The following is a 72089-nucleotide window of genomic DNA, read 5'->3' on the forward strand; positions in this document are numbered from 1 at the left end:
GAGATTCATGATACACATATGCCAACAATTCCTCAAACTCCATGTTTTGATCTTCAAAGTTTCTCAAATTCACTTGCACTCTAATATTTGACCAAATTGATCACCCCTCAACAACACATGCACCACTAAGTCGACAAAACACTTTCTTAGGCCGATGAATCGGTAGTGGGCTGACACTTAATTGTGTCACATTAACCAACAAACATTCTTTCAACACTTAAATCTTTCAACCCTCTATAAATGGACCGATCAATTCACAGTAACCGACAAACATTCACATGGTTCAAAGAATATCAATATTCGGTTTAAATGTTTTTTTTATATATATGCCGCCGCCCACCTTTACTATTAAACGACAAACTGAATGCCGACAAATTCACTTAAAATGACAAAAGATTAGGCCGTTTAAAACAACCAATCACATGACTGCACTATGATTTCTTTTTATTGGGCCTCTCTTATAGTGGAGCGGTGCACATGGGCTTTGTTTAATGGGGCGGTGCACCTTGGACTGGTAATTAACCTGCCGACAATGACAACAACTTGTCGACAACCTGTAATGATCAGACAATCACGTGAAGAAGATGACGAAAGAGCGAACCACTATGGAAACTTATAAGCGGACCACTGATGACATTTTGAGCGGACCCTATTTGAGCATTTGGAGCGAACCTAATGTGTTGATCTATGAGCGGACCAGATTAATAACCAAGAGCGAACCTGACAATACCCTAAAAGCGAACCAGATGATTGTACCTTCGAGCGAACCTAGGTGCAATTTTGGAGCGGGCCTATCCTCAAAACGTATCTAAAAGCGGATCTGTTGAGCGAACCTATCCACTGTCCGCATAAGTGGACCTAAGTTCGAAGCAGTTTTGACCCATTTTTAGTCCGTATTTCAGTCCAAAACTTTCAAGGGTTTGTCTTTGTTCAATAATACACAATCTGTGAGATTATGGTCCGATTTTATCGGATAAAATTCCCTGAACTGATGAAAGAAGATGTAGAAATCAGAATTTTGAGCGAAAATCGAGCTAAACGGTAAGAACTCTTCCTCCTGAGCTCTGATACCACTTGTAGGAACGTTTGACGACCTGACGAGTCTATCAGAAGAGCACTTAGACAGAATCAGAGGCGGAATTCATTGATTCGGTCTTCGTAAAGCTTGATTTCACTACTTAACGTCTCTTTTATTGATTATCTGACAAATATACAAGATCCAGAGACAAACAGGCAGGGCTTTGCCGTTACACCTTCAAAAACACACTGCAGATCCGCTCATATGGTCCCCTATATATAGGCAACAGGGTTCGCTTATATGGACATGTCCGTATGAGCGGACCTGACATAAAAGCGGACCTGACATAAAAGCGGACCTGACATAAAAGAGGACCTGACATAAAAGAGGACCTCCTATGTCCGTATAAGCGGACCTCCTATCATATGATCATATAAGCGGACCTATCTAAAACATGATTTCTCGATTTCCGTTCACTATACAATCAGCCCTAGCCTAAGACTCGAACTAAGATGTAGTCGATAGACAACTGCACCAACACTTTCGTATAATTGGGCCTTTGTAAAGATAGTCCAAAGCGGGTAAAGTGGGCTTTCCCACTGGCCCGTCGTCAAGTCATCTTTAGTCCCTGGTTCTGAGACCCGAGGCTCATGATCCAGGGCTGAGTCACAACCGTTCAAAAAGTAGTTTTTTCCCGTGGGTCCACTCCAGGTCAGTCATAATTAACCGTCCCCACTAATCATCACATCGCCGAACATCTATAGCGGGAGTTAACCCCCTAGTAAAACGTGCCCCTTTTTCGAATTTTGAAGAGACTAATGACATGACAGTTACCTGCATGTCAGTTATATCTCTTTAAATACCCTATTCCCCTTTCAGATTTCTTATTCCAACATTTCGATTTCTTTTCTTCTTCGTAACAACTCTTCTTGATCATCGTTCCTTCTCCGATCATGAGTCGTTGTGGTCGTTCCTCGATAAGATCAGTATTGACGGAAAAGGACTTGAAGTCCTTCGTTGAGGCGTATAAGATCCCTGAACAGTTTTCCCCTTCCTTGCCGGGCCCTAATGAACCGGCGAAATGCACACCAGACAGAATCCCCATTTACACATTGGCTTTTTCCTCCTGTGGGGTTCGGTACCCTCTTTCCCCTTTCAAAGTCGCTTTACTTCGTCACTTTGGTGTCCACTTTTCTCAGATTCACCCTTTAGGGTTTATGAGGGTGGTCCATTTTGAGCTGTCCTGTGCAGCCATTTCAGGGGAGCCTTCTATTCCTCTGTTCTGCATGTTCTATAGGCTAGTTTGGATTGGTTTACCTTCGCAAAACGACAAAACAATGTCTCGAAGCCCTGTTATAGTTTCATGCCCACCTCCACTTATCCAAAGGATTGGAAAAGCAGATTCATCTTTGTCTCTGCTGCTATGCTACCAGAGTCCTCACTGCCGAAAGATCTTGATGCTGCGATTGAAGATGTTGTTCCTACCCTGTCTGCAACCGAAACCGTTCAGTGGAAACGGATGTGCGAGAATCCGACGAGGGCGTTCACTTTTTTCGAGGGGATGCTTTCCATGGGAGGGTTGAGCCCCTCCTATCCGGTTCGTCCTAGAGCTTTTTTCGGCAAAAAGGGTATTTCTTTACTCTTGATCTGTTACTTATAGTTACCCCTTTTCTATGTCTTAAAGATTGTGAAGTCATCTTTAGTGTCTCTTTTTTGTGTAGAGATAACTTTGTGGAGGCTACTTCAGGGCGATTCCAAAGATGTTAAGTTTGTAGTTGACAACGAGATCGATCCCAGATTGAATGCGGAGGTGCAGGTTACTGGGGGATCCACCCAGGCCGGGGGCTCTACTGCCGTGGGTGGTGATGAGGAGAATCCTTCTGATGAGGAGGAAAGTTCCCCTGACTTTCCTCCTGTTCATTCTTCTGGCCAAAGTGATGATGAAGATGTGTAAAATTCAGTTAGTTCGTAAGAGAAAATCTGCCAGTCCTCAGCCAGCCCCTGCTCCCCGTAATATCCGTCAAAGACTTCGGAGTGCCAGTGGTCAAAAACCTCCTCCTTCATCGAAAGCTGCTTCTGATCTCCCCCTGCTGGGATCAAAGGTTCCCTATCTAAACACCTGAGGTCTTCGAGCCTAGTGAGTGCTCCTTTGCTGGTAAGCCTTATCTTCCCTTTATTTCATTTTTTTCTGTTTTTGCCTTGCCTCTGATGTTCTTTTTCTTACTTCACATGGGAGTTTCGGCATTACTGGTTGCGCCGGTGGCGGAGGTGGTAGCGTAACTGCCACAAAGCGTGAATCCTCAGAGGGATCCTGTGGATGTCGCGGTTGTTGTGATGTTTGTTGAGGTGGTGTGTAGTACCACTCATGTCGGTCAAACAACGCTTGGAAACTGTCTGGTCCCTGATAGGGTGTGCCATGGAAGGATGACCCATCAGAGACTTCTATCGGATGCCTGGGCGTACCACGAGCAGGTTCTGTTGGATCAGTATCTTCATCCATATGGTCTTCGGAGAAGTGATCTTGTGGCCCTAATGGAACAAAGCCTGAAGGTTCCTGTATGTAGTCAGTCGGATTAAACTGACCTATGAAGTATGGAGTAGGGTCGTCGTAATTTCGGTGCGATACCGAACGTTGTAGAGGTATGAAGGAAGGTTGTGGGTTGTTGGGATCATTTTCTGAGTTTGGCCCAAAGGAGTGCCGGTATGATGGCGTCGAGCTGTGCGAGGTGGAATGCCTCGCAGGTTCGTAAAGATCTCTTCGTCGTTGTGGTTCTTCGCTCCTTGTCATTGAAGGAGGTCTTGTTCCTGACAGTCCAGCTTCGTGATCGTGATGTGTCACGATATCTCCTCTGCCTCTTCTTCCCCTTCCTCTTCCTCGGAATATTACGGGCGGCATTTTTCCTGCTTTATAAAACTTTAAATACCAATAATAAAAGAAAAAGACAAAATTGGAATAACAATTCGAATTTGTCCTAAGTTCTTGTCTAGACTCAAGTATGTCCAATTGTGTCATTGAGATTAAACACATTAGGATAGTGTTTAATTCACTCAATGTTGGCTCTGATACCAACATGTCACACCCCGATTTCCACGTGTATCACCGGTGGGCCCGGTGGGGGATTTCCGTGACGTAGTTGGCAACAATATAGTCAAACCACACAATTATATAAATGCACAGCGGAAGCTTTAAAAGGTAAATATATACTTCAACCTCTGGTTGTAATATCAAATGTATTACAGAAGTCGAATGTATCCACAGCGGATCAAAAATAATAAAATATTGTTCATTCAGATACGGCATCGAGTTTGCGAGACTATTCGTGATGCTTAGGAAGCTAATACCAGCCAATTTCGTATAGTACCTGCACTTAATCTTTTTGGGAAAAATACGTCAGTTTACACTGGTAAATACATTCAACTTAAACATTTGAAAATGTTTATTAAAATTGATTTGAATGCACAAGGCACAAACTCTTTTATAACTTGGGAAAATTATTAAAATCTTGTGAACGTTTTACATGTTCTTTTATGCGTTCAGTAGCCCGGGTCGTGCCGGGTTAAAGATTTATAGACACGCCACATTGCGTAAAACCGTAGTATAAAAACCAACGGCTACGTCTTTTAATTTAATGTCGACAATGTATACCGGGTGTACGCCTACACCGGGATGTCGATGGTCGTGGCCATTTCGTAAAATGATGCCAAGGATATCCGGGACAACGGTCATTAAACCCCCCAAAGGCTTTTAAGAAACAAAACTGTTTAAATGAGCCGATCATATTATTTAATTAACCACCTAAGCGATGGAAAAATATAATGCTCAATCAAGCGGTATTAACATACCGTAACCCAAGCCCGTATAGGGGAAATAAGTTAAAGTATTTACCTTTGCAAGTATATTCCTTAAGTTGATTAAATCACCGATAGCTTTTACTGGGCTCCTAATCTGGAACGAAGGTTTTAATTAACCTCTTAGAATCCTAACGGGTCTTTATATTGGCCGTAGCCTAGACCGGTTGGTTCCGGAATATAAATATGGTTTAATCGCGCGAAAAGGCGAAAACCGAGAATGGAATGTGATTCTGCCCCAAACAAGTTCAGAGACTTGTTTTATATGGGTTCAAGGTTCACACTCTGGATTTTGGGGTCTAAATAATATAATTTGACCCGTATCGGCTAATTTACGAAAACTAGTTTCATAAGCCGAACCGTGCGCGCAATAGGCGAAACGGTTAACCATGAGAGTCTTACGTTTATTTCCTAAGTCAATATGCCTTAAAGAGGTTGTGGCATCAGCAGGATACCTTCCGTGATGCCCGTAATGAGTTTAAGTTAATATTACGCCCCGTAGGGGTTTTTCGGTCATTTTAAAGACTTTTAAAGGGCTTTTCGAGTTCTACAGGAAATCTGAGTTTCCCGAACAGTTTATAAAGTCTAAAATACTTTATTTATTATTTAAAATCAGTAGCAACTGGAATCGGGTCAAAAGACCTTGTAGAACTCAAGTTTTAGCCGAAAAGGGCATATTCGGTATTTACCGAACCGTAGCCATAACCGCAGGTTATGAGCGAGGTAAAAATTATTAAAAATCTTTAAAATTCCAAAAATATTATTTTATAACAGTGGGTAAAAGTTTTGGTGACGAAATCTTGGTTTAGATAGGCGTTATGCTAATTGCGCCGTTTATTACAAAAGTTTACTTATAAATGCGCTATTTAGCATAACTCCCATTCTAGACCTCGGATTGGCGTGAAACTTTAAGGACATGCTTATAATTCAGTAAGCAAGGTTATAGTCCGTTCACGTGTCCGAAATACTCGTTTTATTTTTAAAAGGCCGTTACGGTCAACTTTTAGGCGATTAACGGAAATGCGTAAAAGACTCGGACAAATCATGAACCGGTCACAGAGGGTTAAACCATCATGTAACCTGGTCCTAAGAGAGTCCCAAGGCATATCTATACCTCACTAAAACGGGTCTGAACTGAAGTCAAAGCAAAAGTCAAACTTTTGCGACATTCGGCTCCGAACCGGTTCAATATAGCAAATGGTCGATTCAAATGAGCGCAAACGAGTTTATATACCTAATATCATGCTTTATGAGTGTCTAAACAGGTTCCATAGCATATACATTACAGATTATGCATAAATCGCAAAAATAGTTTTCTGTTGACTTTTTAACCGTTCGTTTGACTCGACATTTGAGCTAGTTAGAGTGGTGATCAGAGGGAACCCTTTTAGAGGTTTATTACCCACATTAATACCAACTCATAACTACCTTTGATTCGCCATAAGACAGAACCATCACGGATTTATTTTAAAGTCAAACCGTATTTACGACGGTTTGGTTTTTAGCTATATACTAAGCAAGAATTGAACTACAAAGGATCTAAGCAACTTACAGAAGTTGAGACTTGATTGTAGAACAGAGAAGAACACTTGAGAGCCTTTAGAATGATCAGAGATGTGTGTTTGTGTTGTGATGAACTTATGAACACAAGCTTGCTATTTTTAGCCAAAGACATGGTCCAAGATCATCACACAACACCCTACAACTGATCATGGATGGATGGCATGTGTCCTAGAGAGTTATGGGTCGAGTAGGGGGCAACCATACTCCTGAAAAACCCATCATTTAATGTTTTGGCGCTTAAAACAGCCAACAGCCAAAAATCTGTCGCTGGGCGCTGCTTACGGACCGTATGGCTTCGGCCTTGCGGTCCGTAAGCCATAGGCGGATCTCAGCAATCATTCCCCCTCCTTACGGTCCGTAAGGCATACCCTTTACGGTCCGTAAGGGGTTAAAAATAAATCTTTTTCAAATCTTTTTGTAATGATTAAAAATCTTGGTAATTAATTACCTGACCTTTCGGGTTTGAAGAGGTAACTTTGCGATAAGGCCCTCGATTAATTACGATTAGGGACCTCGCGTTATTTACCCGTATTGTTAAGCCCCTGGTTAATTTATTTATTATTCAGAAGGACTTAGTTTATATTATTGACGCTTTTAACCCTTCTCACACGAATTCGATCGTAACTTCCTCGTTTGATAACGGAACTTCGCGAAATTTATATATTACATTCTAGTGAGTGTATAACACCGTTACAAAGCCTTGGGAACGTTAACGGGTCACTCAGAGGTATAATTAAACATGTTGACACAGTTAACCCCTGTGGTTTGTAATCTCTCACTTTCTTCCGCGTTTCACTTCCGTACGATCTATGATTTACTCGTTTGAAGGTATAAGCATTATTCAGGGTTACTATACAGTATATTTACCCTTGATTGACATTTATAACCCTCGAATTTATATACTTTCAAGGTTTGTCAATATTAGTCCTTTATTTAATATCAATGCCACGTGTAATCAAATGACACGTGTTAACACATTATTGGACACAAAAATTCGAGGTGTTACATCCTCACCCCCTTAAAATAAATCTCGACCCGAGATTTACTCAAATAAATAGGGGTATTTTTCTTTCATTGTGTCTTCGACTTCCCACGTATATTCGGGACCTCTACGAGCATCCCATTTTACTTTCACAATCGGTACGTGTTTTCTGCGAAGCTTTTTCACTTGTCGATCTTCAATCGACAGGGGTTTTTCTACAAACTTTAAGCTCTCATCTATATGCACATCTGTGTGTGGAATCACCAATGACTCATCGGCGAAGCACTTTTTGAGATTGCAGATGTGGAACACATTGTGAATTCCATTGAGCTCTTCAGGCAAGTTCAACTTATAGGCAACTGACCCGACACGTTCAATGACCTCAAAAGGTCCTATGTACCTCGGACTCAGCTTGCCTTTCTTGCTGAAACGCATCACCCCTTTCCAGGGCGGCACTTTAAGCAACACCTTTTCACCTACATCAAAGTGAAGGTCCTTACGCTTCGGATCAGCGTAGCTTTTCTGCCTATCACGGGCAGCCTTGAGACGTTCCCGTATCTGGACAATCTTGTCCGTTGTCTGGAAAACTATCTCTGGTCCCGATAATTGGACCTCTCCTACTTCCGCCCAACAAACAGGCGATATACATTTCCTACCGTATAATGCCTCGAAAGGCGCAGCCTTTATGCTGGTGTGGTAGCTATTATTGTAGGAGAATTCGATCAGGGGTAGATTCTTATCCCAGTTACCACCTAAATCGATTGCACACGCGCGTAGCATGTCCTCTAATGTTTGAATGGTACGCTCACTCTGACCGTCCGTCTGTGGATGGTAAGGCGTACTGAAGTTCAAACGCGTGCCCAAAGATTGCTGGAAACTCTTCCAGAAATGAGACGTGTATCTAGTATCCCTGTCGGAGATGATAGACACAGGTATGCCATGTAAGGCTACAATCTTATCAACATACAGTTGGGCTAACATATCGGAGCTATACGTCTCCTTGATGGGTAAGAAATGAGCTGATTTAGTCAGCCTATCGACTATAACCCATATTGTATCGTTTCCTTTCCTGGTTTTGGGTAACTTGGTTATGAAGTCCATAGTTACACATTCCCACATCCACTCGGGAAGCTCAGGCTGTTGTAGCAAGCCAGACGGCTTTTGGTGCTCGGCTTTGACTTGAGCACAAGTCAAGCACTTTGCTACATGGGCGGCCACAGACTTTTTCAAGCTTATCCACCAATAGTTCGCCTTTAAATCTTGATACATTTTGTCAGCTCCAGGATGGACCGAATATTTGGAACTATGGGCTTCCTGGAGGATAACATCTCGTAGTCCTCCATAGATCGGAACCCATATTCGTCCGTTTAATCTAAGGATTCCATCCTTGCTAAGAGTCAACTGCTCCTCAGTTACTCCTAACTTTTCATTAGGATAATTAGCTTCCAACACAGCCTCTCGCTGTGCAGCTAATATCCTCTCAATCAAATTGTTCTTGACTTCAATGCTCTTGGCATTGATTCGAATAGGTTTTACCCTTTCCTTCCTGCTCAAGGCATCAGCGACTACATTCGCCTTGCCGGGATGGTACCTGATCTCGCAATCATAGTCATTCAAGGTTTCCATCCAATGGCGCTGCCTCATGTTCAACTCTTTCTGATTGAACAGGTGCTGGAGGCTTTTGTGATCAGAATAAATCACAAATTTAATACCATAAAGGTAATGCCTCCACAATTTCAGTGCAAATACAACGGCACCCAACTCCAAATCATGGGTGGTGTAATTCTTTTCGTGCACCTTTAATTGCCTTGAAGCATAGGCAATCACCTTGCCCTTCTGCATAAGCACACACCCCATGCCTGTGTGTGATGCATCGCAGTAAACTACGAATTCGTCTGTACCTTCCGGTAATGTCAACACAGGTGCGTTGCTTAGCTTCTGCTTCAGAACTTTGAAGGACTCTTGCTGCTTTGGTCCCCAAATAAACTTTTCCTTCTTCTTGGTTAGGGAAGTCAAGGGCGCAGCAATCCTCGAAAAATTCTCAATAAACCTCCTGTAGTATCCTGCTAACCCCAGGAAACTACGAATTTCGGTAGGCGTCTTTGGCTCTTGCCAGTTCATGACTGCCTCTACCTTAGCGGGATCCACTTGGATACCACGCTCACTTACAACGTGACCTAAAAACTGAACCTCTCGTAGCCAGAATTCACATTTCGAGAATTTGGCGTAGAGTTTCTCACGTTGTAGTAACTCGAGAATGCAACGGGGGTGCTTCTCGTGGTCAGCTTGGCTTTTGGAATATATAAGAATGTCGTCGATGAAGACGATGACAAATTTGTCCAAATACGGCTTGCAGACGCGATTCATGAGATCCATGAACGCAGCCGGTGCATTTGTGAGCCCAAAAGGCATCACTAGGAACTCGTAATGACCATAGCGAGTCCTAAATGCTGTCTTATGTACATCTTCATCTCTGACCCTTAGCTGATGATAGCCCGACCTCAAGTCGATCTTTGAGAAGTAGCTCGCTCCTTGCAGCTGATCGAACAGATCGTCGATCCTTGGCAAAGGATATCTATTCTTTATGGTAACTTTGTTCAGCTCACGGTAATCGATGCACAACCGCATCGATCCGTCCTTCTTCTTTACAAATAGGACAGGTGCTCCCCAGGGAGATGGACTAGGTCGGATAAAACCTTTTGCCAACAGTTCATCCAACTGGGTCCTTAGTTCCTTCATTTCAGTAGGAGCTAGCCTGTAAGGTGCCCTAGCTATAGGAGCTGCTCCTGGTATGATATCTATTCTGAATTCCACTTGTCTATCTGGTGGTAAGCCAGGTAGTTCTTCGGGAAAAACCTCGGGATATTCAGAAATGATAGGAAGATCCTCGATCTTCGGCTTAGGTTCTTCAATTATCACCTGAGCCATGTAAATTACACAGCCTCTGTCCAAACATCTAGAAGCTTTGAGCATAGATACATCTTCGGGCAATCCGTACTATGTATCTCCTCGAATGGTAAGCGATTCACCATTCGGAGTTTTTAACACTATATGCCTTTTGCCGCAAATGATTTGGGCCTGATTACGGGATAACCAGTCCATGCCTAGAACAATGTCGAAACCCGCTAGTTTGAAGGGAAGTAGAGATAGAGGAAAAGAATGGTTCTTAATGGACATTTCACATCCCTCTATAACAGTGGAGACGGTTTCTATCATGCCGTCTGCTAACTCTACCTCGTATTTCATATCTAGGGTTTTGATCGGCATGTTCAATAGTTTACAAAACTTTTGGTCTACAAAGGACTTATCAGCGCCATAATCGAAAAGTACTCTTGCAAATATATTATTTACGAGAAAAGTACCTGTAAGCACATTGTCGTTCTGTACTGCCTCCTTTGCATCCATGCGGAAGACTCTAGCATTAGTCTTCTTTGTCTCCTCCGGTTTCCTGGCATTCTTAGGGCAGTTGCTCTTGATATGCCCCTTTTCATTGCAACCGAAGCAGGTTGCGTCCTTGATTTTCTTACAATCCACCGTCTTATGATCCTTGGACTTGCATAGTCAACAGGAGGAAGTCTTTGGCTGCGACTGTGAATTCGACGCAAACCTACATTTCCCAGAGTGGGGTTTCTTGCAGATTTTGCAATTGGGTCTTTCACCAGTTTGCCCATCCTTCTTCGTCTCAGCCCCTCTCTTGCTGTCACCGTTTCCACGGTGCTTCTTTCCAGATCTTCGTGAGGTATCATCCTCACGTTTCCTCTTCTCAGCCTCCTTGCTCCTTAGCGTCCTCAGACGGACAGCATCTAAAGTGAGAGACAAGGAGAGGTCAGTAACTGACCTGAAGGTCGTCGGCCGAGAGGCCTTCACACTCGCCTTTATCGCAGGCTCCAAGCCCCCAATGAAACGGGCGATTCTTCTAGACTCTGGTGTCACAAGGTACGGAACCAGGCGAGACATTGTATTGAAGCTCGTCAAATATGCCTGGCAGTCCAGGTTCGTCATCACTAGTGACACAAAGTCAGCCTCAATCTTCTCAATCTCATGCTGAGGGCAGTAGTTTTCCTTGATGAGAGCAATAAATTCCTCCCATGTCATCTTGTATAAAGCAGACTTACCTGATGCCTGCACCAACGCTCTCCACCATGCTAGGGCCTCGCCCTTAAATGACTGGGACACAAACTTCACCACATCCTTCTCTGCGCACCCACTGATGTCCACAATAGTGTCCATCTCATCTAGCCAGGTGATACAATCAACAGCACCTTTCTCCCCCGTAAATTCCCGGGGCTTACAAGATACAAAATACTTGTAGGTGCAACCCTTGGCACCAGATGCATCAGTGTATTCTCGTTCACGACGAATACTATTTTCAGCTGACGAGTGATTGTCGTCATCCTTCTTGGGTTGAGAGGGTGGTTTGGAGTGTGTCTTTGGTTTGGAGGGTGGTTTTGTTATAGATCTGCTACGAGACTCAGTGTATTGACGATCAAGAGCTGCCTGGACAGCATTGTCAATTAGAGCCTTTAGCTGTGCGCCTGTCAGATGCACTGGCGCATTGTCGTAGTCATCTTCATTTGTATGGCTGTTCTCTCCATTGGGATCCGCCATTGTAACTTGAATTTGTTACAGAAGATAACAAAATTTTATTCAGGAGATTATTATATAATTGTCTTTTATGACAATTTGTCAACTATGGTAACAGAGACCATATTTGGTTATCTTATTACTCACTTAGTTTTAGGATTCGAATACATCCTATTTTAGCTATAACAATAATATTGGCGGCATAAAGCCTAATCACGAGGATGTTTTATACTATTAGCCGAGATTTCAGAGAATCAAAGGCATAGAGATTTGAACCGTAGTTCCTTTATCTCTTTCTGACAGGGAGTCATAGACCACCACTGCCTTTTGTCTTTAAAAGATAATTATTACGGCCCATAGGCACTACACCACTAATGGATGTTTTAATAAGGTTGGCCCGTAGGCACTACATCACTAATGGATGTTTTAATAAGGTTGGCCCGTAGGCACTACATCACTAATGGATGGTTCAATATGATTGGCCCGTAGGCACTACATCACTAATGGATGTTTAAATAAGGTTGGCCCGTAGGCACTACATCACTAATGGATGGTTTAATATGATTGGCCCGTAGGCACTACATCACTAATGGATGTTTAAATAAGGTTGGCCCGTAGGCACTACATCACTAATGGATGTTTTAATATAATTGATCACCTTCATTGGTGATTTAACCCACGATTTATAAATCATTTAGTTGGGTTTTGAAATCCTTAAAGGATTATTGTATAAGAATGACGCGCGTGATTTTAACGAATCACATCTGCCATGAATGTCAACGTGCTTGCAGAGGTTAACAGGAAATCTGAATCTTTTAACTAAGTCCTACCATCTTGGCCGGATCTTAAAAGACACCAGGCTAGGTTTCACTCGTAAGATTCTTTATTTAGGCAGATCAATTTAAAAGGAATGGTTTTGATTTATTTCATACATATTAAAACAAAACTCATAACATACATTCCATAATCTCAAATACAATCACATATTGCCCTAAACGGGTCTTTCAAATAGTACATACCTCCATAGAGGTTTAAAATAAGTGACAAGTCCACGCAGGGACTAACACAAGATAGGTGTCCATGCAAGGACTAAAAGATAAGTCCACGTAGGGACTGAAATACGATAAATGTCCACGTAGGGACTTCTTTCAAAGTAGAAATTTCATTAGTACAACTATTAAGGGCTAGTGGTCACGTTTCTTCTTTTTGCCCTTTAGTAGGTTCGCCAAGCCTTTGAGAAATCCTCGGTGGCTCTTTTTCTCTTCCTCGAACTCTCTCTCCATACGATCTAGTCGATGGAGTATCTCTTCCTGTTCAGGAGGAGAGAAACGTGGTTGTGGCGCTTGTTGCGGAACTGGGGGTCTGGGAGGTATTGGATACCCATGAGCTGAGTAGTCCGGTGCTCCCATGTTCCCATGAGCTCCGGCAGGGTAGCGTGCATTGTATCTAGCCGACACCACATATGGGTCGCGCTCATAATTGTAGTTGTAATGTGCTTGTGACGGTTCGAACGGGTTGTAAGCCGTTGGACCCGTGTAAGCAGGTATGGGTTGGTCATACCCAAATGGTGGCGAATTTGGTGCAGCTGGTGCGGAGTTCGCCTCCTGTATAGGACTTGAAGGTCCTTCTTCTTGTAGTGGCGGATAGTGGCTACTACTAGAGTGTCGAGGGGTGCTGAAGTGGATACCCCCTCCTCCTCGTGTGGACATACGAGCATTTGTCCTCCTACGCCTTGGCGGATTCGGCATTACTGGTTGCGCCGGTGGCGGAGGTGGTGGCGTAACTGCCACAAAGCGTGAATCCTCAGAGGGATCCTGTGGATGTCGCGGTTGTTGTGATGTTTGTTGAGGTGGTGTGTAGTACCACTCATGTCGGTCAAACAACGCTTGGAAACTGTCTGGTCCCTGATAGGGTGTGCCATGGAAGGATGACCCATCAGAGACTTCTATCGGATGCGTGGGCGTACCACGAGCAGGTTCTGTTGGATCAGTATCTTCATCCATATGGTCTTCGGAGAAGTGATCTTGTGGCCCTAATGGAACAAAGCCTGAAGGTTCCTGTATGTAGTCAGTCGGATTAAACTGACCTATGAAGTATGGAGTAGGGTCGTCGTAATTTCGGTGCGATACCGAACGTTGTAGAGGTATGAAGGAAGGTTGTGGGTTGTTGGGATCATTTTCTGAGTTTGGCCCAAAGGAGTGCCGGTATGATGGCGTCGAGCTGTGCGAGGTGGAATGCCTCGCAGGTTCGTAAAGATCTCTTCGTCGTTGTGGTTCTTCGCTCCTTGTCATTGAAGGAGGTCTTGTTCCTGACAGTCCAGCTTCGTGATCGTGATGTGTCACGATATCTCCTCTGCCTCTTCTTCCCCTTCCTCTTCCTCGGAATATTACGGGCGGCATTTTTCCTGCTTTATAAAACTTTAAATACCAATAATAAAAGAAAAAGACAAAATTGGAATAACAATTCGAATTTGTCCTAAGTTCTTGTCTAGACTCAAGTATGTCCAATTGTGTCATTGAGATTAAACACATTAGGATAGTGTTTAATTCACTCAATGTTGGCTCTGATACCAACCTGTCACACCCCGATTTCCACGTGTATCACCGGTGGGCCCGGTGGGGGATTTCCGTGACGTAGTTGGCAACAATATAGTCAAACCACACAATTATATAAATGCACAGCGGAAGCTTTAAAAGGTAAATATATACTTCAACCTCTGGTTGTAATATCAAATGTATTACAGAAGTCGAATGTATCCACAGCGGATCAAAAATAATAAAATATTGTTCATTCAGATACGGCATCGAGTTTGCGAGACTATTCGTGATGCTTAGGAAGCTAATACCAGCCAATTTCGTATAGTACCTGCACTTAATCTTTTTGGGAAAAATACGTCAGTTTACACTGGTAAATACATTCAACTGACACATTTGAAAATGTTTATTAAAATTGATTTGAATGCACAAGGCACAAACTCTTTTATAACTTGGGAAAATTATTAAAATCTTGTGAACGTTTTACATGTTCTTTTATGCGTTCAGTAGCCCGGGTCGTGCCGGGTTAAAGATTTATAGACACGCCACATTGCGTAAAACCGTAGTATAAAAACCAACGGCTACGTCTTTTAATTTAATGTCGACAATGTATACCGGGTGTACGCCTACACCGGGATGTCGATGGTCGTGGCGATTTCGTAAAATGATGCCAAGGATATCCGGGACAACGGTCATTAAACCCCCCAAAGGCTTTTAAGAAACAAAACTGTTTAAATGAGCCGATCATATTATTTAATTAACCACCTAAGCGATGGAAAAATATAATGCTCAATCAAGCGGTATTAACATACCGTAACCCAAGCCCGTATAGGGGAAATAAGTTAAAGTATTTACCTTTGCAAGTATATTCCTTAAGTTGATTAAATCACCGATAGCTTTTACTGGGCTCCTAATCTGGAACGAAGGTTTTAATTAACCTCTTAGAATCCTAACGGGTCTTTATATTGGCCGTAGCCTAGACCGGTTGGTTTCGGAATATAAATATGGTTTAATCGCGCGAAAAGGCGAAAACCGAGAATGGAATGTGATTCTGCCCCAAACAAGTTCAGAGACTTGTTTTATATGAGTTCAAGGTTCACACTCTGGATTTTGGGGTCTAAATAATATAATTTGACCCGTATCGGCTAATTTACGAAAACTAGTTTCATAAGCCGAACCGTGCGCGCAATAGGCGAAACGGTTAACCATGAGAGTCTTACGTTTATTTCCTAAGTCAATATGCCTTAAAGAGGTTGTGGCATCAGCAGGATACCTTCCGTGATGCCCGTAATGAGTTTAAGTTAATATTACGCCCCGTAGGGGTTTTTCGGTCATTTTAAAGACTTTTAAAGGGCTTTTCGAGTTCTACAGGAAATCTGAGTTTCCGGAACAGTTTATAAAGTCTAAAATACTTTATTTATTATTTAAAATCAGTAGCAACTGGAATCGGGTCAAAAGACCTTGTAGAACTCAAGTTTTGGCCGAAAAGGGCATATTCGGTATTTACCGAACCGTAGCCATAACCGCAGGTTATGAGCGAGGTAAAAATTATTAAAAATCTTTAAAATTCCAAAAATATTATTTTATAACAGTGGGTAAAATTTTTGGTGACGAAATCTTGGTTTAGATAGGCGTTATGCTAATTGCGCCGTTTATTACAAAAGTTTACTTATAAATGCGCTATTTAGCATAACTCCCATTCTAGACCTCGGATTGGCGTGAAACTTTAAGGACATGCTTATAATTCAGTAAGCAAGGTTATAGTCCGTTCACGTGTCCGAAATACTCGTTTTATTTTTAAAAGGCCGTTACGGTCAACTTTTAGGCGATTAACGGAAATGCGTAAAAGACTCGGACAAATCATGAACCGGTCACAGAGGGTTAAACCATCATGTAACCTGGTCCTAAGAGAGTCCTAAGGCATATCTATACCTCACTAAAACGGGTCAGAACTGAATTCAAAGCAAAAGTCAAACTTTTGCGACATTCGGCTCCGAACCGGTTCAATATAGCAAATGGTCGATTCAAATGAGCGCAAACGAGTTTATATACCTAATATCATGTTTTATGAGTGTCTAAACAGGTTCCATAGCATATACATTACAGATTATGCATAAATCGCAAAAATAGTTTTCTGTTGACTTTTTAACCGTTCGTTTGACTTGACATTTGAGCTAGTTAGAGTGGTGATCAGAGGGAACCCTTTTAGAGGTTTATTACCCACATTAATACCAACTCATAACTACCTTTGATTCGCCATAAGACAGAACCATCACGGATTTATTTTAAAGTCAAACCGTATTTACGACGGTTTGGTTTTTAGCTATATACTAAGCAAGAATTGAACTACAAAGGATCTAAGCAACTTACAGAAGTTGAGACTTGATTGTAGAACAGAGAAGAACACTTGAGAGCCTTTAGAATGATCAGAGATGTGTGTTTGTGTTGTGATGAACTTATGAACACAAGCTTGCTATTTATAGCCAAAGACATGGTCCAAGATCATCACACAACACCCTACAACTGATCATGGATGGATGGCATGTGTCCTAGAGAGTTATGGGTCGAGTAGGGGGCAACCATACTCCTGAAAAACCCATCATTTAATGTTTTGGCGCTTAAAACAGCCAACAGCCAAAAATCTGTCGCTGGGCGCTGCTTACGGACCGTATGGCTTCGGCCTTGCGGTCCGTAAGCCATAGGCGGATCTCAGCAATCATTCCCCCTCCTTACGGTCCGTAAGGCATACCCTTTACGGTCCGTAAGGGGTTAAAAATAAATCTTTTTCAAATCTTTTTGTAATGATTAAAAATCTTGGTAATTAATTACCTGACCTTTCGGGTTTGACGAGGTAACTTTGCGATAAGGCCCTCGATTAATTACGATTAGGGACCTCGCGTTATTTACCCGTATTGTTAAGCCCCTGGTTAATTTATTTATTATTCAGAAGGACTTAGTTTATATTATTGACGCTTTTAACCCTTCTCACACGAATTCGATCGTAACTTCCTCGTTTGATAACGGAACTTCGCGAAATTTATATATTACATTCTAGTGAGTGTATAACACCGTTACAAAGCCTTGGGAACGTTAACGGGTCACTCAGAGGTATAATTAAACATGTTGACACAGTTAACCCCTGTGGTTTGTAATCTCTCACTTTCTTCCGCGTTTCACTTCCGTACGATCTATGATTTACTCGTTTGAAGGTACAAGCATTATTCAGGGTTACTATACAGTATATTTACCCTTGATTGACATTTATAACCCTCGAATTTATATACTTTCAAGGTTTGTCAATATTAGTCCTTTATTTAATATCAATGCCACGTGTAATCAAATGACACGTGTTAACACATTATTGGACACAAAAATTCGAGGTGTTACATCCTCACCCCCTTAAAATAAATCTCGACCCGAGATTTACTCAAATAAATAGGGGTATTTTTCTTTCATTGTGTCTTCGACTTCCCACGTATATTCGGGACCTCTACGAGCATCCCATTTTACTTTCACAATCGGTACGTGTTTTCTGCGAAGCTTTTTCACTTGTCGATCTTCAATCGACAGGGGTTTTTCTACAAACTTTAAGCTCTCATCTATATGCACATCTGTGTGTGGAATCACCAATGACTCATCGGCGAAGCACTTTTTGAGATTGCAGATATGGAACACATTGTGAATTCCATTGAGCTCTTCAGGCAAGTTCAACTTATAGGCAACTGACCCGACACGTTCAATGACCTCAAAAGGTCCTATGTACCTCGGACTCAGCTTGCCTTTCTTGCCGAAACGCATCACCCCTTTCCAGGGCGACACTTTAAGCAACACCTTTTCATCTACATCAAAGTGAAGGTCCTTACACTTCGGATCAGCGTAGCTTTTCTGCCTATCACGGGCAGCCTTGAGACGTTCCCGTATCTGGACAATCTTGTCCGTTGTCTGGAAAACTATCTCTGGTCCCGATAATTGGACCTCTCCTACTTCCGCCCAACAAACAGGCGATCTACATTTCCTACCGTATAATGCCTCGAAAGGCGCAACCTTTATGCTGGTGTGGTAGACCCACTCTCCTTGAAGGTCCTGTTCATCGATCCCCTCTTGCCCCCCTGTTTGCCGATGCCATCCCTCTTACTTATGGCCCCAAGTGGAAGGTGACTAGTTCCTCGGTGATAGGGACTCCTGAGTCTGCTAGAGACTTCTTGAGCCATGTTGTCCCTCCTTCTCACAAATTTGTGAATTCTGCTTTGAGGGATGATCTTTTCGAGGATCAGTATAGCATGTCCCAGTGCGAGAGATTATTTAGAGGGCCTGGTATGTTGCAGAGGATTGATGATTTGAGGAGGGCAAATGAAGGGCTTAAGGCTGAGCTTAAGGCTTCCCAGTCAGTTGCTGCTGGGCTTAGGTGCCAAGTGGTTGATGCCGAGAGGAAGTTGCAGGAGGAGAAGGTACACAGTCCTTCCCCCCTTTTTTTATATGTTGATCTTTCGTCCAGGGGGCTGGAGCTATGCTGGAGAGAAAGGAGCGGGCTTGGGAGCAGGAGATGGCGGCGCTGGTTGAAGAGAAAGAAGAGTTGGCTGCTGAGCTGAAGAATTTAAAGGAAGTTAGCTCCGTTTCCCAGGAGCAGCTCAACAGCATGTATGCAGAGTATGGGATAACCTCTGACGACAACCAGCGTTTGGCAAAGGAGAAGCATTGGCTAATTACTGAAGGCTTTGGGGCCTTCCTTGCTGCTGTTGCTCAGTCGGAGGATTTCAAGAGTGGCCTGGAAGAGGTGTACAGGGCATATAGGGATGTTGGGTATCAGTCAGAGTTGAAGGATGGCTATGCCTATTCCGCTCAGGGTTTGGGCAGAAAGGAGACTTCTCTTTACAATTCCAAGGCAAAGAAAAGGTTGTCCAAGCTGAATGAGGAGTTTGGGCGTAAAACCTCGGCCATCCTTGGGAAAATCCTGGAGCATCCCCTGATATCCATCGATGAATTAAAAGCCCTGTTCTCCTCTGCCGACCCTTCATCTCCACCATCTCTATCCTGGGGTGATCCCCAGTGAATTTCAAACATTTAACACGTTTCGATATGGTTGTAATATGGATAACTTTTACCTGCCCTAGGATACTTTTGAACTTTGTTTGACTGCTTGGGAGGGGGTCCTTCGTGTCGGGGACCTCCTTAACTTCTAATAGTATGGCTTATGACTGTGTATTGCTTCTTTGTTTTTTGCCTGTTTCTTGTTATGGTTGTTTGTTTTGCAGGGGTTTTTACCGAGGGTCAGTTTGGTGCTTCTCTGGAGACTTTTAGACTGTTTGGCGGGGAGTCGTATCTTTGCTTCGTTTCATTGTATTTGTAATTTCGTATGTTATTTACTCTTGCCAAGGCTACTGAGGCCTTTCTTTGTGTATGTACTTTATATGAATAAAGCAGACTTCCTTTCGTGGTTTTGTTTATAAGAGTATGTTGTACTTTTTGTTTGTTTGTTAAACTACGATTGTCTGTTCGAGGCCAATCGATGGACAAGTTTATAATGTGGTATTATGTTTTTGACTTGTTCTGTCCGTTTTCTTTGGGTTAGCTAGACCCTTATTAGCCCCACGGTCGGGCTTTTGGCATGTTTGGGATAACTTGTACACGTGTGTTTGCCTGTTAATTAGGTTTAATGGTGTTCCTGGGCACGTCTGCCTAGGTGTAATGTCCATTGTTTTTTCAAAAGAGGACATAGATTGTTACAAAAGGTCTGTCTTCGGGGGGGGGGGTCCCAGACTAATAGTTAATTGTTACAAAAGTGGCTCTTGGCCGTTTTCCTTGGGGGTGGACCCCTTACACATAATATTTCCTAAGCTGCATGAGATTCCAGGTCCTGGGGACCTCCTTGCCTTCAAGTGTTTCCAACTTGCAAGTTCCTTTGCCGTTTGCCCATATGACTCGGTAGGGTCCCTCCCAGTTGGGGCCTAGCTTCCCAGTGCTTTCTTGCAGGCTGGCTTCATTTGCTCTAAGGACTAGATCCCCTGGGACGAGGTTGAGCCTCTTCATCCTGGTGTTGTAGTAACTCTCCAGTAGCCTTTTGTATTTGGCCTCCCTGACTGCTGCTATCTCCCTTCTTTCTTCCAACAAATTCAAGTTCATCATGAGGTCTTGTTCGTTTTCCTCCTCCCGGAGCTTCATTCGGGCAGTCGGGGATCCTATTTCAGCGGGGATGACGGCCTCTGTCCCATAGGTTAGGCTGAAAGGAGTCTCTCCATTGCAACCTTTAGGAGTGGTCCTGTACGCCCATAACACGAATGGGAGTTCTTCCAGCCAGCCCTTCTGTTTTCTCCCGAGTCTTCCCTTTATTCACTTGATGACACTTTGATTAGCGCTTTCTACCAATCCGTTGCTCTGGGCATGGGTAACAGATGTAAACACATGTTGAATCTGCATCTGCTCGCACCATGGTTTGAAAGGACTTCCGACAAACTGGACCCCGTTATCACTCACCAGCTCCTTTGGGACCCCATACCTGCAGATGATGTTATCTAGCACGAACCTCCTCATCTGTCCCCCAGTAATTTTTTTCCAGGGGCTTCGCTTCGATCCATTTGGTGAAATAATCAATAGCCACCACCACATATTTGATCCCTCCCGAGCCCTCCAGGAAAGGCCCAATTATGTCGATAGCCCATTTTTGGAATGGCCAGGATGTTGATACCGGTATCATGGGGTGCTTGTGTCGGTGGGTCATTGGTGCATGCACCTGGCAGTTATCACATTTCTTGATTTCCTCACATGCTGTTTCGTACATTCGTGGCCAGTAAAACCCTGCATTCATTGCTTTCGTCACTATCGTCCTTGGTCCCGAATGCATTCCGCAAATCCCCTCGTGCATTTCCCTAACCACATATTCAGCTTCTTCCATATCGACACACTTCAGGGATGGACCCAGATATGACCTTCGGTATAACTCCCCATCGATCAGTTCGTATTGCAGGGCTTTGACCCTTATCTTTCTGGCTGCCCATTCCCCCTCGGGTAAAATTCCTTCCCTGAGGAACTTGATAATCGGTGTCATCCACGTTTCCTGAGTACCCTCAACTGTAGCTACCTCCTTCGTGTTAAGGGAAGGAGATGTCAGGACCTCCACCTTAATTTCTTTCGCGAGGTGGTCAAATGCCACCGAGGCCAGCTTACTAAGGGCATCAGATTTTCTGTTTCTTACTCGGGGGATGTATTCCAGTTTGAAAGTTTTAAATGCCTTGGCCATTTTTTTCACTTTTGCCACGTACTGAGCCATGGTGCTGTCTTTGGCTTCATACTCTCTTTGGTACTGCTTTACTACCAGTTGTGAATCAGTGCTAGCCTTCACGTGCGTTGCTTTCATTTTTTGTGCCAGCCTCATCCCTGCTAAGAGGGCCTCATACTCTGCAGTATTGTTGGTGTTCTCGAAGTCCAACCTTATGGCGTATGTCAGCTCAATCCCCTCGGGGCTCATCAGTGTGATTCCTGCTCCACTCCCTTCTTCACCAGATGCCCCGTCGGTGAGTAACTTCCACACCGCCTCGTCCTCCTTCTCTATTTCTTCTTTTTCTAAGGCTTCCCACTTTAAAAGTTCCTTCTCTTCGTCCTCAGGGACCTCCGCTAAGAAATCGGCCAGTATCTGCCCCTTCATGGCCGTCCTGGGCTTAAACTCCAGAGAGTGTTCCCCCAGCTCCACAGCCCACTTAGCCAACCGTCCCGACAGCTCTGGCCTCCTGAGTACCTTTTGAAGGGGTTGATCGGTCATCAGGGTAATCTTGTGCCCTTGGAAGTACCTCCTGAGTCTTCGGGATGCGAAGATAAGAGCTAATGCTAGCTTCTCCAGAGGCATGTAGCGTTTTTCAGGACCTTTAAGTGTTCTGCTGATGAAATATATGGGGATCTGTTTCCCTTCCCGTTCTACCATCATGACCGCACTTATGGTCGTTTTCGAGGCGGACAGATATAGGAGCAACGGCTCCCCGGGTACTGGGGTGGCCAACGTTGGGAGCTTGCAGATGTAAGCTTTCATTTCTTGGAAGGCAGCCTCAGCTTCTATGGTCCATTTAAACTTGTTTGTCTGGAGGCAGTCTTTCAACACTTTCATGAAGGGAAGGGTCTTGTCGGCTACCTTTGACAAGAAACGGTTTAACGCTATTAGACTCCCATTTAGCTGCTGAATGTCCTTCAGGGACCTGGGAGATCGCATTTCGGCCACAGCCTGGGTTTTTTCCGGGTTTGCTTTGATTCCTCCTTTGGTGACCACTACTCCCAGGAAACTCCCCTCCTTTACTCCAAAACAGCACTTCCCAGGGTTTAGCTTCATGTTCACATCTTGCATAGTGTTGAGAGTCTCGGCTATATCATCTATCATGGCCATCTCCGTCAAGCTTTTGATGACAATGTCGTCGACGTACACTTCTAGGTTCCTTCCCCGTTGTTCCCTGAACAAAGCGTTCATGAACCTCTGATATGTGGCCCCAGCATTTTTAAGACCGAATGGCATCTTGGTATAGTAGAATGTCCCTTCGTCTGTGATGAAGGCGGTTTTTTCTTCGTCTTCTATTGACAGCTGGATTTGGTGGTACCCCTTGTAGGCATCCAGGAAGCACTTCAGGGGGTACTGAGACAAAGAGTCTACCTGAACGTCTATCTCCGGGAGGGGATAACAGTCCTTAGGACATGCTTTGTTCAGATCTTGAAAATCGATGCACATCCTCCACCCCCCGTCTTTCTTTTGAACCATAACCGGATTGGCGATCCAGGATGGATACTTCACTTCTCTGACTATCCCTGCCCTGAGCAGTTTTCTGGTTTCTTCATAAGCAGCCTCTCTCTTGTTGGGTCCCATGCTTCGCTTCTTCTGTTCCACCGGTTTTGCCCATGTGTAAGTGTTTAGCCGGTGCTCGGTTAAGCTTCTGGGGACTCCTGTCATGTCCCCATGTTGAAATGCAAACACATCTATGTTGTGGAGAAGCAACTCCTTCAGGGCACTCTTGCATTTGTCACTTAAGTGGCTTCCCACTTTAACCGTTTGTTCTGGGAACCTGTCGCTAAGGACCCACTCTTATACTCCCTTTTTCTGGGGTTTCTCAGGTGCTTCCTCTTTGGATACGGAAGAGATTACCTCATAAGCAGATTTAACCCAGGCTAGACCCTTCGGTGTCTGAAATACTAAAGCTCCGTGGGGGGTGGATGCATGTGCATGTAAGTCTCCAATTCCAGGTCTTCCTAAAATCGCGTTGTACTTTGAGGGTGCCCGGACCACTGTGAAGGTCAGATTTATCGTTCGGACCTGATCCCCTACCCCGACTGTGAATGGGAGCCTGATCTTCCCCAAGGGGTGTGATATACTGTTGTTGAATCCCACTAAGGGGATGGAATTTTCTTCCAACCGGTCTCTTACATCTCTGTCGAATCTAAGGAAACAATGCTCGTATAGTACCTCGACACCGGACCCTCCGTCCACATGTATTCGGGACACCTTATGGCCAGCTATTATGGCCGAAATGTTTAGGGGAAGTCATTACACTTCACTTTCTTCCAGGTATGGCATAAGGATGGGAGCTTTCATGCAGTTCGGGGAGCCCAGGATCCTGGCTTTTACACTCCGGGTGGTATCGAATTAATTCCTCCTTCTAGTCATATCAACATATGCCCTCCCAGGCTCCCTTACATCTCTTCCCTTGCGCCCCCCCTCCTTCTTTGATTTCTTTAACCAGATGGGCTAGCCTTCCCGTTTTCACCGCGGTCTCTATTTCCCTTTTCAGGTACATGCAGTCATCGGTTTTATGGCCAATGCCTTTGTGAAAATCACAGTACTCATTTGGTTGTGCCTTCAGCCCGGGTTTTATGGGTGGTGGCCTTGGGAAGGAGTTCTTTACCCTTTCCGTGGCCAGTATCTCACTCGGTGTCTTGGTGAGGGGGGTGAAATTATCGGAATACAGAGAGGGACCCCTCCCTCGGGGTCTGTACGGGGAGTATGAGGGTCTCACTCTGTCATGCATCATTCTATCAAAAGCAGGTTTGCGGGAGTAAGGTGTACCTTTGTCAGGGGGCTTTGTGGTTGGGGTGACCCTCCGAGGTGTGACATCCGTCTCCTTAGCTTTACTGACCGTGTCTTTCCCTCTGACAAAGGCCCTGACCCTGTCCATGAGGTTGTCAAATGAGTGGGGAAACTCCTCTCCCAGTTTTTCACACAGCTGTGCATGCTTCAGCCCGTTTATGAAGCTACTGATCTTCATGACCTCCGGGACGTCTTTGATGTTCATGCTTTCCTTGACGAACCTCTCCATATACTGGTCTATTCGCTCATTGTCCCTCTGCCTTATATGGAGGATCTAGTTTGGATTTTTGACCACTTTCCTCTGTTGACCAAAGTTCCTTAGGAACTTCTCGCTTAACTCTTCGTAGCTATCTATTCCCCCTGGAGGGAGGCTGTCAAACCAAAGCCGGGCTCCCTCCGTCAGAGTTTGTACAAACATGTGACACCATACAGGCATGGGCCGTCGCCCTAGCTGTCCCGTTCCCCGGAAGGCATGCAGATGATCCTCGGGGTCTCTTGTTCCGTCATAACGGTCAAAGCCTGGGGGTAACTTTGTCTTGGGGGGCATGGGTGCTTCTGCAATTCTTCGTGTGAACTTTGAGACCTCGGCTAAGTCTCGTGGTAGATAGGGCTGATCTAGGCCATTATCACCAAGGTTGTCCTTTTCCTTCCCTTTCTCCTTCGGCTTCTGTCCTGTGATAAGGTCCTCCCTTTCTTCCGAGGACATTTGCCTGAGGGCAGTCATAAATGTTTCCAGCGGGTCACCGTTGTTGTTCTTGTTTTGAAGGTCTGTTCCTTCTTGGCTGGAAGGTGTGTCAAAAGAAAGTCTAGCCCTGAGGCTGTCGAGTTTTTCCTGTCTCTTTAAATCTTCAAGGCACTTTGTTAACTTCTCCCTATGCATGGCCACAAAATCTGGAGTGATATGCTCTGTTCTTTCTGGATTTTCCACCTGGTTCTCGTTACCTTCCTCATGGGTAATGTCCTCTACAGTAACCCTATCCAGATCATTTTGTGCCGTTTGGGTGACACGTGAGTTGGGTGGGGTTGCCATGTCGTCGTTGGTGAGATAAGCTGCTCTTTAAACGTCGGATTTTGATGTGGGAACACCGGGCAGGCTGATGTCCCACGGATGGCGCCAATGTCGAATACCCAACTCCCGGATGACGTTAGATGGATCTTCGTTGACGTCAAGAGCCTTTATCTTCGTTGCTACAAAAGAACAAACCGTTAGCCTCGTCACGGGGGACCCCGGGAGGGGGATCCGTGACCAAGCTCCGGCGTGAGAATAAGTAAACTTGCCGGAAAATGAGAGGAGCTTCTCCCGATGAGTATAGTCACCGGAAGGTTTCCTCTTTGGTGTGAATCTAATTAATACGTGTGTGTTTATTCCCGATGAATATAGTCACCGGAAGGTTTCCTCAGATGAGATCCCATTCTTATCGAGTATTAAATGAAGCCTGTTATCTTTGCTAGCTGTTTTCCCGCCCATTACAAAAGGAGAGGAGTCTTAATGGACAAGGTAACTCCATTTTGTGGGCTTTCGTATAATTGGGCCTTTGTAAAGATAGTCCAAAGCGGGTAAAGTGGGCTTTCCCACTGGCCCGTCGTCAAGTCGTATGATAGATGAGTTGTGTTTATTGCACGTTTATTGATAGGAAAAAAGCGTTGGGGATAAGACCTGAAATAAACACTTTAAGAAGTATTGAGTGGTGGAGCTTGAACGAAAAAACAGTGGGATCAGACTCATAAAAATCCAATATTTTATACTACAAAAAAAACTTGGGAAATTAAAAAAATCAACACCACAAGCGAAAAATTATGGGGGTCGGGGCACCCATGGGCCACCAAGAAGATCCGCTTAGGGGAGTGTTTGAACCAACATAATTTGTTATGATATAAACGCATACTAAAGTAAACTTTTCTAGTTTTCTTCACTAACGCCTCTCTCTTTGGAGTAAACATCTATTGCAAAAAAAAAATAATAAATAATAATAATAAAAAAATAAAGGTTACTAATATTGCATTATTTTATTAACATTGACCTCTAAACTATCAAGTTAAGAGCAAGATTTAGATATTCTCAACTTACCAAACGGGGAGAAGGTGTAAGCACACACTACATGTTTAAAGTACTTTTAAAAAGTACAAAAGTTGGCCAGATTGGAATGTTGTCTCGACGACACCAGAGTACATTTCGAGAAAAACAGGTGACCACCTAAACAAGCACTAAAATGAGAACGTTACACAACACAACTTGGACGAGTAGTTGTTTCATGTACTATGAATCAATTACAAATAACGATTGATCTTATGATTCTAAAATCTATGATATTTTGGATCAATGCCATTGTTCATATACAAAAAACCACATACCTTTACACATTATTAGACATGGTGTACACAACATATACTGGTTTTGGACCGTACCATAAGACCAATTTTCAACAAAGTCCAAACACTTTTAATGTAACATCAAAAAAATGATATTAATATGCATCATGAATAAGTCAACGCATATTCTTGTTTGCAACTTGCAAGTATAATAGCTAATAAAATATGTTTAAAATTTGAAATCTAACTGAAACTGTTAACAGAGAATAAGGTTTCATATTTGTAACACATTTGATCCACCTTTGGCCAGTTTCAGTAGCATTGCTGAATGCTCAATGCTTGCAGTATGAGTTTTGAATGCCATCAAGCCATTACAGCCCACATTGCACACTTTACAAGTAACCACAACACCACATGCAACTTCCTCTTCATTCATCTTCAGCCTCTTTGTATCAGCATCCTCCTCACTTGACAATGAGTCATTAGTCTTCCTTTTACTCCCCTCGAAAAAGACTATTTCGCCCTCTTCAATCATCGGCTCCAGCAACGGTGTTTTGGGCACAGGGGGAGGACTAGAAACAGATTGTTGTTCAGTTTTCTTTAACTTCTTTTGATGTCTCTTTCCTGAAATGTGTCTGCTAAGCACATCACGGGTGATGCCATAAACTCCACAAAGTTGACAGCTTATAGAGTTACCGTCATTTGGATTGACAACTTCGCCCCTGGTCAACTTCAGTGTTTCTCCAACGGGTGTGGTCACCGACTGGATAACCGCTGAGGGTAAATTCGGTATTGCAAGGGGTGTGGTCACCGACTGGATAACCGTTGAGGGTAAAGTCTGTATCTTCTCTAACTTTTGAAGGTTCTTTACATGCTTCTTTCCTGATGCATGTCTGTTATACTCATTGGTGGGACAACTTACCTTACAAATTTCACACCATGTATTCTTACCGTTAACAATCACCGACTTCTTCGATTCTTCCATGATTTTTGTTATTGGTGTTGTGTCCATTGGAGTGACAAAGGTGGTCAGTGGTGGGGTTGGTGTTTTTTCTGAAATTTTAAGGTTTTTTTGGTGTTGTATACCCACAATGTGTTTGTCAAAAGTGTTGTCACCACTACAACTGACTTTACAAATATCACACCAGTTGGGTTGGTGGACACTAAGTTTAGTGGGCCTGTTTTGTGTACCACAGTTAGAAGGCTGAACAGGGGTCATTTTTACTGATGTGGGCTTCTTAAACAAAGATTGGTCCACCTGACAACATATAAGAATTACCACTCAAAAAAAGTTTGAAAGTAGTTTTAAATTTTAATGTTAATGATCATAAATTTAATTAATTTACCTCAACTGTAGCTATTTTCTGATACTCGCGTCCCGGTTCAGGAATGTCGCAAACAAACAATGACTTAGGATAGTCGCAGGCGAACAGTGACTTAGTCGCGACTTCTTTTTGCGATAAATCTTGTTTCTTTTTCTCTGATACTTGGTCCAACATGTCGGTTGCAACGGATGATGATGGTGTTTCTTGCTCGATGACCATTGAAACTATTTGGGTAACATTCTCTAAATCCGGGTTCTTCTTCTTCTTCGTCGTCTCGGGTTCTTGATTAATGATGACATTTTGTGTATTCTTTAAAAGTATATTTTCTTCCATATGTTTATTTAATACCTTGTCACTGTTCCAAGTTACATCATCCATCGTCTCTAGAGCTGTGGACCCCATTGTTGCAGGTTCACTTAAACTTACACCTGCCTGAATATGTCAGAAAATCAATGGAACACTCATCAATTGTCAATATGCAATGCAACATATATGCATATATACAATCTAAAATAGTAAAATACAACAATGGGAATGAACAATAAGTTAGAGTAAAATAAAATACAACCTTTTTTTATTCCAATAGTCACATGGGGTCAAGTCAAAATCCAACGGCGATGGCAATATTACCCATCGCTTTCTAATCTTACACTGTTCCACGCCATCAAATGGCCCTTCGATTACGAGGAAACAAGGGTTTGAAATTTAGGGGTCCATAATTTGACATACAAACCAACAAAACGGCTGTTTGAAATCGGGGCCCATGATTTGACATGAAGTACCCTACACGGCGTTTGATTCAAGCTCAAACGCGACAATGTAGGATTAGAAATTAGGGGTGTGGGCAAAGTCGAGCCCTAAAAAAATCTTAGAATCATTGTCGTGGTAAAAGGTTTCACAATTAGATGAACAAGACAAATTACTAATAATAATTTATTGAAATTTTAAAAATCATATAAAAGAATAATATATTCAAGGGTCCACAAAATCATCTGGTCCCGCCCTAACAAAGACTTTGACCCGACCAAAGTCGCAACCTATAAATCAAACCTGACTGAATCTTACATGTTCATCTGCAGTCAAATCAACTTTATTTGCGACGCTTCCTCTCCAAGCTACCACACAAGGGTCGATATCTGTTAAAGATGTCGTCTCCAACACTTGATCATTGTACGGATTAGGGTTTAACAAACACGGGTCGGATCGAGGAGGAATAATTACGGGTACGGGTGCATCAAAATTTAGTTGTAGAGTAGGAAAGATTGGAAGCGAGAACTTGGGTCTGAATGAAGAAGACGATTGGTTTTTTTTGGACATTTGGATTTTGATCTGCAATAGTTTTGAGTTTGAGGGGTTTTTTTTTTTGCTTTTGCTTTTGCTTTCGAACAGAAGATAGAAGAGAAGGTTTTGAAAGTTTGATTTAAAGACTCTGAAGTGCTTTGGTTAGAGACATGAGTTTATACGCATGGGTAACTTGGACACCAATTTATGGCATTATTAAAGTAGTATATATTTGTAGAAAAGGAATTAATTAATGGCATTATTTTCGATTTTTCAGTATTTCATAAAGCGAGCGAAATTTACTCACCAAGAGGGTAATTTAGTAAATTCCTTATGGCACTTCACATTGTTTTGAATTTACCTATTTAAAATTTATCAATCTATATATATTAATAAAGCAGATGATTTGGGCTATTTGTCCTTGAATGGTGAAGCCATTTTGATGACGTGGCAACCATTTGTTTAGTGAACCTTTATTTTGAGTGGGAAAATATCTACTTCATCAAACACCAACCATTACACGCGGGATCCGATGATCTTTGGGTCGGATTCATTCTTTACCAAACAAACCGACTTACAATATGGATCCTATATAAACTTCTTCTCAATCATTGAACCCTAATTTTTCTTTCTTCTCTTTGTGTGCGACCGCTGGTTCTGTGTTCTAAATCCAAATCCGCTTTACATCTTTGGTGTCGAATCTGTTAAAACTTCATCGGTAAATCTACTTGATTAATGTTAATACTCTTTATTTATGTTATAACATCACATATCCAGTTTTTTTATCTTTAAATCTAAACCGGCAGATGTTAATGATTTATTTTTTGTATTTTTTTTTGTAGATTGTTCTACACAATCATCAGGTATGTAATGAAATTTGATACTTGCTTATTGTTTTATGTGTATTCGGATTTATTTGATTTATTTTATTTTTTTTGTTATTTTTATGTTCCTTCTTGATGCTTAGAAACCCTAAATCGGATTATCAAAATACTGAAGACGATAATAGTTAAAAATGAGCAATATTTGAACAATCGAAGTTAAATGTATTCTTTATATGTTTATTGGTTATATCAATTTTGTATTTTGCAAAACCCATTTGCCAGACAATAATGTTTATTGTTGTTACTTTTTTATACATAATTGCAGATAATTCTATAGCTGGTGATCCTTTTAGATGATGAATCTTTCAACAATAGTAGGTAAATTTACTGCTTATTGTCTGTTAGATCTTATGTTTGTTTTTGGTCATAACCCTTTCTGCAGATCTTACTTTTTAATGTTGATGATAATTTTTTTAAAAAATACAGATTTTGTTGATAATTTTTCTTTATTTTTTGGAATTTTTTGCTGTTTTATATTTTTTTGCGTTAATAGTAATCCAATGTTTTTGATAAACTTTAATATATTAATTTCAGGTATCGACCCATTGCATAACACTCCTTCATTTCTAAAGTTAATAGATGAAGATTTCCCGATTTTTTGGGTACGTTTATTGTTATTCTACTGTTTTATAATTATATATATATTATGTAAACTGATAATTTATTCGATTTTTTTAACTCATAGGAAATACCTAATGACTTTGCATCAATGGTTTGGGGAGACCACCCACCTTACAAAGATTCAGTTAAGATTGTTGATGGTGACAATATATGGTTTGTAAGAGTAAAAAAAACTGATGTTGGCCCTGTTCTTGCTGATGGATTCACCAAATTGGTTAGGGATACTTCTGTTAGAAAAGATGACTATCTTATGTTTCAGACTTATGGACCAACCTCATTTTTTTTAATGGTCTTTAAATCATGTGTTCATAAAAACATGTTCATATCCAATATCAACCCTCACGAAGATGTTATTGTAAGTAGTATCTTATAATATTTGTATGTTGAATAATTTGTTATGTCTGTATACTGGTATTTAATGTAATTTTTAATACTAATTATCACATCATATGCAGGTAATGGCAGATGAGTATTGGAAGCAATTTTATGGAAAGACGTTCAAAGGTGGTCAATCAACTCTGTATTTAGGAGATAGGTTTTGGAACGTTAACATGGACGGCTTAAGTGACAGATGTGTTTTTAGTCATGGATGTTCGGAGATGATAAACGAACTTGCCTTAGACAGGAGATGTACCTTTGTTTTCTCACTGCATGGAAATAAAGTCTTCGAGCTTTCAGTATTTAATCATCAAACCAGTACTCAAATTCAGAACAACAGGGTTGAGTTAGTAGTTTTGGACGACCCAATCTATGTTGACGATTGTGATGAATTTGCTTTCGAGGTTAGAATTATAAAAGTACAGTATTCTTTACTTATCCAGTATATCTTAGAATTACATAAATCATTTAACACATTGTTATTTGTTAATTTTATATTTAGACTGCACAAAAAGAGGAGTGTATTGATGCTGGAACTGTCATTGAAGAAGATGTTGTTGTGGAAAGTGAACAAGTAAAAACTCATTTGGCAAGTTTTGAAGATATGTTCAATGTAATTCTGTATATTATAAGGAAATTAATTAACAGATTTTATAAATATTTTTATGTTGTATTTTGACACATATTTTATTCATTCTTAATTATATAGGATGAGGACGATGCCAAGTTTGATACCTTTTTCTCATCTCTACTTGAAATGGAAGACCTTAAGAAGAAGGTACTTTTGGTTACATGTTTCATTTATTTTTTAAATAATAAATGTTACTATTTTGTTAAACAAAAAATTATTTTGATATGTAGTTCAAAGAGAATTGGGATTCAAAAACTGAAGGCAAAGGCAAATCAAGTGTTGTTTGTGATGTAGATTCAAATATGAAGGTTTGTGTTAATTTAAGAAATTGTTTTTTTTTAAATTTTTATAATTATTTTCCCTTTATTTATTCGTTTACGAATGTTAATGTTGTATCTTTTGTAGGATGACCTGAAGGCGAAAAGTGTTGTTAATGTTAATGAAGATATATCTTTAAAGGTTGTATTTGTCTTACTTAAACTATTGTTTGTTAATTTGACTGAATGTGTTTATATTACTTTTGAAATTTATGTTTTTCTTTTTTCAGGACAAAAACATGAGTGACATGGATCTCGACAGCTTTTTGATACCGAAAGATGTTATGGTGAATGAACCGGTTCTGTGCTCCACAGTTGTTTCTGATGTGAGTTGTTATGAAAGTCTTATTTATTTCAATTAGTTTGTCACTTATGTATTTATTTACCTTAAAGGAAGGTACTTTTGGTTACATTTTTTCATTTATTTTTTAAATAATAATTGTTACTATTTTGTTAAACAAAAAACTATTTTGATATGTAGTTCAAAGAGAATTCGGTTTCAAAAACTGAAGGCAAGGGCAAATCAAGTGTTGATTGTGATGTAGATTCAACTATGAAGGTTTGTGTTAATTTAACAAATTGAAAATTTTTTAAAATTTTTATAATTATTTTCCCTTTAGTTATTGTTTTACGAATGTTAATGTTGTATCTTTTGTAGGATGACCCGAAGGCGAAAACTGTTGTTAATGTTAATGAAGACATATCTTTAAAGGTTGTATTTGTCCTACTTAAACTATTATTTTTTAATTTTACTGAATGTGTTTATATTACTTTTGAAATTTATGTTTTGCTTTTTTCAGGACAAAAGCATGAGTGACATGGATCTCGACAGCTTTTTGATACCAAAAGATGTTATGGTGAATGAACCGATTCTGTGCTCCACAGTTGTTTCTGATGTGAGTTCTGCTGAAAGTCTTATTTATTTCAAATAGTTCGTAACTTATGTATTTATTTACCTTTATAGCCCATTATGAACAATACAGTTGATGTTCGTCAATCTGTTTTGCCGCGAAAGTTGAAGGTATAGTATCATATATGCATTTTTTACTTTTAAAATGTTATCTTACAATACAAACTAATTTTATTTTATTTGGACTGATTAGGCCCATAAGAAATGTAACTCAGTTATCATTCAGTCACATGAGTCTGTAATTGCTCATCGTACCCGTTCAAAGATTGGAAACAAAAAAGAAGCTGTTGTTGATAAGCTCACGGCCGTTGAACCCGTACCTATTTGCCGTAAACGTTCTAATTTGAAAACGAGAAAAACAGATTCATTCATTGAATTCACGAAGGTAGCAGAAGATCGATTGGTATGTGCTTGAATGTTATTAAATTTTGTGTTATTTCGTATGTTGCTAATAATTATATGTTACATATTAATTTGAAATTTTTCTTTTTTATTATGTATTCAGCGTTTACCGTGTCCTGTTTCGGATGATTTGTGTCTTTCTGTTGACAACCTGCCTGAAGTTTCGGTAAAAAACCTTAGATGTGAGGTAACAAACATCAAGACGTTAGCGGAAAGGAATGGTGATGTTTACAGGTATGGTTTATCCAAGTGGACGAGATTCTTGAAATCAAATCAAATACCCATTGGCGCTACTCTTTTCTTTAAATATGTGAAGTCTTCTCAGCTTTTGATGTTGACCAAAGTTGTTCACAAACCTTCAAAGAAAAGAGGCCGTGCGTGACTGTTTGCAAGTGTGGTCGTTAGTTTGGACTTTAGATGTTTTGGCAACATGTTGGTTATTACTTAATAGTAGCTTTGTAATGTTGTGGAACTCAGATGTTAGATATGTTCTAATTTGGACAGTTAGTACATAAAACAAGTCTATATTGTAAGAAATTAGCAGCCCGTTTTGAATTGTTATGATGGTTGTTGTTTATAAAGTTTATATGGTTTGCTTAAGCAATATGACATACTTATTTGACTGTTTTTTAGTTTCGTTCTAAATAATGTTTAGTAATCTACATTACTTAATTTAGTAATCTACTCATAAGATGTAGATTAAAAAAATTATTGCAAATATGTGTATACTTTAACCGGTAATATTTATACCTTTATATGATTGTTTTATTCAAATATTTCGGAAATTTGTTATTCATTTAAGGAAATTAAACAAATTTATTATATTTTTGATTATGTCTATATTTAAAGTAATCATTTCCATTTTATGTAATTTACATTCATTACTATTATAGAATTCCAAAAATAGATTATCTCTATAAAACCAAAAAAAAAAATAGTCATTTCTTCATTTCATCTTCAACGTTCTTTCAAGAGTCATTCAGATTAATCTCAACATCTATTTCTTTTTTCATCACACTTTTATACATCCAGTAAGTTTGTGAATGTTCAACTATTATGCATATGTATCCTAATTTGTTGATATATCATTTACACCTATTTTGATGTTTGCTACATATTATATATTTTTGTTATTAGTAAATATTTTTAAATAAAAAACTTTGACATGTTAAATTCCAGCAGTAAGTTATAATGTTTCATTTTACATTTATTTTGCTGTATAGAAAATGGATAATAGGTTTAAACATCAATATTCATCTTCTTCCGAACCTTCCATGAATGTCGTTATGAACGATTGTAAGTGTTGTTGTTTTTTTTTTAACTAAAACATAGTACATTTAAAATTAATTCAATATATTAATTAATTTATGATGTTTCCAATATCTTTCAGATTATACACGTTGGTTAGCTTACGTTATGAAAGGTAATTTAGTATTTTATTTAATTCGAACTTTACTATTACATTCTTAAACTTAATCTCTATTTTGTTTTTATTACTTCTTTCTTCTCCTCTTTAATTATGTTTTAATTGTAGCTCACGAGGCCAGACATAGAAGAAAATTAAGAAAACAATATCTTGATAATAAGAGATCAAGATGTACTACACAAGTTCATCCTTATTTTCTCAAAGGTTACTTATTTTTTATTATTACTCTTTATTTTTTCTAAATTTCTTAATGGTTTTCTAACTATTATTATAGGCATTACTAATCTGATTATGTAATTTCATATTTTATTGCTTTAACCATTATGCTCACTGCAGTTGCCGAGGCAAAAAGAAGGCGTAGGTTAAGAAAACAATATCTTGATAGTAAGAGATCAAAGTTTAATCCAAGTTTTATTCCATCGAAATTGGATTCATCATCTTCATCAGGAACACGGATTAATTTAAAGAACAAAGAAAACATAACACCTAATTCTTCAAACAGAATATTGCCTACAGATGGTTCGCCAGTTATTCCTTTAAGTTACTATTCTTTTAGTTAATACCATGTTATTAGTACATCAATATTGTTTTGCATCTTACGAAACTGTTTTTATTATTAGTTTACTAACACTAATGTGTTTATTTTTTTTTAGGAAATCGTTTAAATACTTCCCTAAACGGCCAAACTTCCAGTTTAACACCTAATACTATTAAGAAGAACGGAAAAGATGTGTTACACCCTTCTACAACACCCAATCGTACACCGTTGTCAAATATATCTAACATACTACCAGGTTTGTAAAAAAAAATATGGCTTTAAATTATATATGTTTTTCTATTATCTTTATAACTATGATATATCATAATATTAATTTTTTTATGTTTATTTGTAATATGAAATTTGTTATATTTTTTTTTAGGAACCGGTAGCATTTGTTCAAGAATGGTTAATTCTACATCTGGGTCGGATTTAACTTTGAATGGAAAGACCAATGTAGTATTGCAAAATTCTTCTAAGTTTGTTCGAAGTTCGAACACCGCAAACAAAGAAAACGTAACACCATCTTCGTGTATTACAAATATACATTCAGAAAATCGTAATCCGTCACAGTTTACTAATGCTATGTCTTCTTTGAACCGTATTTCTCCCGGTATGTTTATAAATTATACATTTTTCAGAAAACAATTTATTGTCTACATAAAATATACCTTTTGTTTAATAATGTTTTATTTGTTACAACAGACACTGTTGCAACGTCATCTACTTTACCACTGACAGAATGTTATTCTATTACTCCGCGGATTGTGAGTAAACGAACTGCTACAGCTATGAAGGCAGATTTGTCTTCTGTTAAAAGGATGTCTTCTGGAAGGCGTAAGTTGACGCATACACCAATCGAAATAGAACCCATACGAATGGCTGATCTTGATTCTGATGATGAAAATGTTGTTCAACAAGATATTAAAGACCTCCGGAAAGGCACCTCTAAAGGTAAGCAATATTAAATCTTAATATTGTATTTTTACATTCTTAAACGTTAAATTTGGAATTTAACTGTGCAGATTACCTTGACCATGGAGACCAATCTGTTTGTTGTGGGTTATGCTATGCAAAGTTGTGGCAAACTGAAGCTGGAAAGGGTCGTATTACACTTCAACAGCGGACATATTCCTTATGTTGTGCTTATGGCAAAGTTGACTTACCTGATTATAAAGAATCTGACCCATATTACCAGATGCTTTTTCGATCTTTAGATTCAGATAGCAAGTTTTTCTTAAAGAATATTCGACGTTACAATTCAATGTTTTCCTTTACTTCTATGGGAGGAAAAGTGGATACTAAGATAAACAAAGGTAATGCTCCTTTTGTTTATAGAATTAGCGGTCAGAATGCGCATAGTATGGGTAGCCTTCTTCCTAAACCCGGTGACCAACCAAAGTTTTCTCAACTTTATATTTACGATACCGAAAATGAGCTGTCCAATAGGAAGACCTTATTTGGGTATGTTACTTTTGATCACCATCTTTCTTTTTAATCCCATTTTTTTCTATATTTAAATATTTTCAATGTATTTTATACATATTATTAATTATCTTTGATTTTTATCCCAGTGACTCAACGACTCAGACATCTTCCAGATCAAAAGAGCTTGACGATAAATTCATAAAGTATCTAACTGACATGTTAGATTCAAAAAATATGTTGGTAAAAACATATCGCATGGTTAGAAACCATCTTCATGAGAAACCCAATGTTTCTCTTAGGCTTCGGTTGATTTATCAAAGAGATAAAGATGGCAGGACTTACAATTTACCTACATCATCCGAAATTGCTGCTTTAATTGTTGGCGATGAAAATCAAAGTGTGGAACAACGTGATATTATTGTCGAAGAGCAGTCAGGAGTTCTTAAACGTATTAGCGAGTTACATCCTTCATACCTTGCTTTACAATATCCAATTCTTTTTCCTTATGGTGATGATGGATATAGGATTAACATTCCTCATAGAGATTTTGGTCCGAACACAAAGAAGACACGTCCAAATTGCACAATGAGAGAGTTCTTTGCTTATAGGATGCAGGATAGGGACAACAAATTCTCTCTAATCCTTAATGCGAGGAGGTTGTATCAGCAGTTTATAGTCGATGCATACACAATGATTGAAAGCGAGCGGCTAAACTACATAAGATTTCAGCAAACCAAATTACGATGCGAATCCTTTAACAGCCTAAGAATTGTTCAGCAAGGTGGCCAGACTGATCTGTCTCATACTGGAAAACCTGTGATATTACCGTCTTCCTTTACTGGTGGAGCTCGATATATGATGCAAAATTACCTTGATGCTATGGCTTTATGTAGAAAGTATGGGTATCCTGATTTTTTCATAACTATCACCTGTAATCCGAAATGGCCAGAGATGGTAAGGTTTATTGGTGACACATCAGTTAAGCCTGAAGACAGACCCGACATTCTTTGTAGATTGTTTAAGATGAAGCTTGATTCATTGATAAAAGACCTTAAGGAAAAAAAATTTCTTGGCGATATTAATGCTGGTACGTGGAATTTAATATTTTTTTTCATCTATGTTATTTGTATTTGTTAACATTTTATTTATTTTTGACAGTTGTTTACACCGTAGAATTTCAAAAGCGTGGTCTGCCACATGCTCATCTATGTGTTTTTATGAAAGCTGATCATAAGGTTCCAACTGTTGAACATATTGATCCTTTTATCTCAGCTGAGATTCCTGATAAAACTGAAGACCCTGAATTATATTCTCTGGTCTGTGATTTCATGATTCATGGTCCATGTGGACATGCTAACTTGAAATGTCCATGCATGGTAGGAAACCGTTGTTCTAAGAATTTTCCAAAGAAGTTTTTGGAGGCTACATCTGTTGATTCAGATGGATTTCCGCTTTATAGGCGAAGGGACGATGGTCACACGGCTGTTAAGAAGGGTGTGACATTGGACAACAGGAGCGTCGTTCCATACAACAAAAGGCTTCTTAGAAGATATCAGGCGCACATCAATGTGGAGTGGTGCAATCAGGCAGGATCAATTAAGTATTTATTTAAATACATTAATAAAGGACCAGATAGGGCCACTGTTGTTGTTATAGATTCAGACAGAGGGATTGATGAGGAGATACCGAAAGATGAAATAAAAGAATATTACGAGGCAAGATATGTTTCTGCATGTGAAGCAAGTTGGAGAATATTTGCATGTGAAGTTCACTATCGGTATCCATCTGTTATGAGGTTACCATTTCATCTTCCAGGCCAGCAGAATGTAGTTTTCAGTGGTGAAGATGATATTGAAAATGTTCTAAACAAACCTCAGGTAAATTCATCTATTTTTTTGGAGTGGATGAACATGAACAAAAAACCTGAAACAACGAAACTTACGTATGTTGAGTTTCCATCAAAGTATGTTTGGAAGTTAAAGGATCGTTGCTGGCAGCCGCGAAAAAATTATGTTGTTGTTGGAAGACTTTATTCAGTTTCTCCTTCCCTTGGTGAAGCTTATTACCTTAGAATTCTTCTAACCAAAGTCAAGGGTCCACGATCTTTTGAAGAAATTAGAACCTATGATGGTGTTGTTTATCCTACTTTTAGGGATGCATGTTATGCTCGTGGACTATTAGACGATGACAACGAATACATTGAGTGTATTAAAGAGGCCAGTTTTACAGGAAATGGTCATTATCTTCGTTCATTGTTCGGTACACTCCTTTTGTCTAATACTCTATCAAGACCAGAAATTGTTTGGGAAAAGACGTGGGAGTTTTTGTCGGAGGACATTTTACACAATATGCGGAAGGATTCTGGTTTAAGTGGTACAACATTTTTATAAGTTTCTACTAATTTTTTTAACACCTAAATTTTTTTTTTAAAAATATTTTTCCATAGTTGTATAAAGTATGTTATTAAATATATTAATTTAAGTTTTTGTTGTAGGTTTTGCTGTCTCTGACGAGCGTTTAAAGAATATTACGTTGTCTAAGATTCAAAACTATCTTATCCGTAATGGATCCAGCTTGCATAGATTCTCACCGATGCCTGTTCCAGATGAAGATTCTACATTATATGAGGGTAATCGTCTAATAAATGAGGAGCTTTCTTGGGATAAGGACGAAGTTAGCGCTGAATTTAATAAGCTTCATAATTCTTTAAATGATGACCAAAGAGCAGTGTATAACGAGATTATGAGTGCTGTTGGACGTGGGAAAGGTGGTGTTTTTTTTGTGTACGGATACGGTGGTACTGGTAAGACATTTCTTTGGAAAACTTTAGCTGCTTCCATAAGATGCAATGGGCATATTGTTGTTAATGTTGCTTCAAGCGGGATTGCATCGCTGTTGTTGTCACGAGGCCGTACCGCCCATTCAAAATTTCATATTCCGATTAATCTTACTGAAGATTCCGTTTGTCATATCAAACCTAATTCTGAAATCGCTAATCTTATAGACGAAGCGAAGTTGATTATTTGGGACGAAGCACCGATGGTACACAAACATGCTTTTGAAGCTCTTGATCGTACATTGAAAGATGTTTTGAGTGTCTCCGATTCACGTAATTCTGAACTTCCCTTTGGTGGAAAGACTATTGTTTTCGGTGGTGACTTTAGGCAAATCTTACCGGTTGTACAAAACGGCACAAGGCAGGACATTGTACACGCCTCTTTATGTTCATCTTACATTTGGTCCACTTGCAAGGTTTTAAAATTGACCCGTAACATGCGTTTATCTGTTGGAAGCAGTAGTTCAAACATTGATGAGATAAACGATTTTGCCAAATGGCTTCTTGAAATTGGTGAAGGCAATATTGGTGATGGTAACGACGGCGAGTCCACTATAGAAATACCAAAGGATCTTTTAATCACCGATTCAACTGATCCAATTCAAAGCTTGATTGACTTTGTGTATCCATCAGTTCTTAACCGTTTTAAAGATCGTGACTACTTTTCTGAAAGAGCCATACTTGCTCCTAAAAATGAGGTTGTACATGGTATCAATGATCGTTTGCTTGCATTATTTCCCGGTGAAGAAGTAGAGTATCTTAGCTCAGATACTCTATGCCCAACTGAGGAAATTAATGATCCATTACACCAAGATCTGTATAATCCTGATGTGTTAAATAGTTTGATAGTTTCTGGCTTACCCAATCATAGATTGGTGTTAAAGTTGGGTGTCCCAGTCATGCTTTTGAGGAACATAGATCAGCAGAATGGGTTATGCAATGGTACACGTCTTCAGATCACGCGTCTTGGAAAACGTGTTATCGAGGCTGAGATACTATCCGGAGGTAATGTTGGTTCAAGAACTTACATCCCAGAATTAGCATGATACCTTCAGACAAGAAAATACCTTTCAAATTTCAACGAAGGCAGTTTCCCATAACCGTCTGTTTTGCCATGACTATTAACAAAAGTCAAGGGCAGTCTCTTTCCAGAGTTGGCCTGTACCTAAGAGACCCCGTTTTCTCACATGGTCAGCTTTATGTTGCGTTGTCGAGAGTAAAGACAAGAGATGGCGTCAAGCTTTTGATATCTGACAAAGATGGAAGTCCAACGAATAAAACAAAAAATGTTGTTTACAAAGAAATATTTGGAAAGTTATAGTTGAGTTTTGAAAGTATACTTTCAAGTTGTAAATTTTGTAATTTATTTAGACTTACTATGTATGTGTAACTATTGGATTTTATTAAGGGGTCAATGTATGTTTAACTATTGGATTTTATTAAGGGGTCAATGTGTAAATGTTTAATATTTCGTTTTATTTGATTAAACCAAAATAATATCCCATGTGATTTAAACCCTAAAAAATATTTTGAGCGGCAATTACAGGCAAGGAGATGCATTCGGCGGCCTTTGTTTTCTTCCCTGTTTTCTTTTTCATTGTCATAAGGAAACTTGAAGTTTCCATCTTTCTCTCAAAGGTTATCAAATCTGTCTACCATATATCCGATTTTTCATATCTGTTTACAATCATCACCCAAAATATGAACCCTAGATGTTTAAACCCTAGATGTATAAATCCATACCTGTTCTTCAACTTTTTTCACATCGATTCGGTCGTTAATCGATTTATCAATCAATATATTTTTGTTCACGACGAGTTGGCAGTCAATCGAATTGTGAAGGTTTATTTTAAGGTACGATTCTTGAATATGTATACATGTTTACTTGTTCTTTATTCTGTAGCAAAATTTAGGGGTTTTTGTGAGTATGTTTTTGATTGAATAGTCGATTTTGTATCGATTTGCAGTTAATATAGTTAGTAAACATATTAATGTTTTCTTAAGTTTGCTACATAAGCAGTTAGTAGGACTCAAGTTTAGATGATAGCTTGAAATTGTAACAGGTTTAAGTTATTACTGTTTCATACATATGTACTTTCTATAAGTCAACTTTAGATGAAAAGATTGAAATTGTAATACCTTGAAATTATGAATGTAAACATGTTTGAAATTGCTTTTTATAATGTAACTTTGTTTTACTTGCTTGCTTTGTTATTGTATTGTGTATACAGTCATGGCTCCAGCGTTTGTGAAGATTATTTATGATGCGTCACCGTCATCTCTGGTAAAAGTTTTATTTAAATTTATTCGTATTACTGTTTTTTTTCCGACAACTTATTTTTCTTAAATATTACAGCCGTTGCCTGCATTTTACAATGATGCCGTTCGAAACTTTGGCTTTCCTGTTGGGCATGTCAGGTTGAGTACAGGTTCTCAAATCTGGTATGTTTACATCAAAGCGACGACCAACGGATGCTTTATCAGTGATGGATGGTCAAATGTTTTTTCGGATCTTGGAATTGAAAAGACAGATTTTATTTTTTTTGAGGTCCTTTCTGCAAACGCATTTCATATATACCATTTCAAGATTGACCGTGATTTGAATGTGAAGGATAGTTTTTACCATGTAATGATGTTTCCTGAAGCGAAAAATCTGGTATGTTTTTCAAAATCTTACACCAATGTGTTATGTTTATTATATATTTTATCAGGTTTATGTTACCAAAATATTTGACATATTTTATAATTGTTTGCAGTGGTTGCCAAAAAAATTCATGGAACATAATTTCAATGATGATATTCTCGAAAATAATGTCACGATTCGTTATGCTCCTAATCAAGAAAGGACTGTAACGATTAAAAAGTCCAGGGGGAAAAGATTATTAAAGCAACACATCAGACGCAATTCAGCCATGCGACTTTGTATCCCATGACCCTTGGGGTGGCCATCACACCCGCAGCTTTACGTATCATGTGAACCAACCATGTTATTCGATGACGTTCCGAATCTTTCCCAAGAGAAAAGAACATCACCGACATTCTTGCATTTTATTAGAAGAGCCCCTGAGGGAGAAGCCATACCGCACGAAGTCTCGATGAATGTAACTTCTGGATTCGAGGGGTGTCTTTGGTAGGTCATATAATCAACGAAGCAGGGATGCACGTGGACCTCGCTAAGACTCGTTTTGGTTGGGAACTGATCGACACTGGAGAATTCCCCGAGACTACAACGATTACCTGGTTTCGCTTGATGTTACCGCAGGTTAATCGCAAGGATTCCGGAGACCATCAAAACTTAGACCTCTCTAGTACAGCCGAGTGATGTGATTGCAAAAGACAGAACAGGAGGACGCCTTTTCAACTTTCGAATCTTAACTCTGCAAGGCACTGAGCACCGTTTTACCTGAGGGTGTGAGTAATACAGTGGTATATCATCCTGTTTGAATCGGAGTCTCAGTTACACGCTGACGCAACACAAGAGAGTGACGACTTGCGTAAGGGAGTTACGAAGAAGAACAGCACGACACACAACCGGTGGTAGAAATCGTGGCCTTTGGATTCATTTGGAGGCATTACTTGGGCGGTACCGAACGCGTTACTTAGACCGACCACAAGAGCCTCCCGTGTACCCTGGCCACGAAAGAAGCTTTATCAGTTGATGAGAACGCTGGATGGAACTTTTGGATGATTACGACCGTGAGACCTGAACGTGCATGACCTTGCAGTTCGCTATACACTCTGACACACTTGACCAGACTCACCTTGTTCGAAGTGAAGACCTGTTGGAAGAGAATTCGCAACATGGGTTCATGCAAGGCATGAAGAAGCAACTATTGGTAAGGCAGACGCTATTCGCTATCTCATGGAATGAATGTGGATTCCACTATACGGCAACCATATGGAACTCATACTGAGCGAAGTACACCAACTCCGATGTTCCAGTAGTTTGGACTTGATAGCAGATGTTAGGATTCTAAGCCTCGTATGAATGACCGGGCAGGAAAGCCCCATAGCGCTACCTATGAACGATGTTGGACAGGTGCGAAGGTCAAGGTGGAACACCGGAAACCTACTTGTTTGAGCAGTAACCAGAAACACCCATGCGGAAACGAGAACAAACATCATGAATTTGTCATTGGTTTACTTACAACTCGAAACGGAAACATTATCACCTAGGTGATCATTGATAGACTCAAGTTACCAGTACACATTCTTGCAATCAACAGAACTGATGAGTCTTCACAGCTGTGAATGTTCCTCTGAGCGAGACGACTTTTAGGTACGAGGTGCCAACCTCTGTTACCTCTGAATTTGATCTATGCATGAATTATGTCAGGCAATACACAACACCCTTGGCTCGCGTCTAGACATGAGCATTGCTTATCACCATAAGACAAACAGTCAGAGTAAACGAACCATCCTGACGCTCGAAGACATGCTGTGAACATGTGTATGATTAGCTTTAGTAGAATTGGAAGGACGCTTATCTTTGGGTGAGTTCTACTGCAACCATCACCGTTTTAGCATGCATATAGCTCCGAAGAGGCATTGCATGGGCGATAACACCAACCTCCTTGTGGGACTGAGGTGGATGACTATCTAATCACAGGTCCAGAACTTGTACTTGAAACCCTTGGGAAGATTGAATTGACCGGAAATCGTCTGGCGGCAACGCATGATCATCAGGAAAAGCTGATAAACTTGGGAAACGCTGGAAGATCGTTGTAGGCAATCGTATTGTGTAGAAAGTCTCACCCTGGGAGGGTGAGGGATGCTTGGGAAGCATGGCGAGTTAAACTGACGTCACGATGGACCATTCAACAGCCTGGGAAGAATTGGAAGCGTAACCTACAAAATTGAGTTACCCGACGAATTGGGTGACGTACGTGATATCATTTATGTCTCAGATCTAAGGTAGTGATTATCCGATGAAACACGTGTGATACCTTTACGGGAGGAATTTATGGAACACATGGACCAGGAAGTCAAGGTTCGTTAACTTAGTCGAATTCCAATCGTGAGTGTTCGTTAGTACCCAAAACGTGGACCGGAGCTCACGTGGGAACACAATGATCGGAGTAAGCTCTAGTAGCCTCAGTTGTTCAAGCGGTATTATTAACCTATGATATCATTGGAGAATTTCGGGACGAAATTCCCTTTCAAGTTGGGGATGATGTGACACCCGAGGAAAATCCACAGTCATCTTAATCTAACACTTTGTCGCTTTGTGTTACCTTTGGTTTACTTGTCAAATTTCGGGACGAAATTTCTTTCAAGTTGGGGATGATGTGACAACCCGAACTGTCGAGGTTAATCTTGTAATTTTGATCTCTCATTCCTTGTTGCGGTCACTGTTAAATTTAAACGTTTTGGAATATGGTTGAGTGTGTTGTTGGGCCATTCTCGGTGTTAAAAATTGTTATGATTGGGACCGCAACCATTACTAAGTAATCTCGGCCCACACACTTATGAACTTGGTCGGCCCACATACTTATGGACTTGGTACATTTGTGGACTTAGAATTTGGTTACCCTTGTTCAATTTACTCTCGGCCCAAATCAAGCCAAAGTTGGACCCGACTACGATTGTAGAATTTATACGTGCATAACTTGTGTAATCCCTTTTATTATCACATACCCACAAATATATTGCAAACCCTAAACCCCTCCCCCCTTGCGAATGTCGGCAGGCCCCAAATCATCATCACCCGAAACCTTTATTCTTCCTCGTGTTCAGGTATGTTTGTTGTGATGGTTGTAGATTAATTGGGTGTGCTTTGATCATGTGAACGTGTTGCATGAATAATGAATAACATGAACCATTTAGCTTGAATCAAATCAGGTCGCACGAATATCTATTGTCAAATTTATTATAACTTCAAGTGATACCTTAAAAATCCACTAACTTGATCGGTCCAATTAGAAACTAAAAGCAACTTTGATATCTCTCAATTCAAGGTTATATGATCTGATTGCATATGTATTGAGAATTGTGTTAATAAATGGAATGGCAGCCACATGTGATTAATATGGAAGTCTTTTGATTTGATGTATGCCTCTAAAGTTAGCCAATGATCTTTTGATTTGATGTATGCTTCTAAAGTTAGCCAATGATGTCAAATCCAAGTTGTAATTGTGAAACCACTAATTGTGTTGGTCCTATCAAGATAGTTCACTGAATTCATCTTTATTTAAATAACCAAAGTTGACATGTTAGTATTCTTGGTGGTCCAATGAATGTGAAGTTAAGTGATTGATAAGTTAAATAGCCTTGAAAATAGTTGGTGGTCACATGTTGTAGTTGGCGGCCACATGCATGTAATGTAGGTCCAATCAAGCAAAGTAATAGCAGTGATGTATTTGTAATATTCACTAGTTATTTTAAATATCATGTTGATTATGTTATAAAATTGACTAATACACTAACCGAAGGAAAGAAAGGGGGGACTGGTAAATGATTGGCGGGTCACGGATAAATTACCTATTGTTTTGGCCCTGCACTTATGTGGATTCGCACACCTCAAAGCTTTACGTGCTACCTCGGGCTTTACTTAGGTGAGTGGTCCGCACAAATAAAAAGAAAAACATTCAATAACTATGAGCCACTTTTGGGCCGCTGTGGAATGGGCATACGTATTCGGGACCCTACTATGCACTTGAGTTGGGCCTGATTGTTATTAATCCAGTTTACTTTTATGAATAAATGTGGCAGTATGTGGAATAAGAATGTGTGTTTTGGAATGATATTTGTTATGTGGAATGGGAACTTTAAGTGAATGCACATCTTACGTGAAAATCTGTGATACGGAACAACTGTGTTAACTAGGATCACGTGTGATATAGATAACCGTCATAGCCAGCATGAAAGATGAAATATTTTGTACACATAAAGTGTGTAATGTGTGATAACATACCTGGTACAACAAGAATATAGAACTGATTATGGTTGGAAAACTCATGATAGGACGCGTGTGAGCAATTGTTAAAACGGGTGGCTAAATCTAACCGAGCAAACCAAAGGTGAGTTCACTACATTCGAGCATGCGTCCCAGTGGTTGGGGACAGTCAGTGGGTATCCCATGGGGGGAATGAGTCATTGGGTAAAAACGAGTATATTGGTTAATGATCTCACCTATCATCATTTGTAAGTCCCTCATCGGGTATTAGTTAGTAGCGCTACTTAGGTTTGGCACCCTCACCCCGTGCCTGTAGAGGACGGAGGTGAACTAATGACCCAGTCTGGCCCAGTACTAGATAGGAGTACGTGGGAAGGGCAGTCCGTGAGCCGTCCGTGTTTGGAAATGAGATATTAACAATATTACTTGCAGTGGTTGTTGAACGGTTTTACATACAACGGGTAATAAACATTTTCTAAAAACTGTGAACTCGCCAGCTTTGTCTGATACACGTGTTACATGCTCGCAGGTCGTTAGGTATCTTGGAATTGGGAAGCTTGCTATCTGGGAGTGCTGGAGTGGTCATGGATCGAGGCTCTTGGACTGAACTACATTTAATACATTGGTTTTAAGCGTTATTACGAAATAATTGTTAAACAACTTATTACATGCTTCCGCTACACAACTTTTGAGAATTAATATTATGATGACAACTTATTGTGGTAAAATAGTGTCATGACTTATTTTAATATTTATCATTGGTTCAATGTGATTGGTGGCTCGAACTCTGATGCGTGACATGCCTCGCGGAGTTTCCGTAGGTGAAATTTTGGGGGTGTTACAGTTGGTATCAGAGCCACTGGTTATAGTGAACTAGGTTTTGAAACGTTTTATAAAACCAGACTATAACCGAACAACTTCGAAAATCGACCATGACACTCAGCTCCAGATTGCAAGGTTCGTTTCCCTCTCACTCTATACATTACTTGTTTAACAGTCACACACTCACAACGTATATGAACTGAAACAATTAGCACCATAGTGACTTGATAGCGTGACCCCACACATCGACTCATGCGAGCCATAGACCTGTGATATCATCTGTTGTGTTGTTTGAACGGGGGAAACTTTGAGCGCGAGCTAAGAAGCACTGAGATAAGCATGCAAATTGCCTTATTATTATGGGTGCACACTTAATAATAACGCGGGGTGCATGCAAGTCCCAGTGAGACTTATCGAGCGTGAGGAGGGTTCTGCCCTACTATGTGTGAACTTGGTAGTACGTAAATATCAGTATGATACTTGACTCTCACCTCGTTTCGACTTCTAAATCGGTTTATTCCCAACTATAGAAACATGAGTGAACGAGGACACGGACGTGGCAACATCACCATGACTCAGGCTGAGTTGACTGACCTAATCAACACCCGCGTGGCTGAGGCTTTAGCAGCCTATCAAGCTGGTACGGAATGTACCAAGTATTCTTACCCTCATATTGTGTACACGGCTTTTCACTTCTACAATGCGAGTCCCAGCGAGGCTTAACAAGTGAAAAAGGGGTTCCGCTCTGTTATTTGATTAATGTGGCACACAACAGCCTATAGGAGGCATAGCAGTGAGTGACTCTTACATGAACACAAACTTTTTGAAACACGAACTTTTCACTTCTCATCGAACTTTTACGAATCTCGATGTTAACAAACATTGCCTGAACACTCATCAGAACGCCTAGCAGACTGTGTAGAATGCTAGGTGCTTGTACGAACATCCCTGAGTTGGATGTGGTAGCATCGAATGAATGGTTATTACCTTCCTCACTTATCTTCATTTGTTTGAACCTAACACACTAACGCCCTCAATCTCGAAGTGCGATCACTTTTGCAACACTCTTGAAACACACTGGGAATAATTCGAATCACTTGCTGGAGGGATGGACAAAAGGATGAGTGTAGTATCCTACCGACTTCAGTATTTGGACGACCCCGATTACCAGCAACGAACACCAGCGAACTGACTTCAATCTAAGTCTTAACTCTGGTCAGCGACTCGTGGGAGTCAACTGTTACAAACCAATCTGGACTTTTGTAATGACAACAGATTTTAGTGTGGGATGTGTAGCTTCTAGCCCAACGAGTGGCACTTTCGAACTTGGCACGAAGTGTAGAGAGGGACATTGTGGTGAAGGAACGTGGCGTTCGGCTTCAAGCACTAACATTAGAGCAACAGTATTCGTGACACCCAGGTACTTGTAATAGTAGCCTACTGTAAGGGAAATGAAGGTGCCTTCGGCATGCATTGGACGTTGGTAATTCAAAACGACCACAACCAAGGGAGCGATGATGGTACGGGAGGAATCCACGTGATTGTAACAATTACACCGGTAGTGGTGCTCACAGAAGGGAAGTTAGGATTGATGTGAGCAACGATAGGACAATAACAACATGGTGGTTTGGATGAGTAGTAAATCGCTTCGCCCTAATTCTGTTTAACCCTGATAATTCGCAAAACCAAACATGTTATGGAGCCGGCTGATGGCAAGTCAACTGCGACCGCACATGTTAGTTAGGACACAAACTCGACCTTACGGGAGACAGGCATTCGACACCGGTCTCACTTCTACTATCCTTGGTGGTTACGATGCAGTAGTCAGTGATGGCTCATTAACTAGATAAATCGCTCAAACGCGCCCTGTGGGAAGAAATTTAGCGTCACCTTATGCATTGAAGTGCCCGAGTAGTGAGAAGGTTAGCATCATGTAGGTAATGACAGCCCCGAAAGCGTCTATGAAAGGATGATCTCGCTGTAGTAGCAACTAATTCTAATGATCAGACTAAGGGCGATAGGATCGAGGATCTATCAATTGTTGTGACTAATCTCAATGTACAACTCGAGGAACTTTCAGGCATATCACCACAACTATTAGTCAGGAACTCATTGATCTCACGATGAGAGGGAGCTCTGAAAACACGTACTCTTACCGTCTTGCATCAGGAGGGTTGCAAGAGCAGTATAAGCCACTATGAGAATTGTTCGACAAGAAGGTTGTCAGACCTAGTTTTCGCTTTGGAAAGCCCAGACATATCCGGAGGGATAAGCCTTTTGGTGTGTGTACTGATTATCGGGAACTCATCAAGGCGACAGTCAGGGAACCGTTTGCTATGACCATGTATTGACGACCCGTCGACTAGTTGCAAGGGACGAGCTTAATCAGATGAAAGTCCAGGGGGAAAAGATTATTAAAGCAACACATCAGACGCAATTCAGCCATGCGACTTTGTATCCCATGACCCTTGGGGTGGCCATCACACCCGCAGCTTTACGTATCATGTGAACCAACCATGTTATTCGATGACGTTCCGAATCTTTCCCAAGAGAAAAGAACATCACCGACATTCTTGCATTTTATTAGAAGAGCCCCTGAGGGAGAAGCCATACCGCACGAAGTCTCGATGAATGTAACTTCTGGATTCGAGGGGTGTCTTTGGTAGGTCATATAATCAACGAAGCAGGGATGCACGTGGACCTCGCTAAGACTCGTTTTGGTTGGGAACTGATCGACACTGGAGAATTCCCCGAGACTACAACGATTACCTGGTTTCGCTTGATGTTACCGCAGGTTAATCGCAAGGATTCCGGAGACCATCAAAACTTAGACCTCTCTAGTACAGCCGAGTGATGTGATTGCAAAAGACAGAACAGGAGGACGCCTTTTCAACTTTCGAATCTTAACTCTGCAAGGCACTGAGCACCGTTTTACCTGAGGGTGTGAGTAATACAGTGGTATATCATCCTGTTTGAATCGGAGTCTCAGTTACACGCTGACGCAACACAAGAGAGTGACGACTTGCGTAAGGGAGTTACGAAGAAGAACAGCACGACACACAACCGGTGGTAGAAATCGTGGCCTTTGGATTCATTTGGAGGCATTACTTGGGCGGTACCGAACGCGTTACTTAGACCGACCACAAGAGCCTCCCGTGTACCCTGGCCACGAAAGAAGCTTTATCAGTTGATGAGAACGCTGGATGGAACTTTTGGATGATTACGACCGTGAGACCTGAACGTGCATGACCTTGCAGTTCGCTATACACTCTGACACACTTGACCAGACTCACCTTGTTCGAAGTGAAGACCTGTTGGAAGAGAATTCGCAACATGGGTTCATGCAAGGCATGAAGAAGCAACTATTGGTAAGGCAGACGCTATTCGCTATCTCATGGAATGAATGTGGATTCCACTATACGGCAACCATATGGAACTCATACTGAGCGAAGTACACCAACTCCGATGTTCCAGTAGTTTGGACTTGATAGCAGATGTTAGGATTCTAAGCCTCGTATGAATGACCGGGCAGGAAAGCCCCATAGCGCTACCTATGAACGATGTTGGACAGGTGCGAAGGTCAAGGTGGAACACCGGAAACCTACTTGTTTGAGCAGTAACCAGAAACACCCATGCGGAAACGAGAACAAACATCATGAATTTGTCATTGGTTTACTTACAACTCGAAACGGAAACATTATCACCTAGGTGATCATTGATAGACTCAAGTTACCAGTACACATTCTTGCAATCAACAGAACTGATGAGTCTTCACAGCTGTGAATGTTCCTCTGAGCGAGACGACTTTTAGGTACGAGGTGCCAACCTCTGTTACCTCTGAATTTGATCTATGCATGAATTATGTCAGGCAATACACAACACCCTTGGCTCGCGTCTAGACATGAGCATTGCTTATCACCATAAGACAAACAGTCAGAGTAAACGAACCATCCTGACGCTCGAAGACATGCTGTGAACATGTGTATGATTAGCTTTAGTAGAATTGGAAGGACGCTTATCTTTGGGTGAGTTCTACTGCAACCATCACCGTTTTAGCATGCATATAGCTCCGAAGAGGCATTGCATGGGCGATAACACCAACCTCCTTGTGGGACTGAGGTGGATGACTATCTAATCACAGGTCCAGAACTTGTACTTGAAACCCTTGGGAAGATTGAATTGACCGGAAATCGTCTGGCGGCAACGCATGATCATCAGGAAAAGCTGATAAACTTGGGAAACGCTGGAAGATCGTTGTAGGCAATCGTATTGTGTAGAAAGTCTCACCCTGGGAGGGTGAGGGATGCTTGGGAAGCATGGCGAGTTAAACTGACGTCACGATGGACCATTCAACAGCCTGGGAAGAATTGGAAGCGTAACCTACAAAATTGAGTTACCCGACGAATTGGGTGACGTACGTGATATCATTTATGTCTCAGATCTAAGGTAGTGATTATCCGATGAAACACGTGTGATACCTTTACGGGAGGAATTTATGGAACACATGGACCAGGAAGTCAAGGTTCGTTAACTTAGTCGAATTCCAATCGTGAGTGTTCGTTAGTACCCAAAACGTGGACCGGAGCTCACGTGGGAACACAATGATCGGAGTAAGCTCTAGTAGCCTCAGTTGTTCAAGCGGTATTATTAACCTATGATATCATTGGAGAATTTCGGGACGAAATTCCCTTTCAAGTTGGGGATGATGTGACACCCGAGGAAAATCCACAGTCATCTTAATCTAACACTTTGTCGCTTTGTGTTACCTTTGGTTTACTTGTCAAATTTCGGGACGAAATTTCTTTCAAGTTGGGGATGATGTGACAACCCGAACTGTCGAGGTTAATCTTGTAATTTTGATCTCTCATTCCTTGTTGCGGTCACTGTTAAATTTAAACGTTTTGGAATATGGTTGAGTGTGTTGTTGGGCCATTCTCGGTGTTAAAAATTGTTATGATTGGGACCGCAACCATTACTAAGTAATCTCGGCCCACACACTTATGAACTTGGTCGGCCCACATACTTATGGACTTGGTACATTTGTGGACTTAGAATTTGGTTACCCTTGTTCAATTTACTCTCGGCCCAAATCAAGCCAAAGTTGGACCCGACTACGATTGTAGAATTTATACGTGCATAACTTGTGTAATCCCTTTTATTATCACATACCCACAAATATATTGCAAACCCTAAACCCCTCCCCCCTTGCGAATGTCGGCAGGCCCCAAATCATCATCACCCGAAACCTTTATTCTTCCTCGTGTTCAGGTATGTTTGTTGTGATGGTTGTAGATTAATTGGGTGTGCTTTGATCATGTGAACGTGTTGCATGAATAATGAATAACATGAACCATTTAGCTTGAATCAAATCAGGTCGCACGAATATCTATTGTCAAATTTATTATAACTTCAAGTGATACCTTAAAAATCCACTAACTTGATCGGTCCAATTAGAAACTAAAAGCAACTTTGATATCTCTCAATTCAAGGTTATATGATCTGATTGCATATGTATTGAGAATTGTGTTAATAAATGGAATGGCAGCCACATGTGATTAATATGGAAGTCTTTTGATTTGATGTATGCCTCTAAAGTTAGCCAATGATCTTTTGATTTGATGTATGCTTCTAAAGTTAGCCAATGATGTCAAATCCAAGTTGTAATTGTGAAACCACTAATTGTGTTGGTCCTATCAAGATAGTTCACTGAATTCATCTTTATTTAAATAACCAAAGTTGACATGTTAGTATTCTTGGTGGTCCAATGAATGTGAAGTTAAGTGATTGATAAGTTAAATAGCCTTGAAAATAGTTGGTGGTCACATGTTGTAGTTGGCGGCCACATGCATGTAATGTAGGTCCAATCAAGCAAAGTAATAGCAGTGATGTATTTGTAATATTCACTAGTTATTTTAAATATCATGTTGATTATGTTATAAAATTGACTAATACACTAACCGAAGGAAAGAAAGGGGGGACTGGTAAATGATTGGCGGGTCACGGATAAATTACCTATTGTTTTGGCCCTGCACTTATGTGGATTCGCACACCTCAAAGCTTTACGTGCTACCTCGGGCTTTACTTAGGTGAGTGGTCCGCACAAATAAAAAGAAAAACATTCAATAACTATGAGCCACTTTTGGGCCGCTGTGGAATGGGCATACGTATTCGGGACCCTACTATGCACTTGAGTTGGGCCTGATTGTTATTAATCCAGTTTACTTTTATGAATAAATGTGGCAGTATGTGGAATAAGAATGTGTGTTTTGGAATGATATTTGTTATGTGGAATGGGAACTTTAAGTGAATGCACATCTTACGTGAAAATCTGTGATACGGAACAACTGTGTTAACTAGGATCACGTGTGATATAGATAACCGTCATAGCCAGCATGAAAGATGAAATATTTTGTACACATAAAGTGTGTAATGTGTGATAACATACCTGGTACAACAAGAATATAGAACTGATTATGGTTGGAAAACTCATGATAGGACGCGTGTGAGCAATTGTTAAAACGGGTGGCTAAATCTAACCGAGCAAACCAAAGGTGAGTTCACTACATTCGAGCATGCGTCCCAGTGGTTGGGGACAGTCAGTGGGTATCCCATGGGGGGAATGAGTCATTGGGTAAAAACGAGTATATTGGTTAATGATCTCACCTATCATCATTTGTAAGTCCCTCATCGGGTATTAGTTAGTAGCGCTACTTAGGTTTGGCACCCTCACCCCGTGCCTGTAGAGGACGGAGGTGAACTAATGACCCAGTCTGGCCCAGTACTAGATAGGAGTACGTGGGAAGGGCAGTCCGTGAGCCGTCCGTGTTTGGAAATGAGATATTAACAATATTACTTGCAGTGGTTGTTGAACGGTTTTACATACAACGGGTAATAAACATTTTCTAAAAACTGTGAACTCGCCAGCTTTGTCTGATACACGTGTTACATGCTCGCAGGTCGTTAGGTATCTTGGAATTGGGAAGCTTGCTATCTGGGAGTGCTGGAGTGGTCATGGATCGAGGCTCTTGGACTGAACTACATTTAATACATTGGTTTTAAGCGTTATTACGAAATAATTGTTAAACAACTTATTACATGCTTCCGCTACACAACTTTTGAGAATTAATATTATGATGACAACTTATTGTGGTAAAATAGTGTCATGACTTATTTTAATATTTATCATTGGTTCAATGTGATTGGTGGCTCGAACTCAGATGCGTGACATGCCTCGCGGAGTTTCCGTAGGTGAAATTTTGGGGGTGTTACAGAAGGATCATCCTTTTTATTTACTTCGATATTACTGTGTCTTTTAACGTTATTTCTTCTACGTACTACTTCTTGATTGGTGTTAAATTACTTTTTTGAACACTATATCGGTTGATTGATTATGAATAAACAATGTTTTGTTTTTTTTAATTATCACATGTGTTTGGTTTGAAATCCAATGATTTGTGTTGGTTGTTTACCATATTATAATCACGTACCATCTGATATTATCACAAGCGGTGATATCTATGTTATTATTTGTTAATCTTCTTTTAGTCGATTGACAACATATTTATATGTATGTATATACATTATAGATCTATATGTAAAACTAATTTATTTAATTAACCTTTATACATCTAACATTCATTCAATGGTTATTAACTTTTAGAGTTTTCTATTCCGAAAACCATGCAAAATGAGGCAAAAGATAGACGTAGAAAACGAAAATTATACTTCGCTTCTCGGAGATCTCATAATCTGCATGTACCTTCAACTTTTGCAACCAACATGTTGTCAAGTAGTATTGCAACAGGTAACAATACTGATAATCGTAAACTGATGTCATATTTTGTACATGAGTATTCAAATTTAATAAATATTCAAACAAGTAAAATATACCAAAACATTTAAACAGTTAACATAAACCAAAAAAGGTTGTCAAGTACTATTCCAACATCCAACATAAACCAAAATATTTAAACATGTTCCAAAAAAACCATTGCTACTTACTTATCTACTTGTAGCGAAAACCGTTTGTTAGCCAAAATTACCATATAAAATGGTTGAATGGTTTTCATCTATGGTACTAACCCCATTATTCTTTGATTACATCCCTAACAAAGAGTGTAGGTATATCCTCATACCACTCTAAAACGCAAAGTTTACCCATCTTGATGTTGTTTTCACGAACCCATGCTGGCCATCCCAATACAGTAAACCTGTTTTTCTTTTTTCCTCTTTTTGGTTCAGCAGAGACGTTCAAAGTGGTTTCGACACCACGCATATTTTGAATGGTCACTGTACGGCAGCGATCGATTCCCATGGCTTTTGCGACCTTTACCGATATCCGCTAAAAAGGCCCAAAAAGTATATTTAGACTCTAATGATAAAGAGAATAATGACACCATAGAACACCAATATTTAAGTTAGTATACAAATAATCTAAGTAATTACTTACAAAACGTGAACAAGAGGACGGCATCCAAATGATATTTGGTTCTGGTGCGTCCCAGTCAATTGATTCCGAAGTGAAAGGTTCTTCTGAGTCCGAATCTGTTACCATGATCACTTCCTTTTCTTTCTTTTGTTTCTTTCGCTGATTTGAAGCACTTGCCATTGACTACATATGATTATTTTGATAAATATTAGATGTTTATTATCACAGTACAAAAAACCCCGAATTTGAGATCGCCAATATGTAACTCTGATGCAATATTCACAAATCTGAAATTGAATCTGGAGTTCTAAAACCTATACACTAACACAAATATTACATTATTCATAAACATCACCCTGTAAATACATGATTAACCGGTTTGTATATGGATAACTTTCCTATTAAGTGTGTGTCATAAGTAACCAGCAAAACTTAGGGGTATAAATAATAATCTGTGACATATAGATAACTAACCCTGTGAATACATGATGAAACGGTTTGTATATGGATAACTTTCCTATAAACAGTGTGTCATAACTAACCAGCAAGATCAGGTACTAACCTCTAAAATAACATAACATTTTAAATAAACTACGCCTAAAACACACCGAATGAAATATCAATAAACCTAATGACGCTAATACAAGTTTAACAACGCACATCAGAGCTTTTAACCTATAAAACCATACAAGTTTATATTAAGTCTTCTTCATCCCCTTATAATCATAACACATTATAAACAAAATCCACACAATCTGAAACTTAAATTCAAGCTATAAAAGCAATAAAATATCAAAAATCAGTACAAAATCTGTTAAACAAAGTAAACGAATCAAGTATACCAAACGAAATTGAAGAGCGACCTTAGGACCGACCTAATCTCTTATGCGATTCAAGTTTACAACTTTATAATACATTAAGTTTTAAAAATCTAGATGATGTGAGAATTTCAGTTGGAATAATACCCTGTTATTGATTTCTGGTTGAATTCTCCGACTGTGAAATCGATTTGGTGATGATGTTTGTATGCAAATGAACTTAGGGCTTTGACATAAAAGGGTGTATTTGAGAAAGGGATATGAATGAGTGTTTATTAAGTGATATCATAATAAAGTAACAGATATTTTTATTAATTCTTTTTTTTTTCAGTTTTTATTTTCTTAGATTTTGCACTAACATTTGATTTTGTTTTTTGTTTTTTTTTTTTTTTTTTTTGCAAACAATCAAAGTAAATCCGTATTTTGTAACCGAATACGAGAACTTTTTTTTGATCTCATGTGTAGATGAGAGGAGTACCGCCTACCGGACTCTATATCGGATAAGTGGATGTATTTTAAAATCCGATTGTCATTAAAATTTTGTTCTCATATCATTTTTTTTATGTAACCTAAATCATCTACATAAGAAGGACAAACATGTGATTTTTCAAGAGTGCGCAATTCGCTGGTATTAGCACTATTATGCACTGATTTCAACTACTATTGGTTTTGCTTTTAAATTAAACCCATGCATTACATTTGATGTGCGTTTGGTATATATGTTTTTTGTTAACAAAGATAGATTAACAACCCGTGAGTATTCACGGGTGATAACCTAGTAAAACTATAAAAGATAAAGATCTCTCAGCTAGACTTGCTACAAGTTGGTCGAAAAGACATGGATGACATGGACTTGTTTATATACAAAGAAGGTTTTTGAAGTTGTGGAAATACACAAATAACATATATATTTTTTAGTATGATGAGTTAAGTGACATTTATGTTCATGTGATTTGTACACTTTTATCATTTCAGATTAAATTTTAAAATTGTATCATTTTCCTCTATTACATTTTTAAAATGTGTCATTTCAGTACAAAAATTCTAGAATAAAATGTCATTTTCATCTCTGAGCTAATAAAGTTTTTTTTACTAGACTAAGTTTTTTGGACTGAAATGACACGTTTTAAGAATGTCAAGAAGGAAATTGATACGTTTTTTAATTTTGGCCTGATATGACAAAAGTGAACAAACCAAAGGGACGTAAATGACATTTAACACTAGTATCATTTAAAGTTGTGGAAAAACACCATGATATAAATGTGACATTTAACATGTGAAACGGATTGTAAGATCGATATTGTGGATAAACGTGACTTGCTTCATGATAAAATAACCACATACTAATGTTACATGTCACTTAAGAATCAAATCACGATATTGTTTTTTTTTTTTCAAACAAAGGTGACATATAACATGAGAAATGGTTGATGACATTAGTTTTAAGATAAAATATTAAATGTTATATATGTAACATATGACAACCATCAAAATAAACGTGACAAGATAGATGAGAAACATATTATATAAAATCCATTTAAGTTTAAACGCATGAGAAAGCGAATTAGGAAAAGCATGACATGCTATATCATATTACAATACAATTATACAAACAAACATTGAAATTTCACAAGAGATTTTAATGATTGGTAAATATTATAATGCTACACCTTGAAACCGGATGAAGTGTCACTTTTACACAAGCAACTAAGCAGTGGTGGACCTAGAAATTATTTGCTGAGGGTACGAATGAGCGGTTCAAACATATTTTCAGAGGGTGCGGTCGAGTTTTTTGCCTAAAAAATACACAATTTTTTTTTTCAAATGGTGTGCCCGCCCACACTAGGCTTCAGCTAGGTCTGCCCCTGCAACTAAGTCTACTTGGTGTGGAACGTGGATTGGTGGAGAGGAAGGCCCTCCATGGCTCATGCCCCCCTACACTGCCTCGCATATGGCGTTTTATGGTGTGGAGGGCAGGGGGCTTGATAGGGATGTTCAAAAAACTCGCGGCTCGCAGCTTGCTTGAAACTCTCTTGAAAAAAAGCTTAGCTTGAAATTAGCTCAGTTGTAAACGAGCTGGCTCGGCTCGGCTTGGTTTGTAAATGAGTTGAGTTGGAGCTAGGCCTGGCTCGACTAGTGAGCCAGCTCGATAAGAAGGTTTACCATATGCATAAGTATAGTCACAACTTCTTTGGCTTGAGTATGATTTCAAGAAAACGAACTAGGAGACTAGAATAAAATTTTCAAAATAGAAGGTAATAAAGGCTTAAGCTAGTAAATGATTCATTGTCAAAGACAAAAGCTAACATTCACATCCTTCACTTTTGTCCCACAACACTCAAAAGACAAAAACTAACGGATTATCTCCACTATAAAAGAATGCAAAGACAATGTACAAAGTGAATGAATTATTTATACTTGCATGTTTAACCGTTTGGTTAAATTACATTGCAATTATGTCCCTTAGTCTATGAATAGTTTCATTGCAATCATGTCATTAGTGTTGACACGCGTTTAAGTTGTGACGCGTGTTGCCGACGTGTTGTTGGTATTGTTGAAACGCTCGACCCCAATACGCGGTTTGACTGCGTTGTAGAGTATGTTGGGCATCGATAATCGATGTAACAAGTGTGATTTCTTCCTCTTCGGTCCAATGCACCATGTATACCTTCGGTTATTATTATTATTATTTTTTGTGGGCGAAGAATATTAGGAACTAAGAATTGAACTTGAGTCGCAAAGAGAAGAATATTAGGAACTAAGAATTGAACTTGAGTCGCAAAGAGATAAACAGAAAACTCAATAATTCATAGATCTCTCATCTTTATTCCACATAAAACTTGAAGAAGCATGAAACTCACCAGGATGTTTAAGTAATATAGAAAATCAATGTCCTCACAATACCCGACCGTTTAAGTTGGGTTAACTATACCATACCTCTTCAAAACTATAATCCTTAATAGAGTTCTCGAATAATAACTACCAAAGAGATAAAATCAAAGCAAAGATTAACATGGACATAATTTAACCAACCAAAAAGGTTTATTTTAACATTAACAGTCAATTCAAATCAAAATCTTAAACCGTTTTTGCTACAATAACATCATTCACTGCCTGTGGAGCAACTACTGCTGAGTTTGAAGGGGAATTAGTAGTTGTGGACAAAAGTTCACTCAAAGTTACACCTACTTGAATATGTCAAACAAATATCATCAAAGGTCAAATATACAATACATGGGTCAAGTTATTATACAAAGGCTTCTAATTGTAAGAATTATAACAAGGATTTATAGAGTGACAAGTGTACAATAACCTAAAATTAAACCCACTACATCACCACCCAAAACCTAAACACCCACCACCACCCAAAAACCTAACCCCCCCCCACCCCACCCTCGCGGCAAAGAGAAAAAAAAAAAAACTATACCTCACAAAAAAAACCCCAAAAACCTAACCCCCCCCACCCCGTAAAAACCTAACCCCCCCCCCAAAAAAAAAAAAAAAAAAAAAAACACCTAAAAAAACTAAACACCCACCCCCACCCCCTCGGCAAAAATTTTTTTTTTTTTTGGGTGGGTGATGGGGGAGGGGGGTGGGGGTTTAGGTTTTTGGTGGTGGTGGATGTTTAAGGGTTTTTTTTTTTGTTTTTTTTTTTTTGTGTGGTGAGTTTTTTTAGGTTATTGGACACTTGTCACTTTATAAATCCTTCTTACATTTCTTACAATTAGGATCCTTTGTATTTGATCCTAATCGTACAATACATATCTAGAAGCTAAAATACAACAGTCAATTGTGATGAAAAATGAGTCGAAGGCACAATTTTGAATATTTTTTTTTAAATAAAGATTTGTATTAACAGTCGAATAAAAATCTTATACTGTTTTAAAGAAAATCTTGAATCATTATTCTGGTCATGATTTTCACAAGTAGATGACAAAAAGCCAACAATTCTAACCTTCTTCCTTGATTTCAAGCCGGCTCAACTTAGCTTGGTTCGTATACAAATCAAGTTCGGGCTTAGATTTTGAGCAGAGATCTAACAAAACGAGCAAAAAGATGAAATAGAAACATTAATAATTTACTGAATTTAAAATTACGTAAAAGTGGTATATACTTACGTGTCCACACAACCATTTGATCTATAGCACTTATATTGGTTTGACCCGATCAACTTTTTCAAACAACTACAACACACAACAAATAATGACAGAATCTACTAGATCTTACATGTTCGTATGCAGTTAAATCAACTTTTTCGGTGAAGCTTTCGCTCCTTGAAGCTACTACACAAGGATCCACATCCATAGTTTGACGTAACACTTGAGGATCACGGTTGAACAAACATGAGTCGGATCCTGGAGTGACAATTACTATTAGAGGAGGAAGGGGGAAGAAAGTAGATGATTGCTGTTCTTTGGACATTTAATCTTGAATCCTTTTGAATAATATTTTAGATTGTTATACCGAATTCACCTTGTTAGTTTTTTAATGTAAAATCTTTTATCAAACTGTAAAACTCCTTGACCAGTTTCCATGTTAGTTTAATGCTAGTTACATTTTTATATACTGTATACAAAAAATCTGTGTTAGAAGTAGAATTAGATGCGGTAAAAGAACAGAACTAAGGTGCTAGACCACGAGGTCAGAAGTCAGGAAACGTGGTCAAACATGTGGCAGCTAAATCCATTAATATTTCACATTGTGCCAAAACAATTAAAAAAAATTAAGGGTGGGTTTTTGGCGTGCGAAGCGTACAAAGTATCCAGAAGTTGGCACAGGTATTATGGACGCCTGTAAATGTTGTGTTAAGTTACAAGTTGTTTTATTTAATCATTTATCAGTTTACAAACTAGTGTCCAAGTAATGCCTCATCCGCCTTATACAAATTTATTTACTATTATTTTTACATCAACAACTTATAGAACGTTATATCATTTGTTTTCTAATATAATTGTTGGTTATACACTAAATTTGAGACGACGTGATTAGATATTCTAGGAGTTTTACAGCTCAAGTCCTATGTCAAAATTTGAAACTATATGAACTGCAAGCGTATAACCGGTCACATGATTATCATCCTCTAATTAACTGCATTAAGGGGTTTAAAGCTGTAGCGGCTTTCTGGTTAAACTCCTATAAGTTTTTATCTACTAAAAAGGAGTGTTACATACAATTTACATCACGTATATTAAAACTTTTAAGCATTGGGCTACAAGTGATTCAAGGATTTGTCATGGTGTCTGACAATAAAATTAAGTCTAAGTTGTTAAGTATTGGGAGAGAAGATTTCATCTAATTCTAGAAACTTTTAAATATTGTCATGTTTTAAACCTTTGGCCATATTTGTTCTTTCAAAATATTATTACTTTCACCATCTTTATTATTTTAGAAACTTTAATAACTATTAACCTTTAACAGAATATTATATTTGTGCACATTCAACCACCTTTCTTCAATAACCACTAGTCATTAGAGTTCCTTCTTATATCTTCAACCACTTGACACTTTTAACCCCATTTTCAACATCACTTCTAATTCTAACCCATTTTCAAAAACTGAAGTGAAATCAAAACACAATGACTCAAGAAAATGGTAAAAAAAAAAAAAAAAAAAAAAAAACAAATTAAAGGTCAAGACTATTACAACAATATGGATTGTTTCAATGCAAATCATAGCAAGATAGCTTCAACTCTCAGCAGGGGAAAGTGGGAAACCATTATCCCTTAATGAAAACAATGTAGTTATAAGCAGAAAAATAAAAGCAAAAAACTGTGTTCTTGGTGTTTGTGTGAGTATGGCTACTTATGCGTTTAGTTAAGCAGCAAATTACATCAATTATGCAAAGAATTAATGAAATCTATACACTCTTGAGATGATCTTTAACTTGTTGAGAGCAAACCAAGTAGTGTTGTTGATTCATGGTTAGCGGTATCCACCCAATGCCATGGCTTGTATTCTGTAGTACTACTGTTCATGATCATATCTTCTTCCGTTGTATCAGGAAGCATGTTGAGATCAATAAAGCCTCGACTTTCACGAACCGGCTCATCCACTTTTTCAATCAGATTCATACTGGTTTGTTGGTTCAACTTAGCTTCGGCAACCATGTGTGATCGCTTGTGACCTCCCAAAGCTTGTCCACTTGAGAAAACTTTGAAGCAAATTGGACATTCATGTACTCCCAACACAACTGTTTTCTTCAAAGAACCAGCTGTTTGATCATTATTAGTTACATGATCATGATTGAAAAAAGGTTTGTTTTCGACTGTTTTATCGTCGTCTTCAGGCTTTGAATCTGGACTTTCCTTTAACTTCTTGTGACTTGCTTTATGCCCACCAAGAGCTTGATAAGAGTGAAAGCTTTTGTTACAAGTGATGCACTCAAACTTTCTCTTACTTGACTCCATTTTGTCATCAAATTCATCATTTTGGATCACAATTTTCTCCAATCCAGTAGAACCCACCTCAGATTTTCCCAGATAATCACTACCAATTTGGTTTTCAGCAATTTTTTTGATCTTAGAACCATTTCCAGTTGGCTTTTTACCCTCAACTTTAGTCAACTTCACAAAAGCAGAGGACTTGCAGTGATCAGATAATTCAATCTCATGACCCCACTTCCCCTCATCTCTAGAAAGCATCATCAAACACATAGCAATCTCAGATTCTTGATCTTGTTCAATTTCAGACACAACACTTGTTGAAGCATGATTATTATTATTATTATTAGCATTCATGGAGATTGAAGATGAAGCTGTAGTAATGGTGGTAGTGGTAGTAGTAACAGTAGTAGAAGTAACTGTATACCTTTTCATTCTTTTCTTTCTTGATCTCGATTTCTTGATTCGACCCGATTTGACACCCGAATTCTCATTTTCCGAATGACTAGTCCAAGAATCTTGATTCATGTTCTTGTTGGTGTGTTTGTTTGACACCTTTTCAGAATGACATTTCATGTGCCCAAACAAAGCCTTCCAAGATTGAAAACCTTTACCACATTCTTTACAAAGCTTATCAAGAACCACCAAACAATTGCTATTGTTGTTGTTGTTGTTCACTTCACTTGCATCTTTGACTTTTGTAGTCTTCTTTGGATCTTTCCTCAATTCATAACCTAAATCTTTAGAATTCAATCCCCCATTGTTGACAGATGAGAGCTTCTTCATCTGCTTCTTCTTCTGATTCTGTTTCTGATGCTTATGATCATCATCCTCATCATCAACAACAACATCATCATCATGGTGATGGTGATCTGTGGAGTTGATCACGTGAGACCTCATGTGACCCCCTAAAGATCTACCAGAAGGGAAGCTTTTGTCACACACCACACATATGTGATTCATCAATTCTTGATCAGTTTCTTGGATCAAATTGGACATATTTGGCACAAGAAATGCTAAATTCAGAACAAAATCAAAGTCAAAGTCAAACTAATCCAAGAACAGAGGATTCAAGATCAAAACTAAAGAATTGAGAAAAACCCAGATCAAGAAACAAACTTTATCATCAAATCTTCAAGATTGAAGTGAAAAGAAAAGAACCCATCTCAGATTTCAATCAAGATCTAGTCTTGCTGAAACAGATTGATGGAATATGCGATGAAATACAGAACAAGCAAAGAAAAGCTAATGTTTCTCTCTCTAGAATTTGGAGTGATTCTCTCTCTCTCTAGAAAGAGACAGAGAGTATGTGTTGGTGGTGAAGATGAAGAAACCCATGCATGGAAGCAAGGATAGATAAAAAGAGAAGGCTGTACGTGTACCCAACTGAGAATCCTACGCCGGTACTAGATCCAACGGCTGAGATTGATCCACATTTGATCATCCCTATGGCTGTGGAACCTAAGATTTTTCTCAACTTACCAAACCAACAACTGCCTCTTAACTATTCTTTACTTTGTCTTGCTGCTTCTACTCCCTGCCACTTGTTTTCTTTCTAAACCTTGTAACTATCTTAATCCACACTTTTGTACAAACACATCTGCACAGTGTACAAGTCTTTGTAGCATTTGCGTCACAACTTTCTTTTTTTACGCTACGAAACACATACCCTTATAAAATCTACTTTTAAAATTCACCTGTTACTCACTTTGTAAGACTTGAACGCACATCATTCTAATTATACAGTATTACGGATTTTGCTACATATATTTTGGCTCTATGAAAAATGTGGATTATATGAATACTTTTTGTAAACAGTTATTTATATTTGTTTTGAGAAGTTTGGCGTCAGCATGATCATCCAGCCCAATAAGTTAATTTATTATTTCAAAAGTAAATAAATTAAATGTATTTAATGGTGTGGCACAACAGGGGCAAGCTGGTCATTGGAGCAAGGGGCCCACCTTGAAGCAGTTCGAAAAGTTAGGGAATCCAATCCACCAGCCTGCAGACTTTGAAAGCTCAAAAGCTTTATATTATTTTATTAAAAATAAAATTTAATATTATTCATTTTATGATATATATATTGAGAAATTGGTTTAGAAAGAATGTGAAGTTGCAAATGATTCCAGCCCAGCTGGTTAATACATTAGAAATGATGGGAAAGGACTTAGGTTCGATTTTTGATCCCACTCGAGTTTTCTACTACAGTGCATTTACTCTAGAGGGTCGGCTCTTGTGGAGGGTGCAACTCCTGTCATGTGACAGGAGGTTGGAAATTTTCTCGGGGACAGTGTAACGCCCCTATCGACCAGGCGTGGGCCCGGTTAAGACAACATAGTCCTGGTAATGAGTGGCGGCGGGCCTGCATCTTGTGAGTGTGAATTAGTCGTCTGTTGTGAAGTTCACCTGTAAAAAAAATGTGAGGTTACGCATTTTGGAGAGTTGATGTATGAGCCAATCATGAAAAATCTAAAGGAAAATAAATAAAGTAAAAAAGGGAAAACAAAACACTATCATGGTCAATAGAATGTTGGATGCTTGATTGCTTGGGGTTGTTTGCTAGTGAAGCTATAGAACACATTGTGTGACTAGTATCGTAAACATTGTGTGACTATTAAAACATAAGAGTTATGTATTGTAACGAAATACTTATTAAAGAATAATATATTAAATGTCGACTAGATCTGTCGGCTCAAATGCACTAAGGGTAAACGGAGTGGGAACAGGGAACCATCTTCAGGGAAAAATCAGATTGCAGCCACTGTGTGATAGGGGCGATGTTCCTGCACTCTCCAAGCTCCTTTCTCCATGCTCTCTCACACATGCAAATCCTCGCTCAACCTTCATCACCCGCACCCCTTGAGCTCCTGCAATACCTTTCTCCACGTGGAACGATCTGGTTGGATGCTCCGACTTTCATCGATGATGATGACATGAAGTTCCCGGGTGGACTATGTCCATCCTAAGTGTTAGTTTGGATATTGTCACAATGTCACATACCGGTAGTCATCAATACCATATAATTTATCTTAAGATCGATTGGTCTACAATCTCTATATACTATAATACAGCCTACAGATTTAATGAACTGCTTACACCCAAGTATGGTGCCATGCCATCGTCGACTCGATTACCTCCTTTGGAATCCGTCATAGGTGGCTTGCTCGATTATTGGAATCGAAATAAAACATAAGTAAACTAATATCAAACTAAGGCAATTACGCTTTGTCACAATCCATCCCCTAAGCGTAAGTCTTGAAATATCACTTAGTATACTAAGGAAACGTCCAACGTGGAGCAAATCCAATAATTTGTGTCACATACATAACAATGTATATGCTCGAGGGTTTACAACAATGTCAATCAAGAGCATAACAATGTAACTACAATTACTAATGATAGGTCAAAAGGTGTTTGCTCCACGTTATTAGAATTACTAATAATAGGTCAAAATGTGTTTGCTCCATGTAACTACAATTACTAATAATAGTTTTCTCACTTGTTATCGGTTACCTAAAAACGTTAATGAGTGTTCAAATAATAACAGGTCAAAAGGTCATTGTTATGAAATCCTTAGATGATGCTCATCTAAGGATTGACCTATTATTATTTGAACACGCATACCACACTCAAAAGGCGAGATACCTAACAATAAGATTAGCATACTACACTAAATAGTCGAAGGATAGGGATCTTTATTTTGGTCATTGTTATGAAATCCTTAGATCCTTAGATGATGCTAAATCACAACAAATATTCGTGAAGATGACAACAGTCACACTTAAAATCAAATTTAAGTTAAAGTTGTTAATGTTATTTGGTTCTTTGTTAATCAACTTAAGCGACAGAATATCAATCTTATTACTTGTTAGTATCATGTTATCATGAATTTTAGAACATTAAATAACTCTTAAATCAATACATCTAGTGGTTTACACAAATATAATTTTTGTATGGTTTTCTAAATAATAGTGTTTATCCTAACTATTGACTAATTTAAAATCAAACAACTTCCAAGCCTACTGGTTTTCAATAACCAAATATTTATTGAATTTTATTTTATAAAGTAAGTACATGATTAATTAAGTTGAACATGTATTTTTTAGTATACTCGTAGCTATTTTATTTTTTTAATTAACGTTTGTTTATTGATTGCTAATCTCCATAAATATAATCCGTTACAGATATTCACATGACTAAGTCATTACGTGTATTAACTGGAACTTCCTAGACAATTCAAATTAATATAATACGAATTAAAATGAATTGACAGGTTGAATTATATGAACTGGGTGGGTGTGACATATATATTAAGATGAGATATCATTTCACAGCCCTACTTGGTCTAAACGAATATTTAGGTAACGTTTATTAAGTTCCAATATAGTTTCTACAACTTCAAAACTAATTTTTGGTCTCTTTTGAAAGAGTTAACACTTAACAGCAAAGTTTGTGTTATTCATTGTTTTTTCAAAAAGGTTTATATATCATTTAATGATCCTCATTTAAGTTCTCTTTTCTTACTTGGCCACAATTCATGGATAACTTTTCGATTTTTAAAACCTTTCCTGATACTTTTTGTTTTTTATGCATTTTTATTTAATTTTAAACTTCGACCCACTTGCTTTTTTTTTATTATGTACTAGTTTATAGACTCATGTATTACATGGGTTTTAGGATACACACATGGAGTTGATCGAGTTATTTGGGGAAATAAATGTGTTTTCCATTTATATAAACTTGAATGAGTTTTTTTTTTTTTAAATAAATATGTTATTGTTGAGGTTGGTTGCGTTTGAAGGACATAACCATTACAGGTTTTAAATTATTTTTTATATTTCATATTATTTCTTACATCACACATCATAAATATAAATTTTAATATGAATACATATAACCCTAATATGAACTATACATACGAACTTAAAAAAAATATAACATTACTCATTTTAAATATTTTAAATTTTAATATTTTAAATGATGCGTTTACGAAGTAAGAATTTTGTTTTTGAATACAAAATACATAGTGTATTTTATTTCAAACTAATATTTTCTTATTTTATTAAGTATTATCAAAGTAGAAGATGAAATGGAATTAATTCATGATCTAAGATTATATATATTGGGAAAAGATCAAATAGGAAGTTAATTTTCGCTAGGAAGGATAGGAAGCCATATGATTATGACATGTGGCAAATTTTAAAATAAAGAGAAAGGGTATTTTAGTCAATCCAACTCCTTCTTCTTCCTTTTTCAAAACCCAGTAAATTCAAAAACTCACCATTTTCAAAACCCACCATCTTCAACTATTTCTTCACTTTCTATCTCAATAATCACTACATTATAGTGCGATTTTCATCACCAATCAATGATTCAGAACCCGATCAACGTGTTCTTTAGCTTTTTTTGAAGAAAACCCAGTTTAATTTCATAAAAAAATCTCGTTTTTTCCGGTGATTTTGGAGATAATCACTCGATTCGTTCGATTCGAGCGTTGATAAGTGTTTCTATCATTCAAAATTTGTCAATTGATGAAGAAATCGGCTTCGATCCATGTAAGAAATTCTTTAATTTCATTTTCATGATCTGGGTTTTTGATTTAGTCATTGCGTTTTACAATCTTTGCGGGGGTCCGGGGGCGGCAGCCCCCGGTAGCGGGGTCCCAGGGGCGGCAGCCCCTGGCGGGGTCCAAGGGGCAGAGCCCCTGGCTGGGTCAGCTCGGAAAATTTTTTTTTTCGATTAAATTGCTGTACTAAAAACGCATCAGAAAAATTAATTTTCCATAAATTGGCTCATTTCGAAGACAGTAATTCGTAGACAATTCAGACAGTTCACAGTGACACATTTTTTAGGTGTTTTCAGTCCATTGCGTTTTAGAATGAGTCATTTTTAAGTGTTTTCTGGCCATTGCGTTTTACATATAAGACATTTCTTTGTGTTTTTGGTGCATTGCGTTTTAGGTAAAACACATTTTTGTGTGTTTTCTGGCCATTGCGTTTTACAAATAAGACATTTCTGTGTGTTTTCTGGCCATTGCGTTTTACATATAAGACATTTCTTTGTGTTTTTGGTGCATTGCGTTTTAGGTAGAACACATTTTTATGTGTTTTCTGGCCATTGCGTTTTACAAATAAGACATTTCTGTGTGTTTTCTGGCCATTGCGTTTTACAAATAAGTCATTTCTTTGTGTTTTTGGTGCATTGCGTTTTAGGTAGAACACATTTTTATGTGTTTTCTGGCCATTGCGTTTTACAAATAAGACATTTCTGTGTGTTTTCTGGCCATTGCGTTTTACAAATAAGTCATTTCTTTGTGTTTTTGGTGCATTGCGTTTTAGAAAAATGTCATTTTTTAGGTTTTTTTTTTCATTGCGTTTTACGTAACTGGTGGTTTTTCTATTGCGTTTTACGCAACTGGGTTTTAATTTTTTTTTTTTAAAATATAGCAATAGTATACTCGTTTTAAAGAAAAAAAAACGCTCGTTTTTTTGGTGCAATTTTTATAAAAAAATAATGTCGTATGAAAGAGTTATTAACGTTTAAAAAATGGGGGGGAATTGGAGGAGAGAGAAACTATTGGCTTGGATTGACTAGAATGCCCTTGAACAAACTCACGCGCCTCTTTTATTCTTTTCAATTTCCCTGATTTAATCTTAGCCCTTGATTAACTTAATGAATGGTCAAGATCACTTCCTATCCTTCCTAGCCAAATAAACTTCCTATTGTATCTCCACCCTATATATATTAAACATATATATATATATAGTTTATTTATCTTTAACATCTGTGAAAACGATAATAACAACTTATAAACATGATAAGGTTTTAAATTTTTGGTTACGTCAAATAATGATGGGTGTATAAATTTTTGGTTATTACATCTTCTTTTGATAAATATGTCTTTATTTATTAAAGTAGAGATATTATATTAAAGTATGGGTAAGTAGATAGCAAATATTAATTATTAAGAATTAAGAATATTCAATAGATATCATTATGAATATAAGATTATTTCTAATATGTATTAAATTCAATCATTTAATAGTTTTTATATTAATTTACTTATTATTTATTATATAGTTGAGGTAGCATAAGAAATTGACACATGGCATTTTGGTGAAATACTTTTTATAAGAGAATGCCATTTGGCATTAAAATTACCCTTTTATTAGTATTATTAGATTATTCTTACTTCACTTTACTTTGTTTTCCACCACTCTAATTGTACTTTTTTTTAATGGTTAAACGTAATATCCCGTATAATCACCTCCTAAAATTCATATGTTGCACACTTTGTAAGACTTAAACTCATACAATTTTTATAAATATAAACATCTAGTGCCACTAAGCCAGTTATTACAAAACAAAACCCCAATTATAGAAAAAAGTATGATGTCCAAATCAAAACAAGTCGGTTGATTTAGTATCCAAATAGTTTGGTTGACGGTACAATAGGTTTAAAGGTTTGATCCAATTTGAAATTTGGAACAATTATATATATATATAGGTCGGTTATTGTATAAATTGTCTTAGCGTACGCTGCGTACGAGATGCATTATCAACATGTGATTTTTTTACACATGCGATTTTGGTTTTTTTAGCAACATGCGAAATTTTTTTTTAACTCTCTCTCTCTCTCTCTCTCTCTATATATATATATATATATATATATATATAGGGTGGGGTTCTAAAGTAAACACTGACCATTCATTTACATCATCAAATCATAAAATACACTAGTACATTTTCATCATCAACTCCTGGTCATTGATTTACACTTGTGTATTGATAATCAATGGCTAAAATTAGTTCACTAGTGTTCACAATTAATGGGGTTGTTTACTAATGAACTTAACCCTATATATATGTATATATATTTTAATTTTTGAAATATGTAGTTACACATATGTACTATAATCATTAACAATCTTTATTATGATTAACATTTTAGTACCCTGTAATCATTTTTAGAAAACATATACAAAACCGGTTCAAATTACCGAAATGTGAAACTTAAAGACCAGCAAGTCTAGTTAACTCACTCGGCCCAACCGTTTTGGTTTATCATTTTTCAAAATCGCAACTAACGATTCGGCTTAGAGTTTTTGTTAGAACTAACCAATTTTCGTCAAAACCTGTTGAAACATGTCAGTAACGCCTACTTGATCGGTAAAAAAACAATTATCACGTGTGATGTAATTAGAAACCTATTCCTATAGTTTTTGTGCAGGGGTTGACCAAGTACAAACACTTGCATCTTTTTATTAGGTCATGCGTAGTGGTATGGGTAAATAATGCCCACAGCTTTGGACGTTTTCCATCATGTGTCAGTACAGTTAGAAAGGGGCATTATTGGGCGTTTTTCTAAAATGGATGTAGTGGGGATGTGGGCATTATGTCAAAGGGTGTAAAGAATTAAATAAAAATAAAAAAACCAACAAAAAAAGCTATTGGATTAAAATAGAAAGATTAAATGCTATTGGCCAAACAAATATGTTCAAAGCGTGATTCTAAACACGCCTGGGTTTTTTTTTTTTTTTTTGCCGGATCACGCCGACGGGGGTCGGGCAGTGGCGTTTTTGGGCGTATTTGGGGGGGGGGGGGAAGACGCCCACTACGGGTGGTCTTAGGGTGAAGGGAGTGGTTACCTATTTGGAATATGTAAACTCCCCATTCACCCAATCAGATAGTTGCACGCCAATTCACCTAAATTGTTTACCTAATGCTCTAAAGCGTTGGGCGGTGGTTTACCTAATGAGGTTTAGGTAAAATATTTAAAAAAATAAAAAGGAAAATATGTGATTGGTTGAGAAGAAATGGACCCCACCACACACCCATCTCTCTCCCCACTTCTCTCCCTCTCACCGACTCGGTG

The 72089-nt window shown here is 38.8% G+C and overlaps 2 protein-coding genes, 1 long non-coding RNA gene and 1 pseudogene across 3 annotated transcripts; 2 read left to right on the top strand and 2 right to left on the bottom strand.

The window, feature by feature from the left end:
• Positions 1-27103: 27103 nt before the first annotated feature.
• Positions 27104-29628, bottom strand: LOC110908830. The gene is made up of 3 exons (XM_022153817.2): positions 29282-29628; positions 28238-28648; positions 27104-28149 (listed from the first exon to the last, which is right to left on the bottom strand). Exons 1-3 carry the CDS (start codon positions 29531-29533, stop codon positions 27166-27168), a joined length of 1647 nt encoding a protein of 548 aa, XP_022009509.1. The 5' UTR covers positions 29534-29628; the 3' UTR covers positions 27104-27165.
• Positions 29629-32443: 2815 nt separating this feature from the next.
• Positions 32444-33548, top strand: LOC118479362. Its single transcript, XR_004867863.1, has 5 exons — positions 32444-32654; positions 32810-32887; positions 32987-33224; positions 33293-33349; positions 33432-33548. It is a non-coding gene; the product is annotated as an uncharacterized LOC118479362 (long non-coding RNA).
• A 1318-nt stretch (positions 33549-34866) lies between these two features.
• On the top strand, positions 34867-41189 carry LOC110907018 (annotated as a pseudogene).
• A 21299-nt stretch (positions 41190-62488) lies between these two features.
• LOC110908829 (zinc finger protein ZAT9) lies at positions 62489-64684 on the bottom strand. The gene has a single exon (XM_022153815.2). The coding sequence runs from the start codon at positions 64208-64210 to the stop codon at positions 62711-62713; it is 1500 nt and encodes a 499-aa protein (XP_022009507.1). The 5' UTR covers positions 64211-64684; the 3' UTR covers positions 62489-62710.
• Positions 64685-72089: the final 7405 nt, after the last annotated feature.

This window comes from Helianthus annuus, chromosome 9, assembly GCF_002127325.2.
Source record: "Helianthus annuus cultivar XRQ/B chromosome 9, HanXRQr2.0-SUNRISE, whole genome shotgun sequence".
Taxonomy (NCBI): Eukaryota; Viridiplantae; Streptophyta; class Magnoliopsida; order Asterales; family Asteraceae; genus Helianthus; species Helianthus annuus.

Coding starts and splice junctions, on each gene's coding strand:
- LOC110908829 (XM_022153815.2), bottom strand. CDS start 64,210: ATGTCCAATTTGATCCAAGAAACTGATCAAGAATTGATGAATCACATA.
- LOC110908830 (XM_022153817.2), bottom strand. CDS start 29,533: ATGTCCAAAAAAAACCAATCGTCTTCTTCATTCAGACCCAAGTTCTCG. Junction 28,649..29,281: donor ATTTGACTGCAGATGAACAT/GTAAGATTCAGT, acceptor TGACATATTCAG/GCAGGTGTAAGTTTAAGTGA. Junction 28,150..28,237: donor AGAAAATAGCTACAGTTGAG/GTAAATTAATTA, acceptor ATATGTTGTCAG/GTGGACCAATCTTTGTTTAA.